Below are 72,089 nucleotides of genomic sequence, written 5' to 3'. Positions count from 1 at the left end.
TTTATTTATTTATTTATTTATTGATTTATTGATTTATTTATTTATTGATTTATTTATTTATTGATTTATTTATTTATTTATTTATTTATTTATTTATTGATTTATTGATTGATTGATTGATTGATTGATTGATTGATTGATTGATTGATTGATTGATTTATTTATTTATTTATTTATTTATTTATTTATTTATTTATTTATTTATTTATTTATTTATTTATTTATTTATTTATATATTATGCGAATTAGCATTTTGTTTAGGTTAACCACTTTTTTATAATATCGCTCGCATTTAATATCATCAATTTCTTGATTCTCGTAAACCTTCACATAGTCGACGTAGTTTGAGAAAAGCCATTTTTGAATGTCTATTTCGAGAAACGCTTTGCAATTATCCAAAATTGCAATAAATCATATAATTAATAAGTTACTTTAATATGTTGCGTTTCAGTGATCCCTGCCGATTTGTATCTCTAAATATTGTTTGATTTATTTTGAATGGTTAGAGTGGTGAGGCTCGTTGCCGTGGATAGAATTTTCACGTGTTACGTTTTTACATGTTCATATTATGCCATTCATTTAAATGTTTAAAGCGGCAGGGTCGTCACCTGCGCAAGCGCGGGAATTGAGTCCCAGGCGACGATAATAACACGCGCGAAAAACGCAACGGCTCATGGGTAGACTTGTTTGTAAACAATGGCACGCTATGGCCATCTGACGCATGCGCAAGTGACGACTCCCCCGCTTGAAATGTCATTTAAACGTGCGCCACCATTTGCTCACATACACAGTAACTTTCGCTGCTTACACTTTCCAACACTCAAAACGTTGGTTAAGGCTGTGATAATAACTTATTGGGAAGATTAATCAAAGAAAATATTAGTCACACATTTTGTTCTGAGTAGCTAACACTACATGTATTAGTATGCAAAAAACTGCAGTTAGTTGCAATAGAAATCAATGATAAAGTCTTATTTTATTGGAAACTCTCAATATTCACTTCGTCAATAAGTATTGATATGAAAATACAGTTACCTCGCACTGTGAGATCAAGACATCTCTGACGTCACTAACATTGATATGATTCTTGGAAAATAATCCAATCCCTCAACATTTTAATTTTGATGTTTTCATGTACCCATGTATATTTCTCATAGCGAACAAAAAGTCTCTTATCAAATAATCATTGAATTTTCTTCTTTGTAGTTTGATAATTCCAGATTACAATTTTGTTGTGGGAAAAAACGTCGATTATGAAGATGGGGCGAATAAATGGGCCGAAACCATGGAGATTATGGCTATGTTACAACATCTCGAAAAATACGAATTATAAATAGCGAGCACCGTTTGACATTCCTCGGTTATTGAAATTGAACTCAAGAGCAGAATTAATGACTTTTGTCTCTCTTGATCGATATTTTTCAAAAGCCATAATCTAAAGAAACATCTTACTATGTGACCATCTTGAGAGCAGCCATGTGTCTTTTTCTTTACAATTACCCTTTTTTTTAAATGAACGTATATAATGTCTTAACGCATATCCAAACTACGCGCTTAACGATGATTTGACAAGTAGTACAATTGATTACTGTCAAAACTGACACATTCATTCAATCGTCGCGTCTGAACACCGCATTCTGGATGAGACTGGGCGAGTTGGGAAGATGCAACGATAACCCCGGTTACGAAGCCCGACCGCATAACGCGCATGATGTGGTTACATTACCTGTTAACCCCAGATATACAGCGCTGACCTTGCCGTGCGAAATCCGATACAACCACTCGGCTCTGTACAATCTCTCACAATCTCAATCGCTTAAGAGACTGGTCGGTTTTGTCCACGGCACTGTATATCAACAATAATCCTCGCCCGTCCACTGTCGCCGTCGTTAAACAAAACAACCTTATTACTTTACTGAGATATACGAGTATGTACACCGAACGGGACTCTACGATGTCATCATCTGGAAATCCTTGACAAAGTGGTTGCCTAGGAGACGCGCTCTATGTTGATGCGCACTCGTGTAAACAGATCCGGAAACTATTCATACGCATTTGTATTTAAAAATGATTGCTTGCGTGTCAGTGACAAAAAAAAAGTCTTTCACCGTAGTACTAGAACTGTTCTTTATGTCAACATTCAAATAAATCCGTCCATTTGTTGTTACGTCAAAGCGAGGATCGAGACAGACAGGAACTGACATCGATTGAAGCGATGATAATTCAATTCGATTATATACGCCACATGAGCATCGATGTTTTTTAACAAGCTAGGCCGATAGCAAGACATTGATTTTTCCTGTCATATTCGATAACATTCCCGTTTGCATGTAGTTAAGACTTTTCGTTAAAGTAGTACCCAATAATTCAGCGCTGCAACTCTCTGAAAATTTGTTTATGTAAATGACCAGATCATGTGACTTGAATGGTATTCAAATCATGCTGCCTAGATTGTTTGATTTTCAAGTTATTTAAATGTGTGCTTCTTCCGATGTACTTACCGCCGAAGATTATACAAGGTTATGGGAACATTTCTTAAAAATGCCGATAAATTAATTAATTAAATGGAATGTCGTAATTTGGCACACTACTTATCATGATGTCATAAAGCAAAAATCTACATAATAAAGTGTGTTTTTTTATTTCAATGTCACGTGATTTTAAATTAGCAATTGCAACAAATGTAAATAGTAAATAGGAAACCGTGGAGCTATCATTATAGCTCTATGCTTGGACCGACATTGAATATCCCAGGATGCAACGGGTGCGTGTAATGTTGCAATACAGATGAAAACTCAAATGGTATTACATCATCGGACGATCAAGCACAACACAACGCAAAACGATACCGTATTGAGATATCCCAGTCTTCATTTCTTTCTTCGCGATGAATGGCACAGTATAAGTGAAGGGAAGCTGCCATATTTGGCTCATCCATTATTTTTGAATGAATGAAGAGATATAAAATTTATTCAATGGAAAAAAATTCTAGTAAGGACTTGCGCTTCTGTAAAAGTGTAGCTTTGCTCGTTTAACAAGAATTGGATGGTTTGTAGAACACTATTTTCCTTATGAATTTCTGGTCAAAAAAACACTTGGTTTTTTGTCATTGTGTCCCAAAGAATTATGTTGAGCGCTGACTTATTTGCTTTGTAGAAGTTTTATGAGGTTGAAACCGTGTTTTCGGTCAGTGAAGTACGCCCTCATCTCTGACACTGAACTCGCACTTTTTTAAATTGGCTGGTTCCCGCCTCAAGTGTCATGGCGTACCAAGCCACAAGAGGCCGGTAACTAGTAACGGTTCCACATTCTGATTGGTCCGTTGCTTGTCCTATTTCCCTTGGTTATCTGACGTCAGCGCTTAGGCTCGTGGCCCTAGAGCAAAAGTTGTGCTGTTTCTTTTGTTCCCAAGCAACGATAGCAACACACACTAAACACGCAAAGGCTCATGGTTAGACGCTTGTTTGTAAACAATGACACGCTATGGCCATCTGGCGCATGCGCAGGTGACGACTCTCGGCGCAAATGGACTCCGACATCTCGTTGAGAGCGAGAGAGTCACGAGTCTTGGTTTTGACCCTCAAATATATATATATATATTTTCAGGAATGTTAAACCCGATTGCATCACCAAATGGCCGTTTCTAATGAATATCCTCGAAACCAATTCAGGATGACAGACAAGAGTTATTAATGCGCCGATCGTTGTATGAACAACGCAATCCCACGTGTGGTGAATGACTTAAATACTGAGAAAAAGCGGGTACGACATTTTAGAGCATACTATTTAACCCTTTAAACGCCGAAGTCAACTGTTGTCATCGTCAAAAAACAAACCTCATAAGTTTTCATATTTTCCATCATTATAAAATATCACCAAAACCTGTAGGCAATGTAGACAATCATTTACACAGTTTGATAGAAAAACACATCTAAAAATAGAGCAAACTATCTTTTCTATCGTAACGAGATTATCTCGCTGATTTAATAATGTGCGAATTTATTTTGTACCTGTATTCAGTAATAGTCGATAATAATAGGCGATGACGTCACAGATATTGGTATGTTCGTTTCCACCAGTGTTTTGAGTGTTACTATTATTTGGAGTGTGCTTTATTAGATAGCGCGTGCGTCTTTGGTAACATTTTTTTTTTTTTTTTTTTTTTTTTTACATTATGATAATATCTGTTCGGCTACAGTGGTATCCTATCGAGTGCACTTACCGCCAACACTATGAAAACACTATGTATAACGTTGCGTTTTATTAAACGGGCTCTCGTTTAGCATAATTTCAATTTTATTCTTCAAAACGCAAATAATTTCATGATTATTAAACGCAATTTTGTTTGGTAATTTGCATGACATTTAATTTTAACAGAAAGAATGTACTGTAAGGCATGTTTCATTTGTGAGCACAGTGTTATAATTTATCTGATACACCTTTAATTTCCTATATTGGCTGCCGTGCATACTGCGAATTCATTCCTAATTGATTAGCGCCACCGCCGACGTATTCTACATTTTCCCACGATGACAAAAAAGCGCAATAATACACAGCTTTTAAAATGTTTATATGCTATAAAATTAAGGTAAATATAATTCAACTTAAACGTGACATGAGCCAGTACTGTCTAGGTGTGGTTGTAGGAGGGGAGGGAATTCTGCAAATCAAACATGAACAAAGATGTTACCATCGTTCATCTTTGAGGACGACTTTTAGGTGCCGTGGGTCACAGTTGTACCCAGTGTCGGTATTTACTAGGATTTTGGAAATGGCTAAAATTATCAAACAAATGCCACGGTTGGATCGTTATTCATACACACACATATAGACTACATCTATTACTGTTGATGAGAATGTCATGTCCGCATTAACTTACAAAATGAACGATTGTTCTGTAAACATAGAACAGCTGGACTATAAAGAAAATCGTAACGCATAAGTACTATTAAAATTGTACTTATATGACGGTAGGTGGCGCTGTACAATAGGACTCGGAGCACACGATGGTAAACTGCATACTCAATCAAATGTTCCGGCAAGGAAGGAGGAGACTTTTTGAAGGCAGGAGAACATTTTGCATTTTGCGTTGTTTATTTGTGAGACCTATTTGAGTCGCGGTTAAAGGTTAAAGCTGTCAGAAAATACGGCATTAATTAGGAAGGGAGGTGCGTTGTGTCGTCGCAGGAAGCGCTGTCCCAGCACAGACCTGTGTCATATGACGCCTTACTAGCCGATTTTGGCTAAAATAGCGCTCCGCAGCCCCTTTACACTAGTGTTTATACACTGAACTTGATAATATTTTTTCCAATTTAAGTTGCTTTTTAATCACGTATTTTAGTATTGTATTGTTTAGTGAGTGAAATATTAATGTCATTAATAATTCAATCTTCGAAACAACAGAAACTAACACATATAACGATAATCAATTTTTTTTTTTTTTTTTAAGTTTGAAAGTACTTGTGTAATTTCCGGTTTCAACTAGTTCGAAAATAGAACGTCCTTGAACGCGATAAAATCACGCGTAGAACGCCTTCCGAGCCAGACACTAGTAGCGTACGTAAACTTATTGCAAATTTGCGTAATTTGGGTCCAGCTTGTTCTTACAAGTTTTCTAAGTTTCATTTATCATTATTTAGTAAACAAGTTCCTGAATAGATTTAATATATCCGTAAAATACGTGGCAATCGACGATTGACTTCGAAACGTTCGAAATTTCGAACAAACTCCCGGCACACCTTGCGCGATATGCGTCAGATCGGTGTAGAAGACGCCGACCAATCTCCTTCCCAGAGGTCTTTGCGCTTTACGCAATAGTGCCTCAGCCACAGGCAGCCTTTAATTTTGTGGTCAATCACCTCACTACGCACGGCCATTTGTCCGCGGTTGTTTCATTTGAAACCGAACTACAAAAAGTGGAGAAAAAACGTATGTGACGTCTGAACTATTTATTAATGATGTCAGACTTCAGTAAAAAACGTAAATACGTGTTACCAGAGGTACATTACTTGGGGTTTGCAACTACGGTGACATGATACCAAGATCCCGTTACAATCTCGCTCTCGCATAAGCGTTCCAACTCAGAAAAATGCGAATGCGCATGCCCGAGGAAACTAGGATACTGGGATGTCCAGGTGGATCAAAATAGCTGCCCACGATATGACGGATTACGAGAACTATATTTCCTTTACATTTTCGATGTATTACATTTTTCACTACGATAGCGGCAAGAAAAGTTTTATTTTTTCATTACAAACCTTGAACATTGATATATATCATGTCAGAAGTTCGTAGCCTCAGTCTCGCTATCTACGAGAAGAGACTTGAATGGGATCTTGACATGATGTCACCATACAGTACTATGCGAGTTGCAAACCCCAAGTAATGTACCTCTGGTGTTACTTATCATCACTGCACAAAGCAGATTTGCATAGAACTCATATGCATATTCGAATATGTTCGAACTACAAGACCATGGCGGTTAACAACGTTATGCGAAAGTCACTTGATTACTTTAATCACTTTAATAAGACGTTTCACGCCCTGAATCCGAATAAAATATTTAGTAATTAGAATAAAATATACAAGACTTGCTTTAGAAAAGTGCAATAATTTCCTAGATGCCAAAGCATTATAATGTACAATAAATGACTAACTTTATAAACTTACTAGAACCTTTGTGTTCTATGACTGTTAGACGCGGAAAATCGAACCCGTTCAAGCCAGAAATAGTATTGAAATATTCACCAGAATACAAGATGAACGGAAATGTTAGGAAACCCCTTTCAGTGAAATTAGTCTTTAATGTTTCTTTCCCAACTATATTCTTTAATAGAACTTTTTTTCTCCTCAGTTTCAGTGTATCACGTGCGCCATTTCACTACAGTAATATTACCTTGCAAAACATTTCCGCGATAAAATAGTTCGTATTTACGTTTTTACTGAAGTCTGACATTAATAAATAGTTCGGATGTCACATACGTTTTTTTCGGCTTTTGTAATACGTTTTCAGATGTAACAACTACAGGAAAATGGCCGTGCGTAGTGAGGTGATTGACCACAAAATTGAAGGCTGCCTGTGGCAGAGGCACTATTGCGTAAAGCACAAAGGCCTCTGGGAAGGAGATTGGTCTGTGCTGGAACAGCGCTTGCTGTGACGACACAATGCTAGGTCTGTGCTGCGCTTCCTGTGACAGATCTTTCATATAAATCACGCCCCCTAGTGACGAAGCGTCCTGTGACGTAAATGGGTGTTAAGAAAAACGGGTCTTTACTAGACTCGTCACATCCGACAATGTACAACACACACTTACATAAGGTAAGGTTCATGCCAGGTGCGGCCACGTATGTGCAGTCGGTCCGGCGAACTATTTATTTAACAAAACATAATAATAAAGCCGACTAAAAACGGCTGCCATTACATTGCATGTAGTGTTCACATTGAAATAAACTACTAGTAAATGAGAGAAAAAATAACTTACATGAACTGCAAAAAAGATCGACTATTTATGCTCGAAAAATGGCATTAACATTACTCGGTTAAAGAAACATTTAAAATAACTGACAAAAACCATCGACAAAATAGTAACCCCCGTTACTGGCACGCCGACCGCCCAGGAAAAAACCAGGAATAAAAAACCCTTTGAGGAAAAAATACCTGAAAACCTGTACCCGTCGCACTGTCGATCGTGCCCAGGGGAAGGTGGCGGGTGTCGCCCTGTATTATACAACAAACTTACAAAACAACAAGTTGAAACTGCACTGTAGCGAGACTGTCCTAGATTGACATTCGACCTTCTGTCCTCCACGTAAATACCCCTTGTCACATGACCCACATACCATACCTGTCTGTTTGCCATCTCGAACAGACAATAGTTAACCGCTATACTGCGAAACGCGGTTAACAATATTTAAAAACGTCGATAGCGTCTGACAATGAAGATTGACTTTGAGAGGTACTCCAGACAACGAACGTTTTAGAAGCACTTCGTCACTAGGGAGCGCGATTTATAAGGAGTTGTATTCTCGTACGGACATCCGGGCATTTTCACCGCATGGCAACCATCACGGTGAAAACAAAGTGCGAAACTCCTCAGATCAGTGTAACAAGATTACCCCTACATGTGTAACGCATATAAGTTTGAATGTTCAGGATTACTTCAAAGTTGAGTTTCTGTTATTTTCTTGAATTTTCACCGGCTCTTCGCTCGGCGTTTCGCGTTCCTCAGCAGCGCGCACAGAGCCCGTAGAAATACGTGGTACAGTAGTGCGCGTCTTAGCAACGTGGGACGTATTGTGACGTAGCTCCGCCCCGAAAATTTAATGACATATCACTCATGGTCGGGATCTGTAGCACCCTGCGAGCCGCTGAATTTCAGCAAAATCATCACAGTTTTGTTTTCAGCAAAATAACAGCTGACGTGAGTGAATTATGATACTAATACATGCAATACAATGCAACACAATGGAAACAAAGCGCACAATGCCTATGACGCGTGTTTTGCATTCACAACTCGTTTTATAGCGTATCCTATTTGTGAATAGAGATGTAGGCCTCTATCTCAAAAAAGGGAACGAAAGCGTACTAGATAACTTTCCGTATTTACGTTATTGCGTGATAGATAGGCATCGTATACTCGTGATATCCCACGGTCTGGATAGTTTAATTTTACGATCTTGCCCCGCAATGAAATGTCGATATTTCATCTCGTGATATATCTTATAGTAATTGTAATTAGTGAACACAATTTGACCGTTGAAGTCATTGGGTCATTTGCCACTTGTTCACACGGGAACACAGACTAAACATTGCGAACGCAATACTAAACATAAATTAGTGCTAAGGCATCGCATCACCAAGACCACATACTGAGTTCTGACGACCCCCCCCCCCCCGCCAAGTTTTTTTTTTCCTCGAAACTTTTTCTATACCCAGAAATACAAGAACTATTTTCACTATGACACATACCTTCACCATGAGAGAAGCCGTTCATTGAATTCATTTAAAGCGGAGGGGTCGTCACATGCGCTTGCGCAGGAATTAGTAACAGACAAGTTGTGAAACGCGTTTTTCAGATTCCTACAAATCAGGACAAAAATACAAATCTTTCACAAAAATACGGTCCGTTGGGGTTATATTAGGCCAACCGATAACAAAATTCGACCTAATTCGTCGTTTTTGTGTGGAAAAATCCCTTGCATACGAACACCTAATTACGCGGAGAACCAAGAACACTAAGCCGGGGTATTTAAAACCGAAATTGTCATCTAAGCGTTAGGCCGTCGCTGATTGGCTGCTGAGCTGGAATGCCAAATTTTAGTATATATATACTAAAAATATATATAAATATCGTATTTATTTTATTATCACGTGTGCGCCAGCTGACTGTGGGTAGACGATTACCCCGTTTTGCGATTTCCCACTAACTACACCCTCTAGGGGCGGATCCAGCAAAATGTATTGGGGGTCCAGGCCTATAGGTCGGGACCGTGCGATTCGGACGATGCTATGCGTAATCAATATGCATTTTCATGCGTTGGGGGGCATGGTTCCCCCCTGGATTCGCCACTGATAGCCTCCTACCCGGCCGTCGACTATGGACCCTTGCTTTCTCGGTGAGGGCTGGCATAAGACGAATTTACATCTACATATACTGGTCGGTAGGCCCTCAACAAATCCAGCAAACAAACGTGTTATTACATTGTATTTACGTATTATTCTAAAGTAATTCGATACAGATGACACATATTTAGATGCTTGAATACATGCCCGTAAAAACATTCGTACAGTAACTACGTTCACGTTACAGGAACTCGGCACGTGCCTTCATATTTGGAGAGGGATAACAGCATTTGAGGTCACTTCAGTGGGTCCCGAATAATAATAATAATGCGCATGTCGTTTTTGGGTGTAACGTAAACTTGCATGCGTGATACCATGCTTATTGGTGCACCAATCGTTGTCACGAAAATAAAATTCCCTTCTATCGGCTATCAGCAAACTGACATGTTTATTTTCAGCTATGACAAAGCAGGAGTATGTTTGCACCCCAGTCTCGCTACTTCCTGGAAAGTGGTCTATGACATACCAGTATGAATCAGTATATGTTCTCTAAGTTCACCACCGAGGGTGTAATTTCGATTCGTGTCGCGCGTTAAGGCAACATATCTCGTCACATGCCGAGTTTCGATCCCGACCCTCTATTGGGACCGAGATCATTTTTTTGGACACGTGCCAATTCGGTCCCGACCGTTCACATACTGTAAAATACTTTGTTTTAGCTGGAATTAATTTTCATTGAAAAGGCTTTTTGGGTGTTTTGTATGGAATTTATTTTCACTGTCTTTTGATGAGTTGAATGTGAAATATAGGAAAATAGGTACATTCACTGGATTTTATTTTCACTGAATCATCCCTTCAGCGAAAATAAATTCCAATCGGAAATAAAGTATTATACAGTACACGTTTCGACGCGCCCTGACTCGGTACGGACTCTCGGTACAGGCCGAGACCAGTAACATGAACGCAACTAATACATCAACCCAGTCATTGATCAATGTTCTGTTTGCAATAAAATTTGAACTGCACAATTCGGTTCCAGAGATTTTTTCTTCACTCGATCTGGCATGTGGTTGGCGATCACATTTTTGCGACGAAATACGACTTTAGCGTGGTATGATATAAACAACTGGTCTATTAAACAAAAAGTGTCTTCTCGAAGCATTTTGTCGAAAATGGCGAACTCTGCTCCTTCAATATTCATTTTCATAACGACAAAATCCTCCGGCAGTACGTGATACTGCAACCAGGTACTGAAATCGACGCTTTTTATGCGCTCTTCTGATTTTATCCCTTTCCTAGTTTTGGAAACAGACGTGCCCCAATAACCTTTCTCTTTCTCAGATCTGTCGAGGTACAACTGAATTCCCCCGTCGTCGACCCACGCCGCTGTCTCGGCATAGAGCGTGAAATTGTACTGACGCTGTAGACGCCGCAACGTCGGCGTGTGCACGGCGTCGGCTTCAAATGCGAACACCTTCCACTTAGACGGATCGTAATCGTACGGCAATGCCATCGCTTTGTTGTTAGCGTCTTCCGGAACTCTCTTCTGATAAAACGATCTCAGGGTATCGCCCCTGTTAGCGCCGACATCGATGTAGTAAAGCGATGGTTCCCCCGAACCGCCAATTTGGTGTTTTCTAACCACGACCTTAGTCAAGTAGTACACGGGCACTGTCGTTAAACATACAAGGCATACACACAATGCAGTTAATAGTACCGCCTTTCTCGTGTTTCCGAAACAAATTCTCATTATGTTCATCGTAGGTTATATCTTGAAATAGTGATTACCATGGCGATTAACAGAGCGTACTGTTAGCTATATAACGGACACTTCAAAATTGAATCACATGCGAACACAAACGTGGATTGTCACAGCTGCACATGTTGATATTGAACCACACTGTGTCGACGGAACATGGCGTAGTTTGAATTACCAATTTCCAATTAATTTCGACAAACTAGAATTGTTGTTATGCTGTATGCTCTCTATGGAAATGTAGCTGTTAGCGACAATTAAGACAGTATCAGCTCACCGCTATCATTTTGCTCAAAATATCAGTTTTATCAGCTTTGGGGATTGGCGACAGCTTGCGATCTTGTGTCGCTGCTGTGCTGGTTACTAGTACATGTGTATATTTAAAAAAATGGGTTGTGAAGTTTGTGGCAAACAGCTGAGATCTGGCCATAGAGGGCATAATTTCTGAACACTTGCGTTATTACATGAATGGATAGGACTCTCCTGAGACTGGCGCAGTCAGGGCGATTAATTTGTTTTTGTAGTTTAAATAAAATAAAAAAAAAACGCCAAATGGAGGTGTTAGCGCGAAATCACCCCGACTGGTTTATTCTGCAGGAAATTCATTGCTATTAAATATTCAAGAGCACATATTATAATGGCGCGGAAATACGTGCATAATGAGGTCAACATGGTAAAGGGCACGTTGAAATTCGAGTTTGTCGTAGTCGTCGTTTCTTATTCATCACAATGTGTAAAAATGTAACTCGTACTGTCGTAGAATTGAAAAATATCAGCCAGTTGAAGAGACGTTGTGATTGGCTTAGATGATTGTCAATTACAGAACACTCATTAACATAATTTCCCGTTGAAAAATCGACGGGTTCCTGCAGTGTCGATAGAGAGCCATGCAGAATAAACCAGTCGGGGTGATTTCGCAGTTACAGGGGATTTCGCGCTAACACCTCCATTTCGCGATTTTTTTATTTTATTTAAACTACAAAAACAAAATAATCGCCCCGACTGCGCCAGTCTAGGCTCTCCTCTGAGAAAGCGGAAAACTCCAGCAGCAGCAGCAGCAGCAGCCAAATTTGACATGTCTAACGCCATACCACCAGTTTGAGCCAACATATTGTGCAGACGATCGCGGAAAATGTTTGACGCATAGCGAAAGTATTGGCGATGATTCGGAGTGTTGACCTTAACAGACTGAATGTCAGAGAATGGTGTTCGTGCTTGAATTGCCAGTTGATACCATCTGTACTTGGGGCATTTGCTGCCAAAAAAAAAAACGGGATTAGATAATAAAATGGACAATATGTAACAATAATTTATTTTTTATACTTCTTTTTCCATTGCAGTCACGACCACATTTCGCATGGCCGTGATCGCGTCGCGAATATCATTGAGTGAAGTAGAGAACGTCTACAGTTACTCAATTCCATTGCCGTCTAACCATTATCACTTTTTTAACTGAATACATCCATGCAATTCAGTCGACATAAGTATGGACACCGAGAGAAATAACCAATTGTCATGTACGTGGTGATGTGTGAAATGAAATAGCTCGCACCCAAAGTATTGCGAAATCTGGTACGTCACGTGTTTACTATTTTTAATTTGTGTTTTTTTTTTTTTTTTTAAGAACATCGTATTATTGTCTACGAATAGTTTGACTAGATATGCCGTATATATTGTTATTATACACTTCAGAACTATAAGCAAAATAAAATGTTGGTTCAGAATGTATGGTGATCGATGTTTCCTAGATGCAGTAATGGACTGAAGTAATTGAAACAATGACAGAGTGCCAGACACGGTTGCATGTACCAACCAGCGAAACGTGTTACGTTATGTTTCTTACGGAAGTGACTTGTCCTTGTAGCAGATATTGGATGTATAACTAAACAGCTCACGATGATACCAAGCTGTACTGAGATATGTGTTGGCCGGACATAAGAAGAGACCCATTACAGAGCTTATACCGAACAGTTTAGTTGTCAAATATTCGCAACATTTTCTGTAAAAAACATTATGTTTTTAATGTTCAATGATAACTGCTCGAATGTTACATTTCTGTCTGTTTGTTTTTTTTTTCTCTCTACAGCTTATCGATGGGCGGTCTATACTCAATTCACGTACTGGGTTCACATATAACCTAATTTTGACAATTGTCTGTTCCTGTATATTGATATGTTGCTCAATAAATTGAAAACAGGGGTTACCACGAAAAGAAACTGGCATTCAATATATGTTTATTGGGAGCTGTAGGACCACTAGTGATGTTCGAATAACAAAGTGGTAATATTATTGCCTGGATAAATATATACATATTTTATATTAGATTGCCTTCAAATTGTTCGACGTGACACTGGATTATTAATGAGCAATACAACTCCTCGTGTACTACTAATGTATTGATAACACGTACGTCATTATTTTATAATATTTTGAACACAACCAGTTTGGGCGTAACTAATACTATTTTTTTTTTAGTTTATGAATCACATAAACCCGGTGTAACTGTCGTCATACACAAAACTGAACATAATAGTACTGCGTCATTGGCCACACTCTTGAGAAATACTACGTTAGTTTGCCTTCATTTCACCAGATTTGACGGACGCCCTGCTGTCCCCGGCAGTGATCGCCTGCTGCATTTTTACGAACCCATGCCTACAGAGGGCGGATAACAGTAAAAATCGAAATGAAAGATGTCGTCACGCACCAAATGTTCGGCACGTTTACTGAAATTCCGACAATGCACACATTATTATAAAAATAGCGATGTTCGAACGAAAAAACATTCGTCAAAGAGATCGGCCCTCAAACAGACCGTTATTGGTTTTACTAAATATATAAGATCACAGATAAATTTTAGTAGGAAGTACTAGTATATCGTGTACTGCATACCAGTAATAAATGCAATTTTCACGCTTTCATGTCAAGAACAAGATTGCGTTCTGAATAAATATATGGAGTATTTATTCAAATAGTCTCCATGGTACAGATGTTTATTTATTCAGAACGCAAAAATTTGAATATCACTAGTGGTCTAAATCTAATAAAATTATGCTTTATTGACCTAGGGGGGCTTTTGACAGCGTTTGGCATGACGTCCTGTATTACTAGTATATGAATTGTTTTGAAGCATTTTTTTTCTTGCCACATTATTATGTCTATTTCGTGAGTAAAAAGTTTGAAGTTCACGTTTTGTGAACGATGGCCATGAGAGAAGTCAATGGGAATGCCGAGAAAACAAAATCAGTGATCGATATATGGAAGGAAGACTAAATTCAAAGAACTCCCAACGGTATTTCAAAAGAAGATATTGCATACAGAAAGATAGTAGCCCAGTTAGGAGATATGAAGGAGAGCGAAAAGACGTGGAGACTGCGGGCTGATTTTAAAACGACACTACAATCGTAATAAAGAAAATAAAAAAAGGATACAGTTTGAAAACATTTTGGTACATCGCAATGTTTTATTGTTTTCCATATCACAGTTGAAAAAAACATGGATATATTTTGTTTACTAACAAGTTTTTGTTGATTTTAAATCCGTTTTAGAAGACACTTTGAGTGTGTGACAGTGTCTAGAATTAAAACAATGGAGAGCTTGGTAGTTATGGTAGATATACAATTCTCGCGACAACGACGATTATAGGGTGACGATGTCGTACTCGTTATACCTAAAACTCCAAACCTAAATAGACACAATAGAAACATTTTGCCATAGCCCTCTATCGGGAAAAACAAAACAAAACGAAGGAAGCGTCGTCGATGATTACTACCGGATATGGGGCAGATGTACGTGTTCAAGAAATTCACTAGCCGTGGTCCGGATGTTACTCCCAACACGACGTAATCGGTAATGAGACAAAATAAACTCCGTTGAAAGAAAGGCGCCTTCACGTGCAATTCCTCATCTGCTTGTACCGGAAGTCCGCCGGGCCTGATTTAGGCAGATTGTGTGTGCATCCGATTATTGTGTCGAGGTATTGTATATACGGCGCCCTCTAAGATAGTCAGAGTACTTAGATTCCGTTATACTGTAGGTACAACCAGACCCGCAGAAACCACGATGGGGTACAGTATCTACGCAATATCTTTGTCGACGCTCGTCTTGTTCGCCCTTTTGCCTCGGGTAGATGCTGCGTACGGTATTTCACATGGCCCAATCACCTGTCTCTGCGTGGATAGCTCTTTCCAAACGCTCGACTACAACGAGATTGTCGCCAAGGATGGTTGCTCGCTGTTTGACCGCTGTGAAACCTGCACCACTGACGTCCATCAGCCATGTGCAAGCTGTCCCCCGGGTAGATATGGCGTTAGATGCCAATACGGTAAGTTTTTACTATATTGTAAATACTTTTTTTAGCTGGAATTGGGTGTTTTGTATGGAATTTGTTATTTTTAATTTATTTTTGATGAGTTGAATGTCAAATATGTGAAAAAAATGTATATTCGCTGGAATCTATTTTCACTTGAAGCATCCCTTCAGCGAAAATAAATTCTAAGCGGAAATAAAGCATTCTACAGTACATTGTTTGGTATGTTTATGCCATAGTATCTTACCCTTCAAGAGTCAGCTCGTGCGATTGTCGATTTGCTAGCAACATGCTCACAACTTGTTATAACTATTGTACATGGAGGTCTGTCTGTTACCTCCATCAACTATATACCGTATATAGTATATTATACCATGGAGCTAAAAAAATATTTCAGCTCCATGGTATTATACGGTAACTACTAGTATACTACTAGTATTGCATACATGTGTATTCTAGAATCCAATCCTTTCAACAAAGCATTTCGACTGACTGCTTTCCAGGGACAATATATCAGCAACGATGTGTTAATGTAAATAAGCCGAATGTTTATTTGGGCCATGTCCATTAGCGAAGCATAGATCTCTTTCTAAGGTCCATGAGCAAAGTGTGATTCCGGGAAACTGACAGGACGGTATTTGGACACTCCTCAGAGAACCCTGCAAATACAACAAGTTCAGTGACCATAGTGAAATGAAATAGACACTGCTGTCATTTATTTTCAGTACATCCTTTTCAAAAAAACACATAAAAGTACCCCACCCAACTCCTAAATGCACAAATACCGCAACAAAATACATATTTATAAAAGTACAATACTATCTATGCAATTACATTTCTGTCAATGTATTATTATGATATTTTTAGTTAGTTTTTCAACCGTATAGTGTTTTGTCATTTAAGTTTGTTTATGTTCCATTTTGAAGATCGCGACAAATTAGGATAGATTTAGACGCAGTTTATAGATAGAGGGACTGTGATTTAGATGGTAAATCGGGGTTCACGACATTCCATCAGATTCATTTCGTCGAATTTTGAATTTTGAAAATAAAGTTATGGGAGTAATAGAACTATTGGGATATAACAGTAATTGTCGGGGGGGGGGGTGATTTTTTTTTCAGGAAGCTAGTGATTCTTGGCCCACATAATATACTACGTCGAAAAGTTGTTTAGGCTGTGAACTTGTAATTTTCGAAGTTAAGTGTGATTTTTTAAAAACTTTACGTCGAACGTGCTTTGTACTTCACTATAACGTATCTTAGCAGTTTCACAAACAGCGGAAGATTAAATTTGTTTTCAGTTGTCAATGCCCAAGCAAATTTATGGACAATGACATTTCTACTGAAGGGTCATTGCCCGAAACGTCTAGCTTATTTTGAATAATTGTCACATGGGGTTGCAATAACTAAAAACAAGTTTATATTTGTCTTATATTTGTTACTCCACATACTGTAACCAGGCCATTATCAATAGTTTATTTGGTGTTTATTTTAAATGAAACATCGTGGATGAACTCTGTAACTATCAAAACATGTTGATAAATGTATACCATGCAGAAACATTAAGGTTACATTCCCGTCATATACAACACACGTCCGGCTGACAATTGGGGTCATCATAAGAGACGTTAAAATCAACAAGCGATCATGAACTTTTAGGGTACGTACTGAAGCCAACATGCACCGAAGGTTGCTCAGTTTAATCACCTGACATACATTTTCAGTGTGACTGTTGTAATTACTCGTGGCCACACTAACTCCATTTTGATTTCAGCATTGTGTTGGATAAGGCATGGACGTGTTAGTACGTCCACGAGTAAGGCTTCTCGCAAACTGTAGATAATACCAAACCCTTATACACTCTAACCTCGCTTTGCTAATATGTGTCAACACAGTCACTCTACTAGTAGAGTCAGTGAGAGGTTTTCTGCAAATCATACAAAGTGGCAATGCAACTGTTAAAGAGACTGAGCATCACAACAAAAACAATCTTCTGTGAGAATCTAATTATTTCCCTGCCTTTGTTGCAGGAGAGGAATTTATATGCATTAATTCCTACTATTTGTTCAACACTGGAGAATATTGTTATTATAATGTTGTTAAATTGTTATTTGACGAAATGTCACACATCTAGTGATAGATGGGTGATAAGCCTGCCTTTAATAATTATCTAGACTTCCGCCGAAAGAACATGTAACCAAATCGTAACGAACTTTCGGCGAAACACATTTGTTTACACTGCAGCTTTGATTCAGATAAACAAACTCTTTGGTTAACTAATTAATCATCAGAGCTCGATCGAAGACTCCATGTCCCGTTCCCGTTCTTATTCGTTACACTGCACTTCGACAGTATATATTATACACGGGGCACATCTCACCGCAAACGCCTCGCCAAGAAATACCCTCTAGAAAGTAGGGCTAGATCGTTTCGAATGTATTCCTTTATATTAGTCCTTGAGCCAATCTGATTAAAATCAGATGTAGTGTACGGGCTTTAATTATTTTGGCTATAAACTTATTTTAATGTTTTATTACTTTTTTTATTAATGCCTTTTTATTTCATTATTTTACTTTGATTTTGTGACTTTGTTCAATTCCGTACATCTGACCCGACACCTATGTAAGTTCCGTTCAAATCTCGCGTAAATAACAGCCAATCACAACCCCCCTTTTATACAGGCTGTCGGTTGCTTACTTTTCATTGTAGCGATACTCTACGGGCAATCTTTCTGTACATTATATTTTGCCCACTTGAATAAACCATTAATAGAAAATTGCTAGTATATTTTTATTTACAAAAGAAATTCCACAGCATTTTACAATTGTTGTCATTACATTGAATATTTGTTTCACTTCCAACAAATGTGTACACTTCCAGATACATCTTCGCCAGCCAAGGTTCGTTCATTCAGTCATCGCTTTAATTTTACATCAAACACTTAGCATAATTATCTAGAATGGAAGCAAAAAAATAAGTAAATCGTAATGATTAGAACACTGTAAACAGCTAAAGTAAACAATGCAAACTGATTTTAAATTGTATAACACCGGCCCACGGCATCGACGCAGAAAATTGGAGCAAACAAATATTTCCTGATCAATTGCGATGATGTGTTCCGAATAAAAAAATATTTTATTCCAGTCCAAATCAGCTCAATTACATTAATAAAAAGTTATTGTATAATGTACAAAATGTTGATACATTTTGATGAATATTTTCAGCTACGGCTTCAATACCGTAGACGATTTTGGCCCAATCGTCAACAAACATCACCCGTCTTCATAGCTGTGGAATCATAGCCCTGTGTTGCCGACCGCATTATTTACGTGACTGACTCTGGCCGGCCCATATGTTCGACGTACAGCAACAAAATTAAAAAGAAAACGTTCAAATGAAATTGTTAGGGCGAAATTCGATTGTAGGTCGCACCAAAGAGCTACGGAACCGCAGCTACCGTCTCCAGGGCAAGCGACTGGAAAAAGACACCGGTGTTCTGTCGAACCGGTGGAAACAAAATCATCACTCCCAGAATAACTACGCAAAATAACGATCTAAACTGGAACCATTCGAGCCACAATATTAACATAAAAATGACTTTCGTTGCATTTGACAATGATAAACTTACCGAAAAGCCGTGTTATTCTCGGTCGCTAACGTCGGTATAGTCGGCCATTTTATTTGAGTGTGTTTGCCACCTGACTCTGCCCAGTGACGTCATCATGTGCGCTATAGAAGAAGGTCTGTGATTCGTTGACTAAAATAGTCGATAGTGGGTCTGTTGAAATCTCGTTACATAGGCATCGGGTCAGATGTATGTATGTATGTATGTAAGGCGGAATTAAAAAAAAACACAAAATCGAAATCAAAGTAAAATAATAATAAAATTAAATTAAAATAAGTTTATAGCCAAAATAATTAAAGCCCGTACACTACATTAGATTTTAATCAGATTGTCTTTGAGCCAGAAATGGGAGACCCCTCCCCCATTGCGGAATTTGTCAGACACATTCAGATCACTGAACTTATTTCTACTTTGATGAATTTAAATTAAAGCCAGAATTTGCATATTTATGTAAATAAAGTAGGCTATTTTAATGTAGAATCCGAATTTGAAATAAAATCATAGATCGGATTAATAAGTTTCGAGATTTTATTTTAGAGTAATAATTTACTAGTCATTTATTCATACCAAACCCAACCGTTATATTTCAAAATAAAGCAGCTTTTATATGAAACTTTACTATACAGATTTCAAATTGAACTATTTGTTATTGAGAATTATCTATGTTGGATATATGACTGAGCGTAAAAATCTTAAATACTGTTAGCTTAATGTATAAGCTAATTTAAACCACCGTCCCTCAACACCTTTTGTTATTGAGAATTATCTATGTTGGATATATGACTGAGTGTTGAGGGACGGTGTTTAAACTATGTGGGCGAGTATAGGGATAGTTGGTACAATATGATGCTTACAACTGGTTTATTCAGAAAGACAATAAGCTATTAAATATACAGTACACAGGATGTAGTAATTAAAGTCAAACATGATCCAGATGTCTGGCGGCAGTTTAGCCTTGTATTTGATCTATCTATTAAACTTATCTGGGTTGTTACGTAATCGTAACGTGGACATCATGTCTGTTCCCGACATTCGCCGGGCGGCCGAAAGTAAACAAATTAATTTTGACAGTAAGGGTTTATATTGCGTTGTGTAAATTATTAAAATGATGACGAATAACAATCGACAAATTATAACGATAGATAACGATAAAATAATATACTTTGTCTAGTAAACAATACTAAGTCGGGTAACACACTCGTAAGTGTATGTCAACATACTAAAAGTTCACGAAATAGCGAAAATATTTCTAACGAATCACGATAACAAAAATCTAAGCTAATTGTTCATGGCATTCTACGTTATATATCGAGTAAAAATTCAAAGTCTTAATTGTCACATAAATCATTATGAAAGGTGTCCTGAATCTTCAACTTTGCAATAGTGGCAGCGTTGCGTTGAGGACGTTGTAAAACGAGTGGTACTTGTTTTCCACTAGTTTCGTTGTCGGCATTCCCGTCATCAGATTATTTTCAACAGCACCGAGTTCAAGCGGATAAAGTTTACATATTGGACGGCTGGTTTTTCCCGTTTTCGTTCGAATGTCCGCCGATCTCACAAGTCCATCATTTCTAACATGTAGTTTTTCAACTTTAGCTAGCGGCCAGAGTAACCGTTTTTGAGTGTCACTGTGGACTAACACGATATCTCCGATTTTAATTCTATTGCTTGTCACATTGTTTTTGTTATTCTGGTGACGTTCTCGTAGCGCTAGAATATATTCCGTTAACCATCTGCGATGGAATCTTTGGTGTAATTCGGGTAGATATTTTGCCCGTTTATTGGCTTCACTCGGTGTGGTGATCTCGAAGTCTGCGTCTGAGTTGTCAACGAGTGTATGAGGTAACGTTGTTAACAATCTACCGTTAATTATATGTAATGGTGTCAATGGCTGAGGATCATTTATGTCGGTGGAAATGTGCGTAAGAGGACGATCATTTAGTACTGCCTCTATTTCACACACAAGTGTTACCAGTTCATTCATATTCACAAATGCACATCCCAACACTTTACAAAGACTGTTCTTTGTCATCCCAATGAGTCTTTCCTAAAACCCACTAAAGTTAGGCGCGCGTTTGGGTATAAAGTTCCATGTTATTCCCTTCCCGTAATCGCAACGTAGACATCATGTCTGTTCCCGACAAACTGTTGTTTCGCTGCAATATCACCCAGTCTGTGGTGGTTTCGCGTTCCCCGCAAATTTCGCAAAACTATTTTTTTTCAAAATCACCACAGCTGGGCCATTCTATTGAATATTGCACGAGGAAAACAATGTTGACATATCAGAGGGATAAACCTATACTCAGTTTAGTCTAAGATGTCTCACGAATGCCCCTACCATATCATTTTTATATGTCAGACGGGGAATAAATTAGTGAATACTAGAATTACTACACGAGTTTTAAAAAATTTGATATTGTAGGATCACGAATTTGATATTCTTCTCATTCTATACTAGTATCCGTGTTGCAGCTTGTAAAACTAACACAGCATTCAAGACATCGTAGAACGCCGCGCATGCGCGATATTTGTGTTGATGAACATTGACTTTCCCATAATTCAATGCGCTCTTCCAATGGAAATCAACCGTCGATGACTCCAATTCAGACCAAGAAACCTTCACAATTCGTGCAAAACGCAACTAGACATGGGTACAGACAGACGACAGGTCTCCTACAATTTCTCTGTATTTATACACCGAACTGGCGTGACAAACCTGGACAGGCATATGTACAAATCTAATGTACTCGCTTCACATGTGGGGGATCAAAACACTATATTTTAAACCACTGTGTATATATAATCATGTAAATAACCTGTCAGGGATCATGTGTTAGCGACACCAATAAAAAAGCAATATGGTTCAACTTTGAACCTGTTGTGTAGGTTTATCATATGGAGCCTAATTTATCGTGAGTCGAGCACGCTGCACTGCATTTCAGTGAAACCAAAGAAATTAAACTGGTGTCTATATTGTTGATGTGTTCAATTTTCCACATGCCAAAATGAGAAAACGACGGGCTGGGAAGTAGACCATCCCAACAAGCATGGAAACTTAATTAACAAGCATGATGACATAATCACCAACGCTGGTGACATAATCAGTAACCCTGGTGACATAATCAGCAACTGTGGTGACATAATCAGTAACCCTGGTGACATAATCAGCAACCATGGTGACATAATCAGCAACCATGGTGACATAATCAATAACCGTGGTGACATAATCAATAACCGTGGTGACAAAATCAATAACCGTAGTGACATAATCAATAACCGTGGTGACAAAATCAATAACCGTGGTGACATAATTCATGACCATGATGACAAAATCAATAACCGTGGTGAAAAAATAAAAAACTGTGGTGACAAAATCAATAACCATGGTGACAAAATCAATAACCATGGTGACATAATCAGCACTCCTCGATATGATGCTCAGCGGCGTTTTCAACTGTATTTGTACGTCAATAAAAATTACTCTTGTTTTAAGAGATTTGTTATAATCCAAATGACGAACGACTACACAAATGCTTACACCATTCTACGTCACTTTGACGTCACATAAATGTGTTTTCGCTAGAGCGGAAAGATTTATTGTTGGAGTGTTGATCAATGTGATTCGGTGTTTCATACATAACAACTATACTCTGTTTTGTTAAGACACAAAAATACAATGTAAGTTCACTTTCGTCTCAGAAACAAATACTAGCCTGATATCGTGGGCGATAGTTCATAGACGGCTCCAGGTTCACTCGCAACTTTGCGTCTGAGTGATCCGTCGGCGAGGGCGCAATTACTGACGATGCCAGACCACTAGTAATTTAAAAACGTAGAAAGCTAATACGCAAAATAAAATCATTCTTGTTTTTTTATTTTAGAATGCAACTGTGGTATTCAGCCCTGTGACGACGGTGTAAACGGTGACGGTGAATGTCACTGTGAGACAGACGACTATTTGGCAGAAGGAAGATGCCACGAAATGGGTAAAGTACACATCCGCCATGTTTTCTGTTTAGTGAAATACGGAAGAAAACAAACAGTACAACGTTGCACAAATAATTTCGAGGTCCGTTACTAACAATAAGATTGATTCTACTATGAAACATTTGTTCAGTACGTGAAACAGGTACAATGTAGAAGACATGCGCAGACGATAACGCCAATGTCATCCCAACTACCTAACCTTGTAGTGACTTTTCAATAATTTGTTGAAAATCCCAAGGAATTTTATCACCCGAACAAAATACTCGCTCAAAGATTACACAACAATTAATATCTCTATTACTGTTTTAGTTTTTTTTTTCTTCATTTGTTTGTCCGAAACAAACGTCATCATGAATAATTAATCACATTACGCAAGGCATAGTGACGTCATTTGTTTGCATAAATTGTACAGACCTTTTTTATTCGAACTTTGTTCGGGGTATATGAATGCACAGAGATATCTCCATAAGTCATTGCCGTGTTATTTTCTTCAGTATATGTATTCTATTTTGTTACAGAGAAAATGACGACAGAAAGCCCCGGGCAACGAATGCCTAGCCCGAATGTCTTTCCAGATCGTGGCAAAATTACGGTCACATGGATTCAGATGTTATCGCAATACGACCCGATTGTTGGCTATGAGTTAGACTACAAAAAAACACGTGGATATACTGGCCGGTCCTATAGCTCCTGGGCAACAGTCGCTACCATAGACCATGCCAATAAAACCTTCGTCGATTTTCCCGTGGACGAGAGTCAGTCAGGTTTTTATAAGTTCCGTATTTCTACGACACACATAGAAAGTGGCTCAAAATCAGGTGCATCAACATCCCCAATCAGAGTGCCAGGTAAATATTTTACGTATTCACATTAAATGGTGGCGGTCGTCGCGCAGCGCGCTTTCCATACGACGAATACAGCGCGTGTAAAATACATTGTTTACACGAAATTACAGTACTGTCTTAATATTACCACTGTAGGTGTTTACATGTTACATTTTAGCCCACGTTCGGACGCAGCCCGAAAACGAGGACTCATGGATCGATGTGCGTGCGCAACCGATCAAGTTCACATTTCACACACACATCAAACATTGTATCGGACATATGCGCATGCATTTGTTTCATAGTCCTATTCAAGATGGCCGAAAGGCAGTCTTAATCCCAGAAATGCATTAAAATCCGTGGTCGTCGCGCCGCGCAAGAGTGACAACTGTGTTGTTAAAAAACAATTGCCCACAATCCAATGCGTTCTTTTAATAGAGTTTTGATCTGGGCACGACGTGCACTATTGTCGACACCTTCTGATAACCATGGAGCTAATCTGTTTGTACTCGTTGGTCTACGCAACAGTCAAAGTCACCATCTTTGTTTTTAGGATCCGCATAGTTTGCGCATGCATACATTCATACATTCGTGTACATTGAACACAGTGGGACCTTGGTGTACGTCATTTAATTTTTTGTATGGAGTTTAAAATGGCCGACTGACAGTCATTTTGTTTTAAAAAATGTAGTTCCGCGTATCCATATATCTGGCATGCCTGTGCCGATACAGTTTAAACTTTACACGTACATCATACCGGACATATGCACATGCATTTTATGATCCAGTTTAGGGTGAAAAATGTATCAAAACCACAAATGTTCACCATTTCGACATTGGATTTCAGTCATGCATGAATGGATTTCGTTCAAACCATGTACATTGGACATAATTGGAGTACGGCGCACTCTATTTTATTTTTCGGGTTAGATTCAAAGTGGCCTTCTAACATCAGACATCATATCGGACAAACACTCGCACATTTTTGAAACCAGTAAATCAAAATGGCTGACTGGCGACCATCTTGTTTGTTTCTACACGAAGCCATTACATATCGGACGATAATATGGATACCGTCTCAGTAGTTTCGTGACTACGATACAAACGGAGCATATGGTTTTGACAATGACTGGTTATCACTTTTTTAATTTATTATTCCCGTTTTGTTGTTTTTTTACATTTGCGGTCGCGGTTCTCTACCAGTGGCTTAGACTTCCCCACTGAGTCTCTGTCTATTTGTTTGGTGGTCAATCCCGGAATTTAGCCATATTTATTAAATTTATTGTTTATACAAGAGTTGTTAAAGATGTTACATATTTTGCGATATCATTCAACTGTTTTAGTCATAATTCAAGACAAATGAAATGCGAAACATGTCGGTAATTATAATAAAAAAATAGTATTATGTATATGGAATATATTGTAGAACACGTTGAAATAGCTGCATGCAATTTTAGCGGATTTGACTCTTGGCACGAATTAATCTCATTGCGAGAATATACTTTATGTTAAATTATCTACATCTTGAATTAGCAAAATTACAGATTAGCTAAAATAGCATGCTAGCTAGCAAAGACATGTTTTACAGTATTTCGTTATGGAATGTTGTTGATATGTTTCTGAATTCACTTGTCAAAAGCAGTTGTTTTCACCCCCTGAAAACGGAAAGTTCGTATCGTAATGTTACAGTTAAAATTTGAATTTTACAATTTTTTTGTTTTTACCTTCAAATTATGTTCCATTCTTCCATAACACCACATCCCCTATGTAACCATGGTAATGAAGCAGCAGACGCGGTGCCGGGTGAAAATGGAACGCTATTTGAGGGGGAAAGTCTCGTTGTCAACGATATCTCGACAGCCGTCGATGTCTAAGATCAATTGCGAAAGTGGTAGCGCCGGTAGCTATTTTTATTGTTATCGAAAGTGAAATTGGAACACAAATTCCATGGTAGCCAAAACGTGTGCCGACAAAATAACACAATAAGGTAATAATCGTGTTCTCTAAATTTGAAGGTACACCTAAAGCGCCCCCGGAAGTTAGGACTGTGTCAATCATCGGAAACAGTATAATCATAGAATGGAGTGAGCCACCGGCAGACATGACCAGTAGTAATGAAGTCATCGGATACGTCATTCAATATTTTTCGAGCCAGCGTGTTTGGGTTACGTACGCCGATGCAGCATTCAACGAAAGGACCATTATGATTGGTGGACTAGAATACGGTCAGACTTACCGATTGCGTGTGGCTGCCAGGAACCGGCTAGGGAGAGGAGATTGGTCTCCAGAGGCGTCTCCTTATCTTAAAGGTAGTACAGCATTATTATCTGATTTTTATTTATAAGATGGATGTGACGTAACTCACATTTTGGGGGATGTATTTCAGTGTTCTCCACAGACATTTTTCATCGAGTCGCGGCTAATTTGCATAATAATTAGCATATAATTAGCATAAATTAACATATTGTTTGTCATATGGAGGAATAAAACAAAACCAGTTTTTTTCCTTTTTTTCTATTTATTTTATGTACAACCTGTAAACAATTATTGCACTGCATGTTTAGTATTGCAAATGTCCTGCAGAAATACTGAGTTTTCTGTTTCTTTGCTTTGCCCAGCAATCAGCAACTTTATAAAACCCTGTTCAGTCCCGGTAAATTAAACATGGAGTTGATTATTCTCATTGCTTGTCTTCCGTTTCTGTTGTTTTCCGGTTAAGTACAACAACTGTTACGAGTCACGATACTTACGCTACTATGTTCGAGCAATAATAGTTTTTTCTGGCTGAAATTATCCATCTTTATGTATTTTTTTTAATCATCGATGTTGTCTGTTCAACACAATTGTGAACAATTCGAGACAACGGAGGTCTGAATTACGAATTGTCGCCATTGTTATACCACGTAAAATTGAGGCTTTTCTTCCAAGAAATAACACAAGTGTCACTCCAATTTCCACACGTTTCTTGATTAGAATTCCCAATTTCTTGATAAATATATTATTTTCAATAATGCTTCACCTAATTCATCCGAATCTGAGCACGATATGCGATCCGAGTGGGATGTTCACGCTCGCTGGATCTTACGCGGGTGACGCCATCTTGGATTCACAATCACGAGGTCAAAATTGTTTACGTCATAAATATATTTTTTCACATTTTGATCTCAAAAAACAAATACAATATCAAAAATACTGACAAAAATCAAAACTTAGAATAATAGTACGACTACATTTCTAAAAATAATAATGAAAATACGTTTCGTACACACCGGAAACATGTGGCTTTTGACCCCAAGTGTGACTATATCATTTGCATATGAATATACGTTTGGCAATGAGCGTTTGACACCGGGGCTTACGGCTTTGTCTTTATAGAACTGCTTTGTTTTTTTAAAACGAAATCCAACCAATGAGAAACAACAGGGGATTATCCCGGGAAATTGGCGTTAATACAATGCATTTGTAGATTTAACTAGTTAGCCAGGAAATATTACAGTCTGTGAGAGACTGAAGAAATCAGATCACGGGATAAATAATAGCATCGCGGAGGAAACACATAGCGTCGCAAATCCGATCGCGTCGGGGCCCGCGACGCTGTTTTGGCCTGGGGAGAACATTACAGAGAAATACTGATGCAGGCCCGTAGCCAGCACTTTTGAATAGGGGGTTCGAAAACAACACTTATACATTTGATGTGAAATGTGTGAATTTTATAATATTCAAAAAGTGTTTTTGAGCTCTGTTACAGACATTTTTATATTATCGGTTTTAAATTAAATTTTATTGGTAAGATATTTCACATAACATCTTTGAACTATTTTACCATTTTAGAGAAGGGGTCCTGAGCCATTCCTCAAACACATTCACACCATTGATCCACTACGGCAAAATGTTGTACACAAAAAAGACAAGACTGTACTTATCTTAGCATTATTGTCTAAGTATTTTAAGGTAGAAGGCTACTTACGAGTTTGTTCGCTCTTCGCAGATGTTAGCGCCACATAAAAGTGACACGATTTCATGTCGAAATCTGTCTACAATTATTCATTTTAGTATTAGTCAATTTTGTATTATGTAATTTTATTTCTGTACAGGCCCTCAGCCTATCTTACAAAATGTAATGGGTAGAAAAGTGCATAGCACGTTTTAAACACAATACAACATCCATGTAAATACATGGTACTAAGTTAAGCTGAATTCATATTCATCTCGTCGCTTGAAAACTTTTAAAAAATATAGAGCTATTTGATATATGGTGTGACAGTTTGTGTAGCGACGAAGTAAGCCCAGACTGTCAGTATTTGCATAATTGCAGAGGGCCATTGACAAAAGATCAGCCCTTAGATCATTATAAAATGGACATATAAAAACAAAGTAAATTTCATTTTCTACCATGCTAAATTCAAACGTATCACTGCAAAAACTAAAAAAAAATATTGATCTAACTGTATGTTTGTGTGTCTGCCTAATTCAACATTATGTTTATGGCCAAAACAGCGAAAACTCGTCGGTATATATTTTAGTCTATAATTGCTTGCCAATAAATCTCCCAGATTATAATACTACATGTACTTTGATTTTTCCAAAAGTACACAGCCTGAATGATTGTGAAATTGAGGCATGCCACTATATTTTTTATTTTTTGAGTGAATATTCCTAACAAATTTGCAGTATCTCCAACTTGATTTTCAAACCAGACAATGCCGAAACCATATTTGAACGGGAGATTTTTATGTGGGTTTCCCAAGCAGGTCTGCCGGTCTTGTCTAATCGTTCAAGCATGATATAACATGTTTTGGGGTTTCAGTAATTTTAACCAATATGAGACACAACGCTTGAAACAACCACAGCAGGATGGCAGTCTTCCACATTCGTCTAACATCGCTACATTGTTTGTACAACTATTAATGCTAAGTACCGGGTAGATATCTGCAGAATGTTATCTGTATCCTCTCGATTTCCGAATTTACGTACCCCCATATCGCTACCATAAGAAATAGTTGGCACAATGATTGCATCAAACAAATTGAATGCACTAACTAATGGCATACTACCAAGTTTCTTACAGTATGTAAATATATTTGGTTCACTGTAAATCTGTTTTTAGAGGGTGGTAAAATAATATGCATATAGTGGCAGTTTAGAAGCGGTCTCAATAGACATCAATGACTACAACTCCTTTTATAAACCCGCTAAAAATATAGTAAATTTTCTGAGACATCAAAAAAAAACGTATAAAAAAAATTTGTTTGCAATTTATGATTCATCGCATATTTTCAGTGCTGAAGCAACACTGTGGGGTAAATTGTTGGCTGCAAGAAGCTCTTCGACCTATACAACTCGTGATGATAAATCTTCGGTATTTTTTTTAATGATATGTTCAACCCGTAGCTGTACATTATTGTCCAATAACAGAGGCTACACATACTAATACAATAAGTTGACTACATTTGGCTGATACACTTGGAACAAAACAGTATATATGCCATCATTAACTTGAAGAATACAAAACTAATGAACCAAACTAGGAAAGTACAGTGTGGTGTTGTCGTGTCAATCCCGTTCGATCTCCACACTTTACTAACTGAGCGAACATTAGCACAAGACAACTTGAAACTGCCCTATTCAGGACCACCACATCATTCAGAGAGTGACTACCATTACATTATTGTTTCACTGTTGTTTTAATATGTAAAATCAGGTGCTTGAACGCGATCTTCATTACACCATCGCGAAAAACCGAATAAAAGCTTGCCTATTTATAACAACCTGTTTTGGTTGGCTGCTGTTGAGCTGAGACGGCATAACTTCACGATTGACATTTAAAGCTCGATGCCACCTAAATGCTCATTACTATGCATTACTCATTACATTACTCTGGTAGTTACCTCATGGAGTCAAGTGATTTAAACAACGATAATTATTTTAATTAATACTGTTTGTTTTATTATGTTCTAATCTACGATCATAAATCTATTCACTTCCAAAATTTAGGGGGTTCGACCGAATCCCCCGAACCCCCCACGCCCCACCCCCCAAACTACGGGCCTGCTGATGATCAGCTTTCATTCAAATTCAAATAATGATTGACTCAAGCGCTAAACATCGTCAATGCCCATAATTTCAGCGTTTTCCGTCACGTGACATAGCAAATGCGATTTCACACGCATTCTCAATGAAGGACTTGCCGGTTAGATGAAGTTGAATAAACTCAGCTCACGATGAAATCGCAAAACCATTTCGATTATAACAAAACACATATATAACGTCCCCGGGTTTCTGCCGTTCACTGTACATATAGTGAAAGTAACTCAATTTCTGTAGCAGAAAGTGGGCGTGAAAAACTTCCTGGCATGTTGAAGAGTTGCAAACAGAAACTAATACAGGCATTTATGTTTATTTATACACGCACAGACGCACTGGAATGCTATACTAAACGTGATGGTTCGGACTACCGGGGCAAAGTGAGTCAAACCCGCTCAGGGAAAGTTTGCCTAAAATGGTCCTCACAAAGTGGAGGCGACATACAGACACCGTATAATCACCCTGGACGTGGACTGGGAAACCACAACTTCTGCCGTAACCCCGGCAACCCGTCTTTTAAACCGGGCAGTGATTCCCATCTTGCGAATGCTTGGTGTTACATCGCAAATGAAGATGTCTCCTACTCAATGTGTGTACTCCCTGAACACCAAGAACATTGTAATCCGAGTGAGTATATATGATTTTGTTCTTCCAGCATAGGAGAAAACTGTGGTAACAGCCATATTGGATTCGCATTGCATTCTGGGTGCATAATTAACTCGGAGGGCGCTCTTTTGAGGGGTAAAATCCGTTTGTGACTGCAAGTCCTATTGGTGGCACTATATTTACTTGCTCTAGAAATAATCTTTTTAATTCTTCAATTGTAGAACAATTTGTACCAGACTCTCCTCTTTTTTCCCCAAGGTTCACACCGCGCTTCCGGTCACAATTTTCGTTGTCCTATCTCTTGTTGCATTCACCTTTTTTCCAAAGGCAACTACTGTACTGGTTGGGGAAACAACTCGCCGAATTAAATTCTGTGTTCCTTGTTTCAGAGTGTCAAAAATGTTGGATGTATAGGATTAAAGTGGCTTGTATTTTGAAAGATTGTTTTCACATTTGGTGATCACAGTTTATTTTGATCATGGTAAAAAAGATCGAAAAAAGGGGCCTACAGCGAACAACCTTAAATCAGTCTCGTTTATATTCAACATAAAATACGTCACTACTATAAAAGTGCGCCCTCTAATGACGGGCGAATGTGTGATGTCAAAATGACGTATATGAGTGTAGGCAATGGCGCTGAAAGCGACGACGGCGATTGGTTGTGAAGTCGTTCAGCCATGGAAGGTATTAGTACCTTAGTGGAAGGTATCAGCTCAAATCAAAAACCCAATCTTCCTTGGTGGACTACAGATCAAAGTGATATGAATGCTTTGAACGACCTTTGTGTCACACATTTACGTGCTTCGTCACTAGAGGGCGCGATTTACAGGAAAATAACACAAATGAATGATACATTATAACGTAAATTACCTAAAGTTGGTAATACAAACAATGAATAAATCATGAGAAATAAAAATGTTAGTGATCGATACAGACACAACATTATGCATAGTATGAAATTGAAGTGCACAACCATAACAAATTTGATAGGTCTTTTATGTAAGTCCGTCATTAGTGCATAATAATAGCGTTATATACCGTCTTCTATTTGAAAGACGTTTCTGATTATTTTCGCAGATTCCTAGTGTGTCACGAAGCTTGTACGCAAGTTTCTATACTCATACAGACAAGAGTCGTGTGTTTTAACTAAACGAGTCACCGCAGACCCTGCAATAACTTTTCATCCAACATAAATATTGTTGTGACCCTGAGTTCAAAAGTTTGCTGTAACATGTCTCAAATGTATGCTTTGTCGACAGTCTGTCCGCCAGCTTACCGCTTGGATGACTCCGGAGAATGTGGTTAGTATCAGTAATATTCGTATGCCATTCTAATTTCAGAAAACAAGGCCGACTGTAATGGCAACTTAAATGTTGACCTCTATATGGAGTCGACCTAGTCGCAACTCTTTATTTAAAGCGGGGGGGCATCACTTCGCATGCGGCAAACGGTTAGAGCGTGTCGTTGACTACGAACAAGTGTCTACCCGTGAGCCTTTGCGGTTTTAGCGTGCGTTGTTTTCGTGACTCCGCACACGTGTTGGTGACACCCCTCCGCTTGCTTGATTTCCAGTTTGTGCATGTCGATCTTACGTGATTTATTATCCTAATTTTGGCATAAAATAAATGCTGTAATGTATTTATAGTCAAAGATATTAAACATTATGCTATGCAGTGAACAACATGAACACGAAAAACAATTTGACCGGGACTTGTTGGGAAATGTTGACACTAGCTTGACTTTGAAAGGTACTTTACCCCCATCTTTCAGCACCCATTGTAAAACGTACATGTGCCTATAAAAAATCACGACTACTACAAATTAAACGTTAATGCATTCAGTATCCTTTTTCAATTTCAGCTCCAGACGATGAAACTGAAATACATAAGAAAATACCGCTTACAAACGGCGAGATTTGCACATGCGCATTTCAGGCGACATTAACTGACAAGTATCTGAAGCCGGATTCCTACATTGGATGGACATACGCATGCGCGGCAGCCGTTGAACAACAAGTAGTTGATTTGATCGAAAACGTTTACAACATGAACAGTGAGGTTTGTTACGACGAATGCAGAAAAAGGTATGTATACCGGTAATAATATTCCAGATTATTATTATATTATACATCTGTCACCGTAGCGCCACAAGTTAAAGCGTGCCGTAATTTTGCGTTATTTTACGGGGTACAATGTATTTTCATTCTACCATATAAGGAAATGCGAATTCCAAATATAGAATGTTTACGCGCGTAAGCGTCCTCAAATAATAAAAACAAACATGGCTGCCATCGGAATTTGAACGGACTCCACACAAAAAAGTTCTGTTCTTAACTTTTTGGATTTCGGCATTCCCATATCCTTGGATGGTAAAGATGTATAATAATAAGGTTATTACGAGAATACCTCAAAGTATGCACTCAGACAGTGCGCCGCGTATCGACCGACGCGCAGCGTACTGTCTTCGTGCATTCGTTGAGATATTCGTAACCCAGATTCGTAATAACCTCATACTATTATGTATCTAAACAAAAACATCATGAACATGTGTCTGGCTTTTGGCACAATGTCACTGAAAGATACATCCCCAAAACAAATATGATTCACCAGTATTCGAATTGATTCGAAAAAGAAGCGAATCTTTGTGAATCCACATGCATTATTCAGAATCAACTGGGAAGCCGAAGATCTTCAACGTTTGGAGGCGCCGAAAAGTACTTGAATTAAATATTCATTATAAATAAAAATAAATAAATAAAAACTGCTTTCATCAATTATTCCAAATGATAATCCTTAGACCTCAATTCAAGCATCATGATATGTGATACGTGCAGACTTTTTAACGATTGTTTTACAAACTATACCCGTTATAATTTTGCCTTTCAGTGCGGGCTGTGAAGCTTTCACTTACTCAACCGGTGGTCACGGCAATGAAACAGATGTCAGACTGTGTACATTATTCAGCGACCTTAACCAACACCACGTGGAAATCGAAAAGAACGATAGTTGGGCACAGCATTTGGGTCAAAGTATACCGGAGAGTAATTACATCCTTTCGTGGGGTTGCTGGGCTGTCTCCGACCCCAGACATCCGGGCAATACGTGGAAAGACGTGGGGCTGCAGAACTACTTAGTGTTCACAGATCAGGGTAAGTCCCAGCTACTTCACTGGTGTGTTTCGAACACGCGAAAGACTAGAACACTAGTATATATGTAGAATTATATTACTTTGGTCAACAGTGGCGGATCCAGCAAAATGTACTGGGGGGGGGGGGGCGCAAGCTTCGCTTAAGATATACGGAGCGAAAATCGCAGAGAAGCTATGCGTAATCCAGTAGATATGAATCGTCATGCGTTGGGGGGGGGGGGCATGCCCCCCGGCCCCTCTGGATCCGCCACTGTTGGTCAATTAGTGTCGCCGTGTTGTCAGTGTCAGATATTTTAGTCGAAAATATCAATACAGAGACGTACGGTAGTACCTTGATGATATGATGTGATTTGATAAGATCTGATGATAAGATATGATATGATGATCTGATATCATGGTATGGCGAAGTATGGTATGCCATAGAATTGTTAGCGTTATATATAAATGTAAGAGGTATATGTGTTTATTTGCTATATATATATATTTTTTTTTTATATTTTCATTACAGCATATTCTAATTATAGTATTAGTGTAGACGTTGCAGATGGACCCTCGGAGGGCCTGTATATATCTTTTATAATTTCTGGTACAGACAATTCAACTTTCCCGATCGATGTACTCGTTACACCAGGAACGAATGTGTTTAAGATAAGCAATATTAATGTAGGATTTATCTCTGCGCTTAAGATCATCGGACAAATAGGACAGAAAATCACACTTAATAAGGTATATCTTTTATTAATAATATTTGCTACAGCCTTTTTCATCCTATAGACCACTTTCTCGGAAATTGACGATACTGCGTTTCTGCATGCGCGCGCATTTCCCACTTCCGGTTAGTCTCACTTTGGTATGTACGTCCGGAAAAATGACCTATACACCTCGGAGAAGTGTGTTACATGATCGCGGCACGAAAGGAGAGTGTCAGTGAAGATGCACAGTTTCGCCGAGACCAACTAATCAATTTGTACATGCCTATCATATTACTCATCTTACGTGTCTATGATTCACGCAGGTTGAAATTAACTTCAAAAGTATAACTACTGTGTTTGTCTGTGACTGGTGTGATGGGGTGTCTAGTTTGGAAATACAGGCGGCTACAGGGAGCTGCCAAAGAAAAGGCAGTATTGGTGGAAGTAGTTCGGCCAATACACGTCAACTTGTACCAAGTAAGTTTACCATATAATATAGATTTTAGGAAAACATTTTCAATTATACACTCGTTAAAGTGGGGGAGTCGTCACCTGCGCATGCGCCAGATGGCCATAGCGTGTCATTGTTTACATTTGTTATTGTCATTTTTAGCGTGTGTTGTTATCGTCGCTTGGGACTCAATTCCCGCGCGTGCGCAGATGACGACCCTCCCGCTTTAACCAAATATGACGTCCACGATTTTAACTACGTATTTATCCGCGCAAATTTCGGTGTCACATTTTAATACATTTTTGGACCAAATAGACACAATTATCAATTAACTGCAGGTTTTGATCGACATTGAAAAATAAGGAAAAACTGTTTATTTTATGAAAGAGTTAATGACCACAATTAACCCGATTTTACAATTTCCATGAAATCAACACGCAGTTTGTCTTTGATTTCTACATGTAAAATGTTATCTGGCTCAAGGTAAATTGGTATCGATATCGGTATTGTTTATTGCTATAATAGTCTTTGTGTGTGATTATTTTTATGACACTTTGCTTCGAATTCATAACGTTTCGTACTGCTGGAAATCAGCTCTATCTATTATACATGAAATCAGGTGGCGTGTCTTGTGTCCTTCTGTCTTTTACTCGGTTTTATATATACTTCTCCCTGCTTAAATTCGTGATATTAGTCTGCAAATTACGGAACTCGCATTCCGCATCATTGATTTAATTATTCCATCTTGCAGCAACAACTACAATATACTCGGACCACCAAGGGTTTGCTTGCTCTTCACTCGCATATGCGGCATCTTATAAGGAAGCTTTCTTTGGTGTATGTCCGCTAACACCGCAGTTGATATCGGTAGGTTTGCCACAGATCATGCCCGACTATTATGTCGGCTTGCGGGATAAGCATCCACCAAGGGCGATAAGTAAGCGATCCACCCGTGGTAAGTGACGTATATATTGCTTATATGATTGTAAGGATAGTATTATTCTTGTAAGCGTAATTTCCTTGTGTCTTGAGATTAAAGCCCATTGCCCGAGCAAGCAATCAAAACTCATCATAGGTCATATGTAAGATTCAATATATAAATCCCCTTGATGAGATAACAGCCATTTTCAACATTTCTCCAAGTTTGTTAGCAGGCCAAAATTACAGCTTTTTTAAACAATAGAGTAATAACTTCCATTATAGTTTATAAAAAAACTAAAAACTTCCACTATAGACCCCGTTCAGAGCGCCCTCAAACACTCCCTGTTTCAGAACGACTGGAATAATAAAAAAAAGCTCCGATGACGTCATGCTGAAAGCCGTGGTCAAATTTATCAGTCATTTCAACTCCCCTGGATCATACAAGACATCATTGCCGAAACGTAACGTAATGATTAAGGTGGAAAAGTAGTATACGTAGCCTGACTAGGTCGCGTGAGTCGCGCCCTCCGCGGTGCTCCAAACCCAACACAGTAGGGTCTGATGCCTTCATGACAGGCTAAGTAATATACCGTATCATGTTTGGTAGTCGATAATAGTGTGGCGAATTTATTTATTTAAAAAAAATATGGGCCTAGTAGATTCTTATGGATATCTCCCCAAATTTTGTTAGAACGTACAGCCGAGAATCTGTTGTTAGAGTCTTGATGACCAAGACAGTCAGCTAAATGCGTTTATCCATTGACAGTTAAGGAAGAATAGTAATAATACTAGTAATACTGTAAAACCACCTATTTTCACTTGTATTTCATTGTGATGTTTTAAGCATATTCACTAAGGTTTTAAGTTCACAAATTTGGCAGAAAAACCATAAGCTCACGTGGATTTTATCGGATATCACTTACTAGTAAATAATAAGAGTCGCCATACTTCATTGTAACTTTGCTATTAATTCAAAAAAAAAAAAAAACACTCTTCCTACCCCAACAGCTTCCGATATGCCAGATTTCGAGATCTTTGAGGAGAAAGTCACGTGGCAAGAAGCTGTCGATTTGTGTTTAGAAAGAGGTACAGTCTTGGCGAAGGTGTTCAGTAGAACCACAATGGACGCTATTATCAGAACTACCGGTAGTACACACCGGGGAGAGGATCTCTGGATCAATGGGTACCACGTTGGTTTCACCACTTGGAGGACCCACGAAAAACTACCTCTATCGTTGAATGATCTTCCCTGGGAGAGCGGAGAACCTAATTTGTCCGGCAAATGCTTGCAGCTTTGGTAGGTGTAACAAATATTGAAGAATTGGAATATTGTCCTAACCGTAACGTGCGCTTAATATTCATCATATCACCTCTATCGATTACATTTTCCGTTCACTTTGAGATCCCGCGGTGTGCGTGAAATCGAACGTAAAAACAGGGCAAATAGCGTCCGTAGTGGCGACAAATGTATGAAATTCGACAAACGCGAAAGTATTTTGGGGGATATTTCCATGCTTAATAATGTACCATACACATTTGATTATGGTCAATTTCGATGAAGTAAGGGTATTTAAACGCAATATTTCCCTGTCAAAATCTGCCTATCGATGTGAGCTACGAAATAAAGAAATTTGAGTTTAAAATCAAATCGTTCGATTTTTGCGGCAGACGTTCGGCGCTCGTCTTTCACGCTACTCGCGAAATCTCGCAGTTGAACGGAACATTGTCTATTATCAGACTGATGTGTTATCCAGTAAATCATTTAATTTTGTATTTTATTTATTATATGAGGTATTGAAATGCATCAAATTATTTCGAGAATGTATTACATGTAATTACTGATCATGTTTTTACCTGTTTCTCCCTCTGCAACCACAGAAAAGATACTAACATTTTCACCTGTGTTTCCTTGTAGGTGGCGTACGAACACATACAAATTAGATGATGACATATGTTCCAATAAAAAGATGTATGTGTGTGAATCACAACGTAAGTGGTGTTACATGACTATAATGAATCTCCAATATTTCTTACCTCGTACTCATTTAGAAGCACAGTGTCCAATAAGAGTAAAACATTGTCCAATGTCTAACTCCAGTATAATAACAAAGGATGTATATTAATTCCAATAAATACATTCTAAAACAAATTCACACACAACTTCAAACACTGTTGAGTGTACTTTTTTTTATCAGAGACGAGTGATTTCTTCGTCTTTTTAGTTAGTTATGCCTATCATCCCTCTTGGGAGATAGGCCACCAACAAGATTCCTTCAACCAGGCCGGTCCTGTGCCAGTTTTTCCACTTCTCCCCAGGTATAGCCCAGCTTCCGGACATCAGCCTATAGGTCCTGTCGCCAGGTGTTTCTTGGATGACCCCGTTTTCTTTTTCCCTGTGGGTTTCATTTCAGTGCTGCCCTTGTGATGTTTTGGACTTGTTTTCGTAGGGTATGTCCTAGCTAGCGCAAGCGTCTCTGAAATATCCACCGTTCTATATATATAATACAGTTGTTTAAATATTGACGTAAATATTGGACTGGTCTATATATCGGTACTTACAACATATAGATCATCGCGTGGTTCAGCACTCGTGACGTCACGAGGCAAAAAGATTTACACTCGGTTTTTTATAAGCGTACACTCTTGTGATGACCTCATCTGTGACGTAAGTTTCGTAATGGATAAGTCCGTATTGTTCACATCGTTAGGAGTCCGTAAAAAGTAGATTTTGTAAGATTTGATGTATTCCGAACTACACGACTAAACACAATTGCCGCTTTGAACGATATTGTTTGCCCCAGTTTTGACGCCATGTTGTTGACGTCACAGAATGTAGTTAACGTGCCATTTCTTTCCTCAGATTCGGTAAGAATCAACGAATGCATGTACAACAACAAACTATATGCAAATACAGAGTGCGCTGCGTTGATGAATTTCAACCTAGACTCACTGCAAAATGAACACCTCGAGGACGAATCCGTTATCGTCGAAGAGGCTTCCCTGAGCTTGAACTTCATTGGAAAGAGGTATATTCAACACCTGGAGATTGACGGTATTAGTGATCCATGGTCTAGGACTTTCGGAGGGTTGCAAATCCCTAGAAGTGTACTCATTGACACTATAGATACTAACTCAACCGAATCACTTGCTGTAAATATTGTGTCTCCTCCATTGCAAACGTGGGCGCAGGTGAGTTTGTCTTTTATCTTCCCCTCTCCCATATAGTTGAATGCTTTCTTGCCAATTGCCTCCACCGCCTATTTACAGAATGGAATGATCCGCTTATATAATAACTTTCGGTTTACCTTTTTGTTAAACTTTGATGGGTGGATTCTTCTAGCTTTCCATAATGTTTCTTTGTCTCATTTTTAATTTATTCATTTGTCTCTTTTTCCAAAAGATGACGAACACTCTCATAAAACACATATCGTTGACTACCAGAATCGAGTGTTGTAGATGTCATCTTAGTCATTCGCAGCTGTGTCTTCTCTTTCCCGGTATTGCACATCTTATAGCGGGAGGGTCGTCACCTGCGCACGCGCGGGAATCGAGTCGGCGATAACAACACACGCAAAGGCTCAAGGGTTGACGCTTATTTGTAAACAATGACACGCTATGGCCATCTGACGCATGCGCGATGACGACTCCCCCTGCTTTAACGCACTGGTGGCTACGACTATAACCCAACCAGGATTCCCATTTGTATGTGAATATAACATAGCACTTCCGGGACAATTGAGTAGACATGCTTGTACCTCTCTGCTTGTATATTATTTCAATGTCTTAATTGTAGGATCGTTTAAATGGTAAATTTATGGCTGGGCGATACGGACTTATGATACGACCATTACAAGGAATACAGCAGGCTGGCTTTGATGACTTGGTTATATGGAGCCATTCTCGTTTGCGGCCGAGGATTACACTAAAGATACAGCGTAAGGACACCAATTATAAATATTTACAACTCTTTAAACCATCAGAGAAATGAAAGTGTCTTTAAACGTATCGTATTTATTGTTCAAATTGTGATTTGATGTGATTATTCTTTAACCTTTGGGTGTCTTCTTTCAAGTGTACAAATGGTTAGTTGGGCCCTGGTCTGCGTGCATCCAGGAGGAATGTCTGGGAGGTATGCAGCATCGTACGGTTGTCTGTATCAATGCTGTAACTGATATACTGGCTGGTAATGACGACAAATGCATGTTCCAAATACGTCCACACTCTGAACAATCATGCGTCACGCACTACGACGAAAGGTGAGAAACAGTTACATGTCAATATTGGGGAGATACAGAGCGTGCCACATTTGCACTTTCTTGCGTTTCATAGCCCGAAGCTTCGCCGAAGATTTTCGAAAATATCGATACGTGTACGCTTCGCGTACTTTCGGAAATTGGGACCATGTGTCAAATCAGTGATCGCATAACACTAAGCTAGACGAAAATTTCAACAACAAAAAAAAATAAAAAATTCAGGTATCGACCGAGATTCTTTGCGTGAGTTACTTTGACTGCTTTCTATGTTTGCTCTCGGCGCATATGAATGTACAAACATTTATTATTATCTCGATTTTTGTCATTTAAGAACTTTTCGAGTATTACCCTGGATGGGTGTTTTTCTTTATGTCGACATTTATTAATAGACCATTTTCCGTTCACTGCGAGAATCACGCGTTGTGCGTGAAATCGAACGTAAAAACAGGACAAACAAAGGTCATAGCGTCGTAGTCGCGTCAAACATCGCGTGGGATTCGACAAACGCGAAGTATTTTGGGGGACATTTCCATGCTTAATAATGTGCTGTCCACATTTGATGATAGGCAATTTTGATTAAGTAAGGGTATTCGGAAGCAATATTCCTCTGTCGAAGATCGGCCGGTCGATGTGAGTTACGAAATAAAGAAATTCTAGTTCAAAATCAAATCGTTCGATTTTTGCGGCAGACGTTTGACGCGCGTTTTTCATACATCTCGCGAGATCTCGCAATTGTACGGAAAATCCCCTATTTATGTGACATTTCTTCAATCCTTTGTGACAATTTCATCCAAACCAGTGACACATTTTAAATAAGTCGCCCTCTAGCGTCAAACGCATCTTCGATACTCTCAGGGAAAAAAATCATTTTATTTCGCATCAATGTTGTGCGAGGGGAGCTGATTATCGACTTGGAATAGACAGATCTATCGTTACCCCTTTCACCACCAGTTCCATCTTTTCAACACATATTCACATATAAATCACGCGAGAATTGCGCACACCAACGAGTATTTATTTCTTATTCACAGATGCTATGAATGGACACCTGTCGCTCGCCCTGGAGCTATTTGCCGCAATACAGGTGGATGTGGCCATGGAACCTTGGATGGTATAACTGTGTGTCAGAATATAGGCACTCAAGAAACCGTGCCCGAGTATTTCTGTGCATCAGACAGTTCGTCCGCTGGAACAACATTCCAGTAAGTGTACTTGTGATGACGTGACTTTAAAGCGCGGCAGTCGTCGCGCTGCGCATGTGCGACATTTGTGTTGATAAACATTGATTTTCCCACAATCCAATGCGCTCTTCTAATGGAAATCACAAGTTTGAGGTTTTACCTGGGTGCGACTTTCACTAATTGCCGCCGGTGATTTCAATACCTTTCAACCGCCTAAAAAAATACCCAATTAAAGCTTGTTAACGTATCAGTTTGTACTCGTTGATCTGCGCAACAGTCAAAGTCGCCAATTTTGTTCTTATGACACCCATAAATCTCGCGCATGCGTGGCGCGACGACTACCTCCCTTTAATTACTCTATATTGGACTTTTATTGCACTTCTTTTTGTTGTATTCTTTTAGCAATTAGAGATTCTTGTTAATGTACCAAAAATAAATTCATATCATGTTGATAAACACATTTTCAACCTAATACATTTTCTGGTATTCGCCAAAGTTGTATGGGTAATTTACTATAGCGGCTGGTAGATTGGGGCTGAGAGAAAGGAAACGATCATTATTTTCAAGCTTTAACTGTTAACTTTAACTGTAAGCATTTGTGTACTTAAAGGCCCAGCTTAACTCGCGACAAATTTATAATGTGAACAGCGTATGCCATGTCATGAAACGCTAGATTGAGCCTATTCCTCTGGAGATCACATACAAATAGAACTAGAAATATTTTAAATTAATTATTAGATAAATAAACCAACCTCAAATTTAAACTGGTGCCTTCGATATTTAAAACTAGTACCCAGTACTGTAAAACCATTTATTTACACTGAAAGTTAATTTCACTTTTTAGCTCCGCTGTCGACTTTGTCGAGCGGAGCTTATCATATGAGTGATTGTCCGTCGTCGTCGTCGTCGTCCGCGTCAATGTTTTACTTTTTCGACTTCTTCTTGAAAACTACAAGCCTGAATGCTTTGATACTTGGTGTATATGTACCTTGGGTAGACCTCTCTTAGATTTGTTCATTTTGTAATGATATTTTTAATTCTCTAATTTTGGTGAATATTTTTGTCATTTTTGGTAAAAAGTGATATTTTCAACTTCTTGTTGAAAACCGCAAGTCCAATTGCTTTGATATTACATACATAGGTACTACAAGTGGACCTATCTCAGATGTGTTCATTTTGTAATGATATCTTTAATTTTCTAATTTTGGTGAATATTTTTGTCATTTTTGGTAACAAGTGATATTTTCAACTTCTTGTTGAAAATCGCAAGTCCAATTGCTTTGATATTACATACATAAATACTGCAAGTGGACCTATCTCGGATTTGTTCATTTTGTAATGATATTTTTAATTCTCTAATTTTGGTGAATATTTTTGTCATTTTTGGTAAAAAGTGATATTTTCAACTTCTTGTTAAAAACCGCAAGTCCAATTGCTTTGATATTAAATACATAGGTACTACAAGTGGACCTGTCTCAGATTTGTTCATTTTGTAATGATATCTTTAATTCTCTAATTTTGGTGAATATTTTTGTCATTTTTGGTAAAAAGTCATATTTTCAACTTCTTATTAAAAACCGCAAGTCCAATTGCTTTGATATTACATACATAGGTACTACATGTGGATCTCTCTCAGATTTGTTCATTTTGTAATGATATCTTTAATTTTGGTGAATATTTTTGGTAAAAAGTGATATTTTCAACTTCTTGTTGAAAACCGCAAGTCCAATTGCTTTGATATTACATACATGTGTATTACATGTGGACCTTGTTAATTTCGTGCTGATATCTTCAATTACTTAATTTTGATGATTATTTTTGTCATTTTTGGTGAAAAGTGATATTTTTGAATTCTTGTTGAAAACAGCAAGGTCTGTTGCTTTGATACTATACATATTGTTCATTTTCTAATGATATCTTCTGTTCTTTAATTGAAATGTGCATTGCTAACAGTGGAGCTATCTCAGCCGAGAGGCTGCTTGTTTGATGTTTTGAGCATATTTACTGTTTTAATTTCACGAATTTGTCAAGAAAACAATGAATTTTATTATTATTTCACATGTTCACGTAGTCACATAGTCAGTGAAAATAGCGAAATTAAAACCCAGTGAATAATTAATGCATTTACAGTATTTCATAATAACAACGAGGGTTAAATGTTTCTGAATGGGACAAATAGATGCAGGGAAACATAAGGTTATAATAACGTGTGCATTACTAACCCTATTACTAATTGGTTAACATGCGGTAATGTGCTGTCCCCCTTTTTTTTTACAGTTGTTCAGATTTTAGTATGTGCACGTATCATTGGGCTGTTGGTGAATGGAGTGAGTGTTCCGATCGCTGTGGTGATGGTGTGATGACCAGGTAACGTACTATAATTCCCGATTCACGAATTACCGTCAGACGCGATGTAATTTTATTTGCGCTTGTGTAACCTACCTAGCGATGGGCGAGGGTAGGACAAAAATATAAAAAGTCACCGGTAGACATGCAACCTGAAAGAAGCCAGCGGCATATTTTAAACATTTAGTGAAGTGAGTGTGAGTGGGTTCCAATGAGAGCAGCTAGAAGAACTATTTAAGACAGCTGATAAACGTGGATTTCTAGTTGAAAAACAATATTTTTTAAAGAAAATGAACTGAAATTGAGATGGTACGTATGTGTTTCACAAAGTAACCGTGATACCGTTTTCCAATTTCCAAAAAATCTGTCCTACCTTCCGGTTTGTTGATCCTAGGTCGCGCGATATGCGCAAGCGCACAAACGATGAATGTGCAAACGCTATTAATTCGAAAACCGGGAGTTGATAATTAAGCAAGTACATGTGATACACTCTTTTTTGTTTCGTAGGAGATTGTCTTGTGTAAGTAGTAATAATACTTACGTTGGCGACGGCATGTGCTCCAGTACTACCAACGAGATACCCGCATCTACCAAGAAATGCCAAGATTACTCAGGTAAACTTTTATACATGAATGTTCGATTTGGCAAAATCAGATATTTTCGTTAAGAACCAAAATATGATTCCCTATAATTAGCATGAATCAATATAATTTCATAAAATTATGATTTGTTGGTCTTTATGTCATTTGGAACCGTTCATTTGGTAACTTCTATCCGTAGAGACATCTGCGACGTCCTTGGCTGTATTATCGCATCTTCCCGTCCTAATAACTGATGATTCATACATATTCAATCATTTAGTATTTTTAAGGCAAAATGAGCACGATGTGATTTCTCACATTCTTGCGCGCACGTGTATGCATGTGTGCGCGCGTGCCGCTCGTGTGTGTACACTGTTATTTTATTCACGGGACGTATTTCTGTCATGATGTTGTTGTATTTCAGACTGTAACGTTTGGCAGTCACTTTCCATGTTGCGACAAGATCAAATCTACGGAGATCGACAGCGTATTTTAACACAAATAAACTTGACCGTGCCTGCTCTAGAAGCGGAGGCTGATCGAATTAAAGCCAAACAAAACATAGCAGAGAGCCAGCTAGAACTTAGGCTACAGGTAAGTTTTACAAGACCAAGGTCTCCAGCGAAATTCAATTGAATCATTAGATATGTAAACAGTATGATGCGATCTAAATAACAATGACGTAATTTATCTCCATCATTGTAGACTCTACGGGCTGACCGAAATATCCCCGAAGAAACGATCACGGCTGAATCATTAGAAGCGCAAGCCCGCCAAACAGTTGCTAAAAACAGGATTCAAATCCCAGCTGATGGAACGACTTCGTTTCCTAATATCGGCTACCTGGGACGAGGCTATGATATATTTTACGGGAACCCTCGACATGATGATGGATCTGTAGACCCAGGTTTTCGGCAGTCTGTGGTTGGGTTAACATATAACAAAGTGAGATACAGTTCAGATCGACTCTATTTGGTTCCTGATCAGGCAGACTTGATCCGCGAGATGGGAAGTTATTTCGGTTCTACCACGTCGATCATAACATCAGAGAAAACCTATCGCAAATCCCTGTCAGTTGATGTCAGTGTAAGCGCTAAAGGATCATTCGACATATTCAGTGCTTCCTTCAGTGCAAGTGCGTCTTATAAACAAATGTTACAGTCTACTCTCAATACGGAAAACATCTTCGTCGATATCATAGGTCGAGTCATTGTTTACGATGCGAGGTTGTCACCTTTTACTACTGACGTCAGTGATGAGTTCAGAGAAGCCGTACGTCGTCTACCAGCAGTGTCATGCTGTGAGTTCGACATTGGGTGTCACCTGGATTGCCCGTTGTATGATGAATTCATTGGAGCATTCGGAACTCACTACACCAGTAGGGTACTAATGGGAGGCCGGGCTGTACAAAGACACCAGATGACCAGGCAAGCATTTGAAAGACAACAAGAGCGGGAAATAGGAGCAGGATTTTCAGCTTCAGGGGGCGTGGCAGGTTAGTGTAATATGCGCTTTCACACCTCCAATTTATTACCGTAGTTGTCATGGAAGGTCGTGTGACTGAGGTAATTTGAGGCATGTCATGAAACATGGGTCGTGATGTCTTATGTGAATTCTAGCGCCAGTGTTAATGTTTGTAGAGTTTTGCCCAGGTTTGTACGGCTTTCTCTCTTGTATACAGTCTATGGTGAAACGTAAACCTGCAGGGAAAACTCCAATAACTTAATATGTTAAAAATGTTGTTGCCACACCCCAAACTTGGTGTAGCAAGGGTAAAAACTTAGAATGGTATCAATCACCACTGCACTGGGATATCTGTTATACGGTACTCGGGAACCTATATATCTTCACAGATCATTAATAACTTGTTTGGCTCTGAGAGTGATAGCACCACAGAATAAAATGTTAATTATTGTTATAGAAATAAACTCACACCTGTCAAAGTTGTGTTTCAGTCTTCCCCAAATCTCAGAGGAACAACATTTAATCAACAGACCGCTAACGGCAAACAGTACAATGCTACCCACAATGCACTATTACAATGGGTATTGGAAAAGCTCAACAACTGTAGGAAATACAAATGTATGACCTTGAAAAAGCACTTCCGTGTAATTATCAAAAAAACGAAAGACCAGTCAAATGAGAACTGACCAATGGGGGCGCTCTCCGTCAATACCAAGAACTGTCTGACTGCTCTGTCAGGCGACCAATATGCTGGTAAAGGTAACTCACCAGAATGTGCTCTAGCATTTATAGAACACGAACACAGTTACTACTATAACGCGATATCGCTTACAATAAAGAAAGTAATATCAATCTGCTTAATTACAGTCTTCAGAACCGTAAGAGTGGTGGTTCCACGCTCAAATATTGATATATTGATCAAACGATAATAATATAACAACGTCAGAAAAGCATTCACAATTACTCAGAAAATTAGCAATAACAGTGATGGTTAGCCAGAGCATAAATAGCCTTTCACTGTGGCTGTTAAATAAATGTGACTTCAAAATATGGCCTAGCAAGTACTCCAATTAAAACAGAATACGTAGCCTCACATATACACAAAGTCACTCGATTATAATATCTCGTCAGAAAGAACTCTGTTTAGCCTGTTTTGTGAATTGCCGAATGAAATAAATGGCCTGGATCTATCCAGAACTCATATTATAATCTACAAACACTCTCTGAATCACACGGGGTTGTAATGCGAAGTGCGGCTTCAACTCGATTAATTTATATTTATCGGTGGAGTTCAGTGAAACTTTTCACGCTATATAAAGGGAACGGTACCTGTCGATAAAGGTTGCTACTTCGGTGTTGGGGTTAGGATAGCATCTACGATGCGAATCGGCTCGTTGAAACGGTTGGCTTCGTGATCACCGTGTCGTTTCTGTGCGGAAAACGTTCACTGGCTTGAATGCGTACACTGTACTTGTTTGTACGGTCTCGTGCTCCCAATATGGCGGTTTCTTTAGTCGTCGGTAACTTGAACTTTTGGTATTCTACGAGTTGCAATCAATTTCAACTCAAATCACGAGTCCTGGAAGATCTCAGTATTATCGTTCACCAGTATGTGCTAAGATTATAACTCACGGTCCGTTATTTCAGTGAAACACGGCAGAGTGAAAGAGTTGGCATCATGCTCCCGCAATTTCGTTTCTTGCACCTCTGGTTTTCTCCCATCATCCTTTGCGGTGTTGTCAATCATTGTTGCTGCGTAGCGTATATGGGAAAGCGTGATAATGCATTACATGGGGAAAACACTCATACAGGAACCATACAAATATGCAGACACTACGTATTCTCTGTAATTAACCCAATTAGTCTCAAATAAATAATGAAAAAAGAAATACATTTCTGACTGTCAAATTCCAGGTGCGACATTGTGCAAATGTTAAATATATGTATATCATGTGCATGTACTGGTATAAGTTGCCCCCCATGTTTACAGGATGTAGTTAGTTTCCCCATAGACCTTAGGCTCTTTCTAAGGTCTATGGTTTACCATCTGAAAATTGAGTTTTTCAGCCATTTGCTTTTGAAGTATAGCATGGTAGGCACCATAGACAATCCAAAGGCCCGATAATATTAACATATGAAGGTAAACCACCTTTGTACACTCACAACTAGGACAACTGTAGTGTACTGGGTGTCAAAGGTTAAGGTCACAATAAGTGCTTGCGTGTATTCGCTGTAAGTGAAAATAGCTTGTACCTTCAAACGTTGCACACATGTTCTCAACGTCACCCAACAAATCTGGTTACATTTAAAAGAAGAAAAGGTAAATGTCACAGTGTGTATGTTCGCAATGTAATTAAATTGTTACACACCTTCAAGACTCAGTTACTAAGTTAGAATTTCAAGACAAAGGTCAATGTCGCAATAGCTGTGGGTACATGTCAAGGAAAAGTCACATACCACTGAAACTTTACACATATTCACCATATGAGTTTTAAGACCTGGTTAGATTTTAAGACCACAAGATCAAAGGTTGAAGTCACATCATGTATGTGTGCATGTTCGCAATGGAAAGTAGCAAATGCTTTCAAACGTTACGTATTTCTGACACGTTTTCACATTATGACGTTATTTCTCGGCCTCAAGCTAGTATTATGATTGCAATTAATGAGTGCCTAGCGTGATGGATATCCCATTGATATGAAGATAATGTAGTTGTAAAAATAGAAAGTTTACCGAGAAGGCATTTTAGTAGACCAATTTATCCTTATATGTTCACGCTTGTTCTAACGCCCATCAAACAAATGAACAGTAACTAGAAAAAGCCCAGTGCCCGGAAGTTATGCAGCTCACCTATAAGCATTTATCTACGTGCTAGTATATGTGGAATTTATGGCCATACGAATAGAAGAAGATGTGTGTTTAGTTGGGTTAATTTCTCTAAATATTCGCAACTTTCAAAATTGTAATTTGATTCCAGGCATAGCGTCATTCAATACAGCCATGGAAACTAAGATAACGAACTCCATGAAGGAATCTTTGTCCCAGTCGAAGACCTCTAGTACAGAGTTCTTTCTCGGCGGTCAGTCGGGAGTTGGAGAGATAGCGGAGGGCAGCACAGATTCCTTGAAGGAATGGTCGAGTACAGTGTTTGACAACCCAGTACCAATAAAGTACGATCTACAAGTTATTGTGGATTTGTTAACAGAAGATAATTTCCCGAAAGAGAAGAAAATAAATATAAAAGAACAGGTAAGAAAGCACTCATTAGTTCGTATATTTGTAAATGAAATACACCATTTCTATCAATTGCACCCTCTAGTTGCGGAGCGCTTCTGATACATCAAAATTACGTATGCAAAGGCAGTGTCGTTGAAACCGACACTGTGTGTGGTCGTGTATTCGGTCGTTATCCAGAATACAGTGAGAAATACTCTTCAACGATGGGCCATTACTGAAGAAAACGACGTTAACGCGTTTGTGGCCTTCTTGTCGCTCATAGACGACTCACCCGGCAGTAGCAAAACTGGGGTGCAAAAATACTCCTGCTTTGTCATGACACAAAAGACAAACATGTCAGTTTACTGATAGTCTTATTCTATATTTAATTTTCATAATTCTACTATATTTATAGATCGATGACAATTTTGTTTACAATCCTATGATCTCTCACTAGGTATTGAGGGGTAGACTATTGAGCTATTGTAGTCGCATTCCGAACTTGAGATGCGGAGATTTCAGCGAGCGAGGCGTGGACGAGATCGGAAACAGTGTACATTTCGGTGATGGTATATATTTATCCATGAGTACGAATGACGGGAAAACATACAGTCTACAAGAGGAAGGGGACAATCGGGTGTATATCAGACCAAGCGCTTATAATGGTATGTATAGTATATGGGAGATACACTGTTTTATTATACTGCCCTGGTATATAGGATACATTGATGTATGTAATACGATAATCTCAGCGGGTAGTCCATGTTTTATTGTATTGACTCAGTATACGAGCATATTGTTCGGGCCTAATGTCGATTACGTTGGTTAATAATAAAGGACATCGTGTTACGTTACGTTACGTGAGTTCGATCGGCTGTTTATTGGATTAAACAGTTAAGCCCCAAAACAAACGTTCATTCATTCATTCATTCATTCATTCATTCATTCATTCATTCATTCATTCATTGTCGTTTTATGTTCTCTTGATTGTTGTATTCTATTCATATTGGAAAGGTCTTTCAGTTATTACGCTACCGTCTTAATGTTTGTGTTACTTGTATGGTCATGCGTTTGATAATATCACTAGATCAGAGCTATGACACCGTGGTAACCATAGTACCCCTTCCAAACAGTTTATGCACGTGGGCGAGACAATATCCATCCGGACCTTCAAATGCATTTGGTGGCGATTGGGTGAAATTCATGAAGGAAGTAAATCACCACGTGCCATCACAATCATCTGTGTTTACTGGTGAGTATTTTACTATATATCCATTCATTCCCGCTGTTCCTGGTTGTAGACATCCGCGTTCATGCAGAGTCAACGCGAGTGAAGAGAAACCACGAGATCTCGTTAAGTTATTTTCAAGGTTTGAATATATCAACCCATTAACATGCAAACATGTAAGCGGATAACCTCATCGCTCACCTTTTTCCGTAGGCTTGTCGGGGGAAGACTGTCAAGACCACTGTAAGCGAATGTCCTCCTGCAAAGCTGGGACCTACACGTCAAAGAACGGGGGATATTGCTTAATATTTACTGCCAAGGAGCACGTCGATTTTCGTGCTTACTATACAAAAACAACGGTAAGCATAAATAGAATTGTATATAGTCAGGTTGGTTACAGGTTCTACAGTCAACCGTAATGAGTATTGCATCATCTGGATATGCAAATCATTATGATGCTTATAGAGCAAAGAGATACCACCATACTGAGAATGTTCTCGTCACATGTAATCAGTTGAAATTAACATGTCATGGCCAATATACTTAATTAAGTTTGTATCGCTAACTCTTGAACGAGAACAAATCTGAATGGAAGATTTATTATAAAAAAAATAACAAATTATAAATCAATCAATCACTCTTTTTTACTTTACATTTAGCAATATTATAATTTTTATAGGGTGCGTGGTTCTGGAAAAAGACAAAGAAGGTGCCGTATCCATTCACATACCACTGGTCGTGTTATAGTAGCTTAGACAAGGAACATTTTGGCAGTAGATGGGATGGATTACAACTCCAAAGTTTCCGCTCTCGAACTCGATTTGTGAAAAGTGAGTCACTTACCTTGCCGACACTTTTCACATAACATATCATCTGCACTGCTGTTTTTTTTTATTGTTCACTAAAGTGTCGACCGATCGGTATCCATGCTTATGATAAATACTGAAGTTTCGACCAATCGGAATCCATGCTTATGATAAATACTGAAGTGCCGACCAATCGGTATCCATGATTATTATAAATACTGAAGTGCCGACCAATCGGTATTCATGATTATTATAAATACCGAAGTGTCGACCAATCGGAATCCATGATTATGATAAATACTGAAGTTTCGACCAATCGGTATCCATTATTATGATGAATACTGAAATTTCAACCAATCGGTATCTATGCTTATGATAAATACTAAAACGAAATGTTATTCTATGCTATGTGTTTATCTTTACAGAAGAGCAGCGAAAGGCCTTCTCCATATTATCGCCAATTGCCATCATGAATGTCCAAAAAGACGAGGTTCACTATGGCGACCCGTTTATTCTTGTTGCCCAAAGTGGTGTCGTGACCAGAAAGCAGGGGGAAGGATTTTATCGTATTGAGGACGATAGTTCAGAAAACCTATTTTCTGATTATTATTTGCGGTTTCGGTTTATCAACGATTATAAAAGAAATGGAATGCCTGTAAAGTTTGGTGATGATATAATGTTACAAGAAATGACTAATGGTGATCGAACTACAGAGAAGTTTCTCATGCAATTCCTACCATATTATTTGATGGTTGAAACGAAAGGTGTGTTGATTTCAGTTGTCTATGCACATTGCATGCAAATCTTCCACAATATTTGCTACGTATATGATCGATATTTGTGAATCAAATGGTCGCCGCCAACTCATTGAATATCGCCACGAGCTGTTTTTGTAGTGTATTACAGCAAGTAATTCACTGCGCTGTTATTTTTTGAAAATTACCATGAAGCATCATATATTAGATTTTAGCTATGAATCTCGGAAATTAGAAAATCCACGACGCATTCCTTAAAATAGTGTATAATTATGTTGAAGACTTATTTAAAGAATGATAAAAAGAAATTGAATTATCTATTTTAATGTTACAGAGATGAAAATTGTATTTGAATCGACACAGTACTGAAAATATATATGTAGTGTTCTATTCGCGTCTATCCATCGATCGCTTCACTTGATCCACGTGACCGTAGTATTCAGAACACTTTATGCGATGGCGATATATAATGGAACAGTGTTTGCGAAAGTCTCGTGAATCTCTCGCTCGCAGCGAGATCACGTCGGCTATTTGCAATTTTGATTTTATCATATTTGTGTAGGGATATATACTTTTTAAAGGATGGGACTAAGCCTCGGGCGCACTTATTTTTAAACGTATATTTTACACAATGATGATAGCACTCTAATTGTGAAGTTTATGAAACTTGTGTAGCTCTTATTGAATATGTGTGAACATATTCTTGTTTACCTTGGACATCTGTGTTTTGGCACTTTTTCACTCAAAATAGACATACGCAAACCAAACAACAAATATATATATATATTGTTATCAATAGTTTAGGAAACCAGCCGTATCATTTTATACTGTGCGACCTAATTCTTTTGTGTTCAACATGTCAACGTATGAATAAATTCACACTAGTGATTATTCACATCGGGTTTACTTTTATTCTGGCCGTTTCTACGCCATACACGCTATTTTCAATGTGTACGATCAGGTACATTTTATCAATATGACTTGAATCAATGTATTCGTAATGAAACAATATTCTCACGTCAATAACCGACGGACTAGGGCCGATATGGGTGATGGGTCGTGTTCCGACCACCAGTTTAGCTGTCTGTGCCGTGTAACTGATAACAAATATGGAACACAATGACTTGGATCATTGTAACAGTTAAATATGATGACAAGAATACTCAAACTTGTTGACGCGTTTTTTTTTAAATTTAAATTTCTAAATGTTCGATACCGGTGCTGGCCTGATATCATAAGATTGTGAAAAAATGCGAACCTGGGTCTCATCTTAATTTAAATATTACATATTTTGTTAAACGTGAATCTACATGCATATGAATATACATTAACGTGTTCTGTGTGTTATTTCCTGACAGATCCGTGTTTTCAGTTCTTGTGGTTTACTATTGGTGGATGTTCTCAGGACAAATTACATGTTAAACATAAAATATACGAAACAGACAGCAATAACCACTACACATGGAATATAAAACGAGCCTTCTTGAAAGGATTGTTACCAGGTATATCTGAACCAAACTTATCGGGCGTGGAAAGATTCTCTTTCTACGTAAAAGAAGATGGCAAGACCGTGCGAACGGATATCCAGTTCACCCGTCCAGTCAAACGTAGGCATCAAGTACCCGGAACTGTCGATGACGAGGTAAGTTCAAATAGATCACTTCCCTGGCCTCTAGGGGGTTCACCCTTGTTACCAATTCCATTATTTCTCTAGTATGATCCTGGATTCGTAACTTAACTTTCTCTTGTCATATCTCGAAAATGAACTCCTATTTTAGAAATCGGTAAACGGTACTATATTAAATAACATCCAATCACTGTGTCATGTAGTAATAAGGGCTCCGTGAAAGCTGCTGTGGAACGCCGGTCGAAGAGTCGGTGAAAACAGCAACTTTGAAGCAGTCCCGAATAACTAAATTGATATATGTTGCACATGTAGGAGTTGTCTCAACAACAAATCTCAACAAATACCGTTACCAAAATTACAGTTTTATTAGAGTTATTTTGGCCCGGACTCCGATCAGTTCGATGCGCACCACTTATATCAGCACTACACAAAGCGGGTACGCATACATTGATGGCTTCTATGGCAGAGGTACTATTGCGTGAAGCGCAACGACCTATGGGAAGGGAGTTGTTTTCAGCATTTGATAACACCCGCGTTAGTTTTCAGGCGGTGAAAATGTGAAAATTTATTTCGCATTCGACCATGTACAGCAATAAAGCAATATATTCCCAACCTATCTGCTATTTTCAAAGACTTTCATAAGACTGTGTTGATCAAATTTTCCTAGTATCCTTATTTCGTCGTGTGAACTGTGCATGCAATTTGAACATTTCTCTGAATTAACGGTAGATGGCAGTAAAGAGATGTGTAATATGCAGAAGATTCGTATTGCTCTTTGATATTCAGGTGGCAGGTGTCGCAGTCACTCCTGGATTCGACGGACACGATATTCTCAGTGGCGATTTCGTTGTTACTCTGAAGCGCGGTACTAAATCCGTTTTTAATCCAATACACCAGAAGTTCACTGCGTTTGGGAGACGCTTATCGGATTACACCATTGATGTGACATTTCAGGAAAACATTAAAGATGATGACGTCATCCACGTGGAGATGTCCGAAGAGGTAACTAGTTTTTTTTTTGTTCCACTGGTCGCCATGCCATGGTAAACTAAAGGTATTGGTGATGTCCGAAGGCGTACCTGATAATCTTCTAGTTGAGGTGTTTTTAAATTACATATTATTTTATCATCTTATTGGCGTTTGCGTACAAATTACACTTTCACCGTTTCTTAGGGGGTTGTTCTGATCCGTGGGCGATAAAAAAATAAAATTAAAAAAAAAATATTACTATGTTCATAATAAGTTCAACCTACGTTTATTCAAACGGAAAAAAATACATATGGCCGTGATAACGTCAATAAGCTGAAACTGACGGTAATTGGGCAAACACCCATAGAAATATTGTTAATTGGTTAAATAAAAAAACAATAGGTCTCTCCGAATATTTCAGGTTCTTTTTCAACTTCAGTTACAGCTTCGGAGCTAGATACAGCTGGAAGAGATAAGTTGGTAGATATGAGTACAAACAAAAGAGTTCCCTGAAATGAATCATGAACTATTAGACATAATAATAACGATTAACGATACTAAAGCAAGTATTAAAAATGAAAAAAGTATCGCCCCAGGACCAGATGGCATTGTTTTTTAAAGGTATAGATGCAGGTTCGTTGGCATTCCGGGTGAACATTTTGTTTGTTTTGCTTTACTCCAAGTGCCCACGAATCTGCATTTATACTATAAATGCGCCAATGTTTATTACGTGATTTTATGCAATATCTTTGACAAAGACAGTGGACATTTTTTTCAGAAGCGTGGTCACAAGGTTTAATTTCCCCAATTTATAAAAAAGGGCAACACATCAGAATCAAATAACTGTAGAAGTATTACTTGGTGCTCTTAGTAAAGTAACATTTTATGTTTACAGCGGGGCTGTCGTCACCTGCGGATACGTCAGATGGCCATGGCGTATCACTGTTTACAAACAAGCGTCTACCCATGACCCTTTGCGTTTTTAGCGTGTGTTGTTATCGTCGCTTGGGACTCAATTCCCGCGCATGTGCAGGTGACGACCCTCCCGCTTTAAGAAAACATAGTTTGATACATGTATTTGTAATGAAATAGCAGAAAAGCAATCAGGTTTCAGAAAACCGCATAGAACTGTCGATAACATTTTTATTTTGCGTCCCATTATCAACAAATAGCCCCCCCCCTTCTCTACCCAAAGGGAACAGTACTGTGAGTTCATCGATTTCGAAACCGCTTTCGACAGAGTAGATCATTATGAACCAAGCGATACAAGCGATTGCTAATCAAACTAGTAAAATATTTTTGTAGTTTAAAGAGGAGGGGTCGTCACCTGCGCACGCTCGAGAATTGAGTCCCAAGCGATAACAATGCATGCTAAAAACGCAAAGGCTCATGGGTAGATGCTTGTTTGTAAACAATGACAAGCTATGACCGTCAGACGCGCTTTATAAAATAATGTATTGTCTCCCATTTCTTTAGATTGTCGATGAAGAAGGAAACGCGCTTATAGGAGAAACCGCGATAGAACAGCACATTTATATAATTCCTGCGTTTACCGTTCAAATTTGGGATGCGAGCTATCTCGTTAGATCCGATGACCAAACGGCGAAGGAGATTGTACTGAAGGTCCGTTTTAACAAGCCAGTAGTCAACGCTGAACGAGAGTTACCAGACGTGTACGACTTCGACGTTTCGGATATAAAGAACGAAACCGTTGATGTGTCTGCCATATTGAAGGTGGAACCTGTCAACCACGGACGTATCTGCCCCAAACACATTGCTTGTCACACTGAATTCTACGTGCGATTAGCCGCCGCGTCCATAAGCGATGCCCGTCAGTTTTATTTTGACATCATTCCAGGACGGCTGAAGTCTGCAAGAGACTTCTTATTCGTGAATTCCAAGCCAACTTTAATTGATTTTAATACTGTCTATGAGAACTAAACTGAGTTATTGTTATATAATTGGCGATATCCGATTTATTGCAGTTTTGTTTTAATCTCATGTCTGTCATGGTATACAGGCCATGTATGCTACTGTAGAATACTTTATTCTTAGCTTTTATTTTTGCTGAAAAGATATTTTGGCTGTTTTGTATAAAGTTTTTATTTTCAAGTTGAATGTAAAAAATAGGAAAATAGTTATTTTCACTAGATTTAATTTCCACCGATTCATCCTTTTAGCGGAAATAGCGAAAATAAAATACTAGTGAATATAAATTACTTAAGCAATAACCCCCGCCGAAGGCGGGTATACCACGAGATATTGAACAATTCACGACATATATGCACGAGCCGCAGGCGAGTGCATATATGGAGTGAATTGTGCAATATCAAGTGGTATACCCAACTTCGGCGGGGGTTATTGCTATTATATTATACCAGTATATTGACAATTCGATAAAACTAGTAAAAAAAGAGTTTACTTTCATCTACTAAAAGATCATGATTATGGCCCTTGAACATGAATATTTATAAGAATAGTATGCAGTTGTACGCTGAATGCATACAAAAAATACATGCGCAACACAGTTCAAATTGAATACAAACTAATTTTTATTCCACATAAAAAAGAAACATATCCACGTTGAATAGAGCTGCATAAACACACAAATTAGCATAACAAAGGATGACCTTTCTGACCTTTTACTGACGCACAACGCGATTTGAAATACAGGGTCGTGTACAGTTTGGATCATTTAAACAACGGATTTTCATTCCGGTTTTTGTACAATTTGGACTGTAATTTGCCCATTGAAAGTACAGTTGTGAAATAAACCGGTTTTGTGACTCATCATACTACTTGTAACTGTGGATATTTGACGTTCAGCGGTACTTGGTTCGACCGAAATTTGAGACGCGGCGGGACGCGGTGTATCATGTACGGCGACCGGCACAGCGACCTCAGTTCCAATATCTGACCTGGATACCTTTGGTATAACCAAAGTTTTGTGACAGTATGACTGACAAGTTTTGTCGTTGTTCTGGGGTAAGTTTGATGGTGTAAGATCGGATTTTCGCATCGTTTTTGTGACACGTACATGATATGCCTTGTCTCAACTCCGGCCGAAAGACTTTGCACGCCGTCGCTCTAATACAGTGGTTGGTGTACACTCGGCACAAATCTGTAGCTTTCGAAATTACCTTCATCATCTCCTGTAATTTATTTACCCATAGTGGAGAATTACAATACCATATATCGTCGTCGAATCCTGCGTTGTCCCGTGTTTTTTGAAACAGATGGCAAGTACCCGGGTGCACTGCAATTTTGTCAGCTGCCGCTATCGGACACCGGTTGTTATTGGTGGCATACATTTTTGCCTGTGACTCATAGTTTTTTTGCATTTTTGTCATTAAATCCCTCAATTATATCTTGTACTTAAAGATCATGTTTTCTTTGTTGGAAGTTCGCAATCCATCTCAAAGTAACAACACTGAGAACATAGCGTTCTGGCGTTCGTGTAGGCACCTCACGGTGTTGAGGGACAGTGGTTTAGGTTTGTGTGGCGAACGACGCTCACAACTTGGATCCCACCATTAACAAAAAGCAATATTATAGTTATATAACTTTTCAGATGTTTTTAATTCAGTATTTTTTTCAATATTCTTCCAAAATTCAACCACTATATTTCCCTAAAAATCAAATAATACCGGTTTTATGTATTTCCGTATTAAACCTGTAGTCAATTCATGTTCCAGGGCCACTTGGTTTAGCCGTGCATTATCAGCCAATATACCATGGATTGCATTTCGCTGGTTCCCGGCGTCCTTTGCGAATGGTAGGTAGGACGCAGGTAACTAGTAATCGCCATATTGTTCCATTTGGGCCGGTTTTCCGGCCGGAAGGCACGTGACTGAGTGACGTAATTTGAAAACATTCCCAGTTCCGTTCTGCGTAAACATGTCTATAATACTACAATAAAGCCATGCTCAAACATACTGCCTGCTTAGATTTACACATTTGAGATGTTTCTGACATTCCTCGCTGTTTCTGTGAAAATTTATAACAAAAGAAACAGTTTTTTATTCGCCCAACTTTCGAAAGTAAAAGGAAACCCCTGAACGGCCACGAGCGTAAGCGCTGACGTCAGGTAACTAAGGGAAATGGAACAAGCAACGAGAAAGTGGTGTACCAATCAGAATGCCGGAACCGTTACTAGTTACCGGCCTCTTGTGGCTTGGTACGCCATGACACTTGAGGCGGGAACCAGCCAAGGATTGCATATGCAAATTTTGTGTTTGGACCAATCAAATCAATGGATTAACACCATCAATATACTGGTATAATATAATTTACAATATTTCATAATCGGTACTGTGATTGGGCAATAGACGAAGATACATGTATTGTACACATGTCATTCTACATGTATATTACGAATCACCCAAAATGATTTACTAGTATATGTATGTTCACACAGGAGTCTTAATCTTTGCTTCGAATTTGATAATATGCAACAGCCACCTAATTTACCTAGCATGTTATTTTAGCTGATTTAGCTTATTCATATTTTCGCCAATTCAATGTGTCGCTAATCTAAAATAAAGTATATGCTTACAATGAGATTTGTGTCACTTTAGTTAATTTAAAATTAAGATTCAGTTAATTTAGTGCATTGAGTCAAATTCGCTAAAAATGGCAAGTAAAAATTTCCACACATTCACATATGGGTAATTTGCATGAATTGATTTAAAGCATTCTGAAGGGGTCTATCCAGCAATTCCCGATTTCATCTTAAAGCATTGGCTTCATTTCAGTGATCAAAAAATGAAAAAAATATCGTTGTGAAAAGGGGGTTCGGAATGTACGTTACATTGAAAGTCGAAACAACGGCGACATATCGTTTAGCATTGTTGTTGTAGGAGGTGCGTCTCTTTACGTCTAGAACCAACTACAATGGAGTATATATCCAATGACATACACCAGTGGCGGTGGCACATGGGGGGGGGGCAGAGGGGGTGGTGGCGAAAAAAAAAATTGTGGAGCAAAATCGTGCTGAAACCCTTTGTGTCAGCAAAATGCAGGAAATAGCGTTTCAGATGGTCTAAATTTCAAACATGTTAAGAGGAACGTGCCCCGGACCCCCTAGTAAAGTTGGTGAGCAGATCTCGCCCCCTCGTTTAAAATACCGTACCGCCGCCTCTGTACACGGATGCGAACACCATGTGTCATTGAAGCCAATTTAGTGGAACTTACGCCAATACGGACCCTGTTGATATTACCAATCATCATTGTGTTACCACGAACTATATTCAATTATTTCGAAAACTTATTTCGTAGCCACTACTTTCCATGTGAAAAAAAAGAGTTCACTTTACACACATGTACGAACAACACACACTGGAATGAAAACACGTTTGGTTTTGCTGTATATGTTTTTTTATTGCACGGGCATTTTACTTACAACCTACTTGTTACCGTCGTCGAGTGATACAAGTAAAACCTATGATCAAACCTATCAGCTACAATTATTTCTCAAATATGCAACCATTCTGTACCTATAATTATGGCCGGTGGAGATTTCTTCCATCGAGGACAATTATTTTCACCGTTTCTGGCTTGGCCACGAACAATGTGTCTTGTCAGTCTGAGTAACCTCGGCGAACACGCCACCATACAACCCACATAAGACCACATTGGAATACACAGAATGCAACGCGGTGTATTAAAATAGCAGTATGGAATTAGCCTAATAACAACACGATTCTTAACGCTACGAAGAAAAAAAAAACTACTCGAATATTTCTGCTAACAGAAACATTCTCTTACAATTCGAGATTATGTTATAATAACTTGAGTTGATAGTGCTCCGCAAGTCCATCAATTTTGAGTAACTGACACAGTGAATGAAATTTGCATAGAACGCCTTACAACTCAGTTGAGATTGGTCTAGCTACCACTCAGAAGGAATTCACTGGAATAGGTGTTTTGATCTGAGTTGCGCCTCCAATTTCTCCACACTTCGATAATGATGTCACATTATAGTTATCTCCATCATTTGCAAATGTAATCTCACTATGCGTTAATGTACGTTAAAATTAATAATATAATAACGTACAGACGTATGACTCATAAACGCAAATTTCTCTGTAAGCCTAAATATGGCAGTTTTGCACAATGTGTCTCTTGCAGCTTTTTTTTTCATAAAATTGAGAAATATACGTGTACGTTTTGTACAATTAATATAGAAACAACTACCGAGTCTAAATTCGAAATGGTGCATCACCGCGAATATTCGCGAACTTACACAATTACAAATCTTCATGCAAGTCAAGTAATACATGCAAACTATATTTAGAGAAATGTACTACTACATTTTCGGCTACAAATCTGCTCAAACAATGACCTATGACATATTTGGTTCATTACAACATCCGGGCATTTTGTACAAATTCAAAATGGCGGATCAAAAATAAAGCTCTTAGTAAAAATAACTTACTGTACATAAATAAATGTTATTTTTCACTCACCACTTAAAGCTAAAGAAAAAGTTTACATAATTACAACGTTTTTTCACTGCGTTAAATTCACACATAATTACAATACTACGTCAACCAAGAACCAAAATGTACATGTTCTCTTTAAAAAAAAATAGTCTCTGTCATTGGAGAGTAAGACAAATTTCTCGCATCCTTCCAAACGATATACATTGTATTTTCACATTTATTTAAATAAGAAGTCCCGCTCAAAAATACCGTATACCGTACTGTACTGTTCCGTGTCGCACTGTACCGTGCCGTATTGTACTGCTCCACGCATTACCGTATTGTGTTGCAATGTAAACCGTCACACTGTGACGTCATATTTGCCAACCAGCAATGGAATGTTGGGTAACAAATTCCACTCACTGACGGATCAGTACTAGGTCACGATTTGCTTGGCGCAAACGGCCGGTTCTCACTAATGCGAGGTTGCCACCCTATAATTGTTTCTGTAAAGTGAAACATCTATAAAAACTATAAACCGGATTAAATCATTTTGGTAGCAGATTAAAATGTAAACTTGGTAATGGCGTTGAAATATGGAAGAGAAACTGTCATTCAAATCTACCAGACGCGATGCTTGATGGTATGGAGTGAACCATTATTTAAGAGGGGATAGCTGGGCTAGAATGAGTAAACAAACGAATGAACACATCTCACCCACCCAGCCCCTCGGAAATAATAGAACACTCCTCTAAATCCTCAGCCATGTTCTAGATTTTCCTGAAAATCCTTCATTGTCTCCGGCAAATAATTTGACCAATCTGAACAAATAAAAAATAAACATATCCGTTTCATTTGCTAAATAACATTATTATATCTTACAAGAAGTTTGCATACGATTCAGCGTTTCCATCGCTTCACTAGCGGAGTCTCAACTAACTAAATGAAACTGCAGTTAGCTGAAGTCGATTTCCCTTACGGTGACGTAATTCCGAATGATATAAAAGACAGGCAGGTTGGGAATCTGTACTTGTGACTAAAGTCCAGGGAACGCGGTCATTGACGTCACACAGTGGTTTGAATAGACCCTGTTTGCACCGGTCGAGCCTTTGAAAGGTACTCAGCGATGATGTCATACCCGGCATCCTTTGCTAGGTCAGCTGCAGTTGAGCCTTCCTGTAGCATAAACAAGAAACTCGTTACAAAAGTTAGTAAAATTCAATTCCAAGATGGCTGCCGTATTTCAATGGAATATTTCTGGATGATATCATTATGTTTCCAAAGAAAGTGGTTTTTAAAGAATATTCTCCAGCATTAGAGTGTGCATACCAAACTTAACTGGGATTTGCCAGTGAGCCACAGAAAAAGGGACCGGGACATCCGGTATTTTTCTGAGAATCAAATACAGCATATTGCTAGTATTCATTTTACCTGAACCAAGTTGTTATGGGATTGTTTCGGAAATGAGTTTTCTTTACCTTGTTTTTAAGGCTGGGATTTACACCTGCAGCCAGTAAGGCTTTGACGACGTTTGAATGACCAAATAAGGCGGCTGCATGCAAGGCACTCTCCCCATTCTAAAGGAAAAACAAAAAAAAACATGATTTAAAGGTCGGTGATATGGGTATCTAATGAACAAAGATGGCGACTATGACTGTTGCGCAGACAAACGAGTAAAAACTGAAACGTTACCAAGCTTTAAACGAGATAATTTCTTTGATGATTAAGGTATCGAAGAAGTCATCGACAGCATTTGTGCACGTCGCGCCCAGGTCAAAACTCGTACTCGTTAAGAATGGCGCATTGGATTGTGGGAAAAGTCATGTTCATCAACACAAATGTAGCACGTGCGCAGCGCGACAACCACCGCCCTTTAAGATAACGTGGTAAAAGTATTTTAGATCGATAATACATTTACATATATTGTAAGTTATCTTGTCATCGAAGAACATCGATTTAGTTTCACGCGCAAAATACTATTCGTTAATTGGAATAATAAGCTATGCAAATGATCTTCTATTTCAATGTGTACCAGTGCGCCCTCATAGCCGATGACACGCCACTGACGCACAACGATTTACTGTGACCCAACTATATGTGCAAATTCACCAACGCCTCAACAGAAAATTGTATAATGATATAGTGATCTAGAAAAACATTTTCTATAGTTATGGAATTTGTAATTTAGGGAATGAAAGAAATCAGGGACCATAACATTTTTATTTGTATCTCAATTCACATTTACAGTCACACACAAAATCAGTCCTATTAAAGGGCACACTGGTACGTACAAACTATCCAACGCGCATGCGCAGGTTATTATTCCATCACATGGCTATGATTTACGTTAAAGCGAGTATACGTATATATTTATATAAATGACTTTCCTACCTCGAGCACACGGACTGACGCTCCATGCTTTAATAGTAAACTCACAACCTCAATATTTCCCTTGTGGCATGCTTTAAATAATGGCGTAGCACCGTCCTGGAACGTGACAAAATCGTGGGTTATAACATAATTTTATCTCGGTATAGTATTGCTTGAGATCTGGAGAACGAGTTGTTTTCTAAAAAGTGACACGTGTTTCATTTCGTTGGTCAATATGGTCGCCAATTGGAATCTTTTCCATGGTAGTATCGAACAGAATGGTTTTCTAATTTAAGTAAAAGCGGTGTCTGATTAACGACTAAACGTGAGTGGTATGTGAGAATGGTTTTGTTATTTAAGTAAAAGCGTTTTCTGATTAACGATTAAATGTGAGTGGTATGTGATCTGATACAGTTTCTTACTCTCTCTGATTTGTTGAGTAACCCTGTCAGAAGACACGGGGCGCGAATCAATAAGCAAGTTATGTGACCCAGACTCGCATAGATTACGGACAACATGATTGGTTAACTAATCGAACCAGGAAAAAAAATGGGACTCATAGACAACACAACTGTCGAAACAAACGTTCTTCTTCACCTTCAATACTATTACATGTTGTTATGAGATATTGGATGCGTAGTCGTGCAACAGCGAATGGTTCTCATGGAAATTGAAGCACGCGCATAAAAATCGCGCGATTGAATTATATACCTTACCTCTCTGGCCGCATCTACGTCAGCACCGGCCTCAAGTAAAGCTTGTACAATTGGCCCATGACCCATTTGAGCTGCTATCCAAAGCGGAGTTGCTTTGTCCTAGGAAACAAATAAATGTATTTTCAAATTGGTAAGTCGGTTTAAGACCCATGGGTTAATTAGTGTGATGTCACTACAAATTACATGTATATTATGTCATATGCAAATTGGTCTGACAAATGCGCAAAGAATTGATCAAGAAAGTGGTTCCCGGGTTCGAATTTCGTGTGAATAAACAATCCATTATGTGCATATGACCATGATATAGACGACATCATATAAAGTGATTTTTTTTATTAAAACTCACCTTTCTCGTCTGATTCACTTTAGCTCCTTTCGACAGTAGATATTTCAACATTCGTAAATGACCATTTTGTGCACCGATGAACAGAGGTGTAGCGCCGTCCTGTGTAGAATCAAGCCTCAGTTAAAATTGTTGCCATAGCAACAAAGATGAGGTTATTTATTTATTTATTTATTTATTTATTTATTTATTTATTTATTTATTTATTTATTTATTTATTTATTTATTTATTTATTTATTTATTTATTTATTTATTTATTTATTTATTTATTTATTTATTTATTTATTTATTTATGGAGACGCCTACAGGTTTCCCAATTATAATTTTATAATATGTCTGAGCGTTAACACTGAAAGTTTAAAACACGCCATTCATAAAAAATGGTGAACTACAAAACATATCTACAATCTCATGCGAGTCAGTGCACCGAGGAATAAAATAACATTTTCGAAAAATTGTACGATAGCGAGGTAGATTCCCGAATAGGCGTCACAGACATTTGTTTTAAACACTACAACTGGGCATGCGCAATAAATGAAAAAACGAGGTCATTAATTTCTATTATTTACTCACATTGACCGTCACATGACCGCGTTCTGATGATCATGAACATAGGGTATAATAAATAATTATGCCGAAGTATTTGAAAAATATCAAAATTAAACGTTTATATTGAAATATTGGGCAGTCATTTTCGGTGGATCGTACGTTCAAAACATATTAGTCCATACTAGTAGGTTTGCTCATGTGTTACTGTACATGAATTACACTCTCGGGAGCAATATGTAAATTCATTATAAAATATTGTTAAATAATAGCGTCTATTATATCTAATGCGTTATTTACGTTTCAGTATAAATTGTATATAAATTATCATGGACACGGTATCCTTAACAATACAAGTACTGTATTACTAGTCTGAGTCTTAACACATGGCAACAAACTGAAACCGTTTTTTTTTTTTTTTTTTTGGAAGTGCAAGTTGAAAGAATGCACCAACACAGTTTAATATGAATAAAGGGTGTTTATAGGGCCAACACATGGCGTAAACCCTGGAACATGTACGTCTAACTCACGTTCATTTGGCTATGAATGTCTGCTCCCCTTGAAATTAACTCCTCCACCACGTCCAGGTGACTACACTGACAAGCGACGAATAGGGGCGTGCCCCCATCCTAGGAAGAACAATCATGATATTTCAGTAATTCATAACACGCGCGAATGTTACTGCATAATATACCATCCCATTTTACTGAACTGCTCGCAGTGCTCGCAATAACTTGATTTTTCAGGGAGATGCCTTCAAATGTGTTGCGTAAAGACACCAGAGCGGCACCAGTTGTCACTGCTCTATTATAATCAATGAAGTTCAACGTGAAAGGATAACACGTGGAATTGGAGGTTCTTATACGCCACTTTCCCGGTCGTCAGAGACACGGCTTTTCACATTACATAGATTAAAAAACAATTCATAGATTTAGAAGACATAATTACAGGAGAGCTTTATAAAATGTGATAAAACGTGTCTACCTCGAAAGTTCAAAAGTTACGTGATCACAAATACAACACTTTATCCGCACATTATTCCTAAATAACACCACTAACGGCAAAAAAAAAAAAACGGATTACAACTTACATTGCTCGGCAAATCCACGGTGGCACCCCTGTTTAAAAGCTCGATGACAATATCCAGAAAACCTCCCTGGGCACCGAAAAACAGCGCACAGGTGCCTGTCTGATGTCAAACAGATAATGAACCGTAAGTAAGTTTCACGTATAAAGTTGAATGAACAATAATACCGTATACATGAACACATGGGGCTGACTTATCTCTCACACGCGATGTTTATCATCACAATCAGTATTTTATATCGAATTACACTTTTTAATTGCGGAGAACAAATTTGTTCTTATATTAATAAAGCATGTCAGATAAAATCGTCCGTTCTATTTTATACGGCGGTTCTGTACCTCTCGCTATTGGGTGAAACCATTCATTTATACTTGGGGGGGGGGGTAAATAAGACATGATGGGACATACTAGTACCTGACGTCTGGCGTTTGGATCTGCGCCTTGATCTAACAGTTCTTTGACACACGACAGATGATTGTTAGCTGCGGCTAATATTAAAGGTGTCGTCCCCTCCTGCGAAAACAAAAACAATGAAGACTAATTATCTGCGGCTGTGAACAAAGTGGTCGTACCTGTGAATACAAATAAACTCCACGTTACGGTAACCTGTGGGCAATACGGTGACAAGTACTATCTTGTAACCATGGTAACCATCTATGATACGTAGCAATTTATACAGCGGCAAACAGCATTATTAATGAGCAGAGTCGCTTAGAATTTCCCGGCTTAGTGAATATCACATCGGACAAAATAATTACAAAACAACCTGAAACAAACGACAAAAATTTGTAAATACTCCTTTTTTATGTTCAAATTTGAAATATAAATAATTATAAAGTTCGTGTTGTGTTTACCGGCGATACGTCTTCCTGAGATATTGTTTACAAGTTAAAAGGGTTAGACTCAGGAGGAGAGATGAGTTGTTTCCATATCGGCATGATCGGTGCTTAGGATCGGAGGTAGACATCCCGCGGGGTCAACACGCGTTACAGCGGGGTAAAACATTGATTGACTATGTAACGTATATTGGGGATGTATAGAGTCCATTACAGGATTTGGTCAACATTGGATTTTATCTAACGGGTATTTGACTTCTTTCCAGAATTCACAAAATATCGCTTCTTTCATTGATTATTTGAAAAGTTGAGGTTAATGTTCAATTAATGTTTTTTTTTATTTGTTGTTGTTTTATAGCAATTGCGACACACTAAATTTCAATTGAGAGAAAATCAAATCGTAACCTAGCTCTGGTGAAAATTGCATTTGCAGTACGTAAATACGAGGCGTACTGCCACGAGGCAAAACAATATGCATCCTCAGTAGTAACTCTTCACTATACAAGTTTGGTGAGAAGGGTTGTGGGGTTTACTTATCTACATCGCACAGATTGAACAAATCAACCAGTTATTTACGGCAGGGTCACGAACTTCCAAGTAAACCTTATACCTCAATTAATTCAAACGATGACGTGTGTTTCGTTCGGCGTATAATAAACGTGTATTTGAGTCCACCTTTTGTGACTATAGCGATTTGTTTATATAACTGGTGCACGGTACACAGTGTGAAATATTAGTACTCTGTGGGGATTACGTGATATTATGCAGCGACACACTTATGTCCGGCGGCTTGCATTCAAACAGAATATCGATTTCAGGATTGTTTTGCTGATGTGTTAGATCGACCGTCCTGCTGTGAAGGGAACGTTTTTTGTGTTTTTTTGACATAATAGTTTTTTGTTGTCGTTTCACAAACAAATATATTAACGTATTTGAACAACGGAGATCATGGTAATATAGTTTGATCAGACCAATAATTACTTGTATTGAGCTTCGGATACGTTCGTATATTATCGGAAAAGGAGACCGTTAAACTAGACCGTGAAACGCGTGAAAATAGACCACATTGCTCATTCGTAATTTAGGAAATACATGTGGCCTCAAAAGAATGCAAATATACTGAGGAATTGACAACCAAACGAAGCAGTATTCAATTAATAATTATGCGGAACGACGTCAGTCACAGATGTCGTTGGTCAACACATTGGTCGGTTGCAATGCCATTGACATTTCTCGATCTGAAAAATGTACCGAGCATTTTTCTTGCCTGGCGATTTTGGACTATCGCAGAGCTCTGCAATTTTGCGAGCGGTGAATCGCCGGCGGACTTTGTCTTCTCTCAAATGAATCCCGTATGATCCAGTTAAATTAAAAAACGGGAAAATATTTTTAAAAAGTTCAAAAACTCTTACTGGGGGGGGGGGGGTGCTATGTATGCTGTGTGTTGTTTATATTTACATGATTGTGAGCTAGAATTTTGCCACAATGATGGCGCTTTCACTTTATTTTAAAATTAAAATTTAGAATTAAAGTCAGTTCCATTGCAATTTTACTTGCTTGTTCAGATTTATTCTTGCGGATTTCTCTTTAGCGAAATTAGCGAAACTAAAACCCGGTGAAAAAATAATGCCATTCTTACATTATCACTCTGTTTTCTCAAGTCTCGCAACAGAATTCTCATTTTGTAATTACGGTACAGACAGCGTACAACAGAAGCGATTCTTTTCAATTCAAGAGTCGATCTAGCTAGTTCAATTCTTCATTTCCCTTTCCCCTTGGTGAAATCAGATCTCTCCCGCACGCGCCTACATTTAGTTGCGCTCCATGGGACGTACAGTCACGTTTGGAAAAAATGAATGCGGTTGAAAACTTCTAAACATAGCGCACAGCATGACCGGGATAATTAAAACAACATCACACGTTTTCAAATCCAAAATAGTAATCCCGCTGTAAGCCTAACCGGGGATTCAATTTTCGATCAATGATGCGAAAAACGTATTAATGGCTTCATTCCAAGACGTAGTTAAAGCAACCGATTATGTGTGATATTTATATAACCTCCAATCTAGTGACATGTTTCCAAATTATATAAAAATCAAGGGAAACATTTATCTGATTTGATTTGATTTGATTTGATCTGCACTCTTCGTGCCTGTATGTTTCCCCGCGTCGCGTGACCCTAGCTAGTCAAGATGACTACGTTATTTGTTTCTGTCACTTTCTCTGTAAGTTTTTTTTTTCTTTTTCTGTGCAGATTCGTTTCAATTTTAACATCTCCTTCAGCTGTTTCTAAATGCCATTCCCTACTTTTACTGAGCCTTTTCATAAGTCGGGCGCCTCAAAGTTTTCTGTGGGCGAGGACCTCAAAAAGAGGCATATGGGGGGATTAACGAGCATTCTACAAAACTCATGTTTATGGAAAGGACACACGAACAAAATTACAGTGGAGTATTAGTTTAGTATCAGTCGACGTGAAGTTATTTACAACACTCAGCACTCAATGCCTATAATATACGATAACTCGCGATCACCTACAAAATATACGGATATATGACCGGGGTCATGACACGGGTCCCCATACATAAATCAATCTCAAGATCCCAAATGCGTTTTTGCATTAGGTAACACCGACATTTGGGTTCAGTATTGTTGCAATACATTAACAAATATGAAACAAATTGACGGGTGGAAAAGTCAGTTCACGTATTGTGCCCCGTCAATGGTGGATAGGAATTAATTTGAAAGTGGAAACGGGCTCAATATCATAATGTGTCTTATTTGTTCTACATAAAACTGTACATGTAGTCTAGGCCACCGCGGTATTTACGTTACATAGCCATGAGTCATAATAACCCGTTAGATCCAAAGGCCAAATAGAGTTTAAAGAAATACATTTTGATGAATTGTGGGTATGGACCACACATGCGCGCTTCATTAGAGTGCGCGTAGCGTGCTTTTACATGATCACCATGGTTACAAGTAAATAATGCAATTATTGTTTTTTTTTTATCTTTAAATGAAGAAATGTCACCCGCAATCTCATTAGTGTACTGACAAGAAAGCATGAGATAATTTAATTTGTCATCCCTAACAACGGTTGTTTCCAAGGAACTTGGGTATGATAGTGGGACCTCCACTGTGACATGCCGAAATCCCTATTGTGTGACGTGTGATTTTGATGTATGCTGGGTAATATGAGGGACGTAGCTAGGCAAGTAAATATTTCGAACGCGCCTCGAGAGATGATGGAAGGTCAGAGGACAATATATACTATTATCTCTTTAGCATTTCATTTCAGGAAATTTGTTTTTGCCAACATGTCATTCTAGGTTCTGCACGTTGCAGTGGTCTTACACGTCGGTATGGATGGAATCAGATTTCCGAGTCTTTCAGAGGACGAGAACTATTGCATATTTTCTCTAATGATGTCTGTCTGCCCTCCATCATTTTTTTGTTTTTGTTTCTCGAATGAGGAATATTAAAAGCGCCACAGTCGACGTATTTGACCGTGTACTCTCAACTCAATAAAGGTCATATCTTTATAAATATTTACAATTTTCACAATTCAGACTGAAACGAAAGGCTTCGTTTGGCCGATTGAATAACATTGGAAAGTTTTCTTTTCAAACGATGTCGTTGATTGGCTGGTTGAATTTGGCTGCCATTGACATTCATAAATATTTATAAAGATGAACAGAATACCTTTGTTGCGCTGAGAGTAAAATACATTGCACGGCGGACTTCGAAGAGTGCATCCACGTTGCCTTACACGTTGACTAAGAATCGTTGAAATGGTCACCATAAAACATTATTCTCGAGAAACACCGACGCAAGCGAACCTCCCCAGTATAGATGATTTTTAAAAATGTTTTGATAATGTACCCGCTTCGTCCGTAAATAAGCATTTTGATATGTATAATTTATCTCAAAAAATACAATTTGTATTCGATTTATATTGACATGCATGCAGAGGCGTATTACTCAGTAGCATCTGTAATTTATGCGTAATTATATTATATGAATAACGGCGTCGTGTCGATTTCACGACGACTAATCAATGGCACCCGATAATAGCAGGGCGCCGTGATGTTGTCGGAGAATTGTAGGGATACATATAAAGTGATTTAAGAAATACGGATTAACGAATGAATTCACGACTTAGTGGGTAAACTCGCTGTTCGGAACACGTGCCGAATTACGAGATATTTGACCCCCAAAAACTTACATTGAATGAGATGAAAGCACACTCACTGATTGAATTCTGGCCTGTTTGACCCCGTAAATCAACCGCCATTGTATGCGGACGAAAGGGTCCAACTGTGTTATTATCACCGCTCCCTACACTATAGTAGTCCAATGCTATTTATTGCATTTTCCGGATATGTTTTTAAAAAACGACGTTTTCCGGAGATGACGTAATGGCTAGACGAATAAAGGGTTGTGTTGATCTATGTGAACGTGAGAGGGTTGTATTAAACACAAAGACACCGACAAATGGTAGGAGCTATTGAAAACGTCAGTGACAGAACCGGATATCGCACCGATTGACAATGGAAACTTGATGTAAATCAAATCAAAAACAGTGGTCTACTAATTACATTGCAGTTATTAGACTGAAAGGGGTTGTTATCTGGCAATTACAAATTTTAGACATAATAGGAACCAAAAGCGAAACCTCCTACTAGACACAACTGGGAACATGACGTCATCGCAGATATTGCAGCGAGGTGAACGGAAAACGTTCGTCTAAAGCAAATTCATCCGTATTGAGGTAAATAGATTCGATAACGAACCCCAGAGCGTTGACAATAACATGCACTGCAATGTCAATACAATTAATACCCCGAATCGCGTAACTATCACGCAGGGTTCCCAATGTCACTTCTGCGCATGCTCCATGTTAATATCAGCCGTATGGTATCACGATGGATAACCATTCAAACGATAAATGTCCGGGTTTCTTCTCAAATCCCCTTCCGTGGAGCGTAGAAATAATAAAACAGGATACCGTAAAATAACGCGCAAACGTCCAGTTAGCACAGAATGATAAGAATGTCAGAGCGTTGAGGCGAATGACCTCGTGACCTCGAGTAGTTAATTCAGGCGTCGTGTGCCTGTATATAGACACATAATGGAAATACTGTATTGAATTATGTACTGACAAATACACGGCTGAAACCAATGTCGTTCCAGTTTTGAATTAGGCAGTCCCTCACATGGGGAGGGGCAAACATGAACGGGAAGAATAACTTCATGCGTGTTGACGGTGAGGTTCAGGGGAGAGCCACGGCGATGGTGATCGGATCAAAACACGACCTCAGGCTTACCTTATCTTTGCAGTCAACGTGTACTCGGCCTCCGTCCAACACCTTCTTCAGC

At 38.5% G+C, this 72,089-nt stretch overlaps 2 protein-coding genes and 1 long non-coding RNA gene across 4 annotated transcripts in view; 1 reads left to right on the top strand and 2 right to left on the bottom strand.

Annotated features, from left to right (window-relative positions):
• The first annotated feature begins 15,380 nt into the window (after window positions 1–15,380).
• Window positions 15,381–56,330, top strand: LOC100370048 (uncharacterized). The gene is made up of 29 exons (XM_078014258.1): window positions 15,381–15,642; window positions 23,133–23,237; window positions 23,757–24,086; window positions 26,078–26,371; window positions 30,477–30,773; window positions 32,613–32,835; window positions 33,638–33,900; window positions 34,408–34,625; window positions 34,915–35,068; window positions 35,794–35,997; window positions 36,972–37,260; window positions 37,879–37,952; window positions 38,824–39,152; window positions 39,757–39,898; window positions 40,036–40,219; window positions 41,248–41,418; window positions 43,675–43,764; window positions 44,251–44,357; window positions 44,749–44,918; window positions 45,030–45,819; window positions 48,766–49,037; window positions 49,462–49,669; window positions 50,092–50,256; window positions 50,446–50,591; window positions 50,912–51,062; window positions 51,464–51,802; window positions 53,152–53,435; window positions 54,207–54,422; window positions 55,866–56,330. The coding sequence occupies exons 1-29, from the start codon at window positions 15,381–15,383 to the stop codon at window positions 56,328–56,330; spliced, it is 6,942 nt and encodes a 2,313-aa protein (XP_077870384.1).
• On the bottom strand, window positions 18,399–19,351 carry LOC144364021 (uncharacterized). Its single transcript, XR_013422804.2, has 2 exons — window positions 19,255–19,351; window positions 18,399–18,580 (listed from the first exon to the last, which is right to left on the bottom strand). It is a non-coding gene; the product is annotated as an uncharacterized LOC144364021 (long non-coding RNA).
• Window positions 56,331–59,742: 3,412 nt separating the features above from the next.
• The window catches only part of LOC100369901 (uncharacterized), a 12,709-nt gene continuing 362 nt past the window's right edge, over window positions 59,743–72,089 (bottom strand). Inside the window, exons 2-10 of one of the 2 annotated variants that reach the window (XM_085492804.1) lie at window positions 72,038–72,089; window positions 66,283–66,387; window positions 65,878–65,976; window positions 65,318–65,416; window positions 64,244–64,342; window positions 63,898–63,996; window positions 63,203–63,298; window positions 62,290–62,388; window positions 59,743–61,987 (exon numbers count right to left, since the gene is read on the bottom strand). The exon at window positions 72,038–72,089 is cut by the window's right edge and continues 59 nt beyond it. In XM_085492804.1, coding sequence (XP_085348930.1) covers window positions 61,877–61,987; window positions 62,290–62,388; window positions 63,203–63,298; window positions 63,898–63,996; window positions 64,244–64,342; window positions 65,318–65,416; window positions 65,878–65,976; window positions 66,283–66,387; window positions 72,038–72,089 — 859 coding nt within the window. In that variant the 3' untranslated portion in view covers window positions 59,743–61,876. The remainder of the gene's footprint in view (window positions 61,988–62,289; window positions 62,389–63,202; window positions 63,299–63,897; window positions 63,997–64,243; window positions 64,343–65,317; window positions 65,417–65,877; window positions 65,977–66,282; window positions 66,388–72,037) is intronic. The other variant, XM_002731564.4, reaches the window with a different exon arrangement.

This window comes from Saccoglossus kowalevskii, chromosome 18 (assembly GCF_978046115.1).
Source record: "Saccoglossus kowalevskii chromosome 18, keSacKowa6.1, whole genome shotgun sequence".
Taxonomy (NCBI): Eukaryota; Metazoa; Hemichordata; class Enteropneusta; family Harrimaniidae; genus Saccoglossus; species Saccoglossus kowalevskii.
The sequence above is the reverse complement of the archived record's forward strand: the minus strand, read 5'-3'. Positions and strand labels throughout refer to the sequence as shown.

Bases quoted from the DNA above. Each gene is read 5' to 3' on its own strand.
- LOC100370048 (XM_078014258.1), top strand. From the start codon at position 15,381: ATGGGGTACAGTATCTACGCAATATCTTTGTCGACGCTCGTCTTGTTC. The intron at 50,592-50,911 runs GTAAGCATAAAT...TAATTTTTATAG, and splicing joins CTTACTATACAAAAACAACG to GGTGCGTGGTTCTGGAAAAA. The intron at 51,803-53,151 runs GTGTGTTGATTT...ATTTCCTGACAG, and splicing joins TTTGATGGTTGAAACGAAAG to ATCCGTGTTTTCAGTTCTTG.